General features: G+C 42.6%; 2 protein-coding genes across 3 annotated transcripts in view; one reads left to right on the top strand and one right to left on the bottom strand.

Annotated features, from left to right (window-relative positions):
* Positions 1-11976: 11976 nt before the first annotated feature.
* pitx3 (paired-like homeodomain 3) lies at positions 11977-31357 on the bottom strand. 2 transcript variants are annotated; one of them, XM_085183226.1, is made up of 4 exons: positions 30835-31357; positions 25167-25284; positions 20948-21153; positions 11977-14243 (listed from the first exon to the last, which is right to left on the bottom strand). In XM_085183226.1, the coding sequence occupies exons 2-4, from the start codon at positions 25273-25275 to the stop codon at positions 13671-13673; spliced, it is 888 nt and encodes a 295-aa protein (XP_085039352.1). In that variant the 5' UTR covers positions 25276-25284; positions 30835-31357; the 3' UTR covers positions 11977-13670. The 2 variants fall into 2 exon arrangements, with proteins under 2 accessions (XP_085039352.1, XP_085039353.1); XM_085183227.1 differs by lacking the exon at positions 30835-31357 and adding an exon at positions 27857-29274.
* A 16871-nt stretch (positions 31358-48228) lies between these two features.
* gbf1 (golgi brefeldin A resistant guanine nucleotide exchange factor 1) overlaps positions 48229-72089 on the top strand; it is a 72420-nt gene continuing 48559 nt past the window's right edge. The window contains 3 exon segments of the mRNA XM_085183400.1: positions 48229-48535; positions 54664-54767; positions 54984-55050. Of these exon segments, the coding sequence (XP_085039526.1) occupies positions 54672-54767; positions 54984-55050 (163 nt within the window). The 5' untranslated portion in view covers positions 48229-48535; positions 54664-54671.

Raw genomic sequence — 72089 nt, 5'->3', positions numbered from 1 at the left:
TTGACTTTCACATCACGGCTGCAGAGGCCAGCTGGCCCGCTTGTTCATTACAGGATTTTTGTTTTAAAGCTTTGAATGACTAAATGAAAGATCAAGTGGCATCACAAGACAAACCGATCTCTGTCTCTCTCTTTTCAAGCTGACATCTGCCTGAGAGAGAGACAGGCTAAGACTAACCGCAAACCCCACAAAAGTCTTGTTTTCTTTAATTTCCAGTTCTGGATCATTCACTTCTCCAGGCAGCTCTCGCTCTCGTTCTGACTCCAATTTGTGCATGTAAATGGAGAGTCCTCTTCACACACTGAGGTTAATTATGGAGTTCCACAGGGTTCAGTGCTAGGACCAATTCTGTTTACATTATACATGCTTCCCCTAGGCAGCATCATTAGAAGACATAGCATACATTTTCACTGCTATGCAGATGACACCCAGCTCTATCTGTCCATGAAGCCAGATAACACACACAATGAGTTAAACTGCAGGAATGTCTTAAAGACATAAAGACTTGGATGGCCACTAACTTTCTGCTTCTTAATTCAGATAAAACTGAGGTCATTGTACTCGGCCCTGAAAATCTTAGAAATATGGTATCTAACCAGATTCTTCCTCTGGATGGCATTACCTTGGCCTCCAGTAACACTGGAAGGAACCTTGGAGTCATTTTTGACCAGGATATGTCCTTCAAACGCACATATTAAACAAATATGTAAGACTGCGTTCTTCCATTTGTGCAACATCTCTAAAATTAGAAATATCCTGTCTCAGAGTGACGCTGAAAAACTAGTTCATGCATTTATTACTTCCAGGCTGGACGACTGTAATTCATTATTATCAGGAAGTCCTAAAAACTCCCTGAAAAGCCTTCCGCTAATCCAAAAATGCTGCAGCAAGAGTCCTGACAGGGACTAGAAAGAGAGAGCATATTTCTCCTGTTTTGGCTTCCTGTTAAATCCAGAATTCAAAATCCTGCTCCTCACATACAAGGTCTTAAATAATCAGGCCCCATCTTATCTTAATGACCTTGTAGTACCATATCACCCTATTAGAGCACTTCGCTCTCGCTCTGCAGGCCTACTTGTTGTTCCTAGAGTATTTAAAAGTAGAATGGGAGGGAGAGCCTTCAGTTTTCAGGCCCCTCTTCTGTGGAACCAGCTTCCAGTTTTGGATTCAGGAGACAGACACTATCTCTACTTTTAAGATTAGGCTTAAAACCTTCCTTTTTGCTAAAGCATATAGTTAGGGCTGGGACCAGGTGACCCTGAATCCTCCCTTAGTTATGCTGCAATAGATTGTAGGCTGCCGGGGGATTCCCATGATGCATTGAGTTTTTCCTTTCCAGTCACCTTTCTCACTCACTATGTATTAACAGACCTCTCTGTATTGAATCGTATCTGTTATTAATCTCTGTCTCTCTTCCACAGCATGTCTTTATCCTGTCTTCCTTCTCTCACCCCAACCGGTCGCAGCAGATGGCCGCCCCTCCTAAGCCTGGTTCTGCTGGAGGTTACTTCCTGTTAAAAGGGAGTTTTTCCTTCCCACTGTCGCCAAAGTGCTTGTTCATAGGGGGTCATATGATTGTTGGGTTCTTCTCTGTATCTATCTGTAACTTTTGTTGTGATTTGGCGCTATATAAATAAAATTGAATTGAATTGAATTAAGCAGCAAATCAAAGACATCACATTCCTGCAAACTGATTACATGCTGGAGGTCAAATGTTTGTGGGTGTTGGTATTTCTGCACTTCGTTGTGATCAGTGTAGGCGTCAATACTCAAAAAAAGTAATGTATTACACAGAACCATTTTTGAGTTAATTACTTACTAATACCTTAAATGTAATGCATTACTTAATTACTCCCAGGAGGAAGTAATTCGTTAAACTACATTACTGTTGCATTTCTCTGTGAAATGACCTGAAACACATTCTCTCATAACTACCGTTTAACAATATATACCTGAGGCTACAGTCCTGCACACACATGTGATCTTAGTGTTGAGGTATGAACACAAAGCAAAAATGAAACCAGAGAAGTGATCTCCACGTTGATTCTACTTTAGAAACATGAAGAGGATCGTATTATCGTATGGTCTTTACTTTACAATATAAAGTGCCCTGAGGCAGCTGTTGTTGTGAATTGGCCCTATAGAAATAAAACTGAATTTAATCTGATTTAATTGAATTGATGAAAAAAATCGCTCCATTCATAATTCAGCATAATAAAACAGGTTTTATCAAAGGTAGACACTGAGCCAAGAATACACCCACAGATTATTCCACCATCATCCGAGTAGAAACAGCTGTCTCTATAGATGCAGAGAAAGCATTTGACTGGGGCTTGGGTGCAGGACCCCATCCTCGGCCAACTTTCTCACTCTCTCTCACACACACACACAACACATGTTTGTTGTGTGCCTCCCTGGGGTTTGTTCGTGTATTTTGTTACAGATGCAGCAGAAACCCAGCGTGTCTCTTTCTTTCTGTCCCATTTCCTCTGTCTTCTCCTTTCTTTCACCAACCTGGTCTTAACCCCGTCCACTCCGCCATAACACACAGATAATAATAGGAATGATACAATAAAATGAAACGAATAAATAAACAACAAGATTAACAAGAAGAGTCTACAGCGCTCCTCTTATGAAAGCAAACGTGTTTGCTGCAAGAAAGCATTCAGACCATGATTCTGCTGCTGCACCTCCAGACGGGACAGGATTAAAAAGAAGTAAAATATCTGTGTGGTCATATTAGAGAGTTTATTTAAAGAGCACTAATACTGCTGTAACTTCACTAGAGCCATTTCTAACTGCACATGTCCAAGAACAATCTGGATCTAAGCAACACCAAACCAGATGGCTGCTGATTGGGAAAACTGTGTTTGTTACTCTTAGCAATCCAACAAACATCATGAAAAGAACTTAACATCTAAAAGATTGGTTAAGGACTTGTATCTTCACAAAGAAGTTCTGCTTCATTTTGTGTGAGTATTTCCACGAACTTTGAGGTTTAGGGTCCCTTTTTTCATCACATGTGCTCTACAAGTAACACCTGGCTTATTGGATTACCTGGAGCCTGGAATTCATTTTTGTCTTCTAAGAATTTAAATTGGTGATCAAGAAACATGACAACTAAGAGGCTAACAGGAAGATATTGAAGAAGTTAAGAAGTCTCTTAACTTCATGTCAGAGGAATTGAGTAAGGTGGTGAAACAGCAAGCGGGACTACTGGACTTAATTGAAGAAGTAAGACAACTGAAGATTGTGATTAAGGAAAAAGACAAGAAGATTGAAGAGCTGGAAAAAAGAGTTGAAGATTTGGAGCAGTATACAAGAATGGAAGATGTGATTATTTCTGGACTGAAGACAAATCACTACACCTATGCACGGAGAACCAGCAGGTGACAAGAAGGGGGAAGATGCACCAAGAGCTGAAAAGGATTTGCTTGAGCAGCAAGTTATTCAGTTTTTCAAAGACAAAGACATTCTTTTGGATAGCAAAAACATAGCTGCATGTCATACTATTCCACAAAAACATACCAAGATGCCAACTATCATACTACGATTTGTGAACAGGAAATATAAAGTTGAACTGTTAAAGATGGGAAAGAAGTTAAAGGGAACCGGCGTATATGTGAATGAGCATCTCACCAAGAGAAATGCTGAAACTGCACGACAGGCAAGACTATTGAAGAAGGAAAGGCACATCCAAGATACCTGGACCAGGAACTGTAAGGTATTCATAAGACTTAATGGGACACCAGAACAAGCTAAAGTAATTGTTGTCAGAGACATTGCAGATCTTGAGAGATTTAAACAAAAGAAATAGAGTTCAGTGTAGAAAAGAATTGTGCTGCTGACTGTGATATGAACAATATTTGATAAGTGTGAGAAAAATAACTATGCATGTGAATGTGTGAAAAAGGCAAAAAATGGAATATTTTGGATCTCATGATTATAAATTTTATGAGTTGGACAATAGTATTGATCCAGATATCCACCTCTATCAGAATGTTGATATGACATGTGAATATTATAATGGGGAAGAGTTGGATCCCAAGATAAAAGGTTTTTCATTAATCCACTTTAACAGTCGGAGTCTTTACAGTAATTTTCTAAAATCAAAGCGTATCTTGATCAATTCCAAAATAAGTTTGCAGTGGTAGCAATTTCAGAAACATGGTTGAATGACGACAAAGAATTGCAAGATGGACTAGAGGGCTATGAAATGTTTTGGCAAAATAGGAAGAACAGAAGAGGAGGAGGTGTTGCTATGTTTGTTTTTTCATATCTTAAGTGTAAAGTTGTTAACAATATGACTGCTGTGATTGATAACTTGATGGAATGTTTAACCATTGAAATTCAGGTTGAAAGATCGAAAAACATATTAGTTAGCTGCATTTATCGTACACCTGCATCCTGTATGGATCAGTTTACTAAAGAAATTTCTGTAATATTAGAAAAACACAAGGAGAAGGTGACTTTTTTTTTGTGGTGATTTTAACATTGATCTATTGAAGGTAAACGACCATAATAAGACTTGAGAATTTATTGATACAATGTTTAGTTTTGGATTCCATCCGTTGATTCTAAAGCCGAGCAGAATAACGATGGATAGTGCCACTTTGATCGACAATATTTTTGTCAATAAGATAGACGGCAAGATACATAGTGGACTGTTAGTCACAGATGTAAGTGATCACTTGCCTGTCTTTTCAGTGTTTGAAATGAAACAATCAACTTCATTTTCAAGAGGAAAAGCAAATTGATTACAGTGGTAGAATAAAAACACCAGAACAAATTGCAGCTTTTAAAACAGACTTAGAAAATTATGACTGGCAAAAAGTTTATGTGGAAGACACTAATGATGCATACAATGCATTTTTGGATATATTTTTGTCAATCTATGACGGCCATTGTCCAAATAAAAAGTTTTCTGGAAATTATAAAAAGAAAAAAACATGGTTTACACAAGGTCTGGAAAGAGCCTGTAAAAAGAAAAATAGGTTATACAGGATTTTTTTGACACATAGAACAAAGGAAAATGAAGACAAATATAAGAAATATCGAAATAAATTAACATCTATTATGCGATATGAAAAGAAAAGATATTATGAACAGCTGCTTCAAAAACATAAAAGTAATATTAAGGCTACCTGGAGTGTATTAAATAGGATAATAAAAAATCAACATAATATATGTTCTCCAACACGTATTGTAACAAGAGGTAATGTAGTGGTTGAGAATACTGAGAGCATCGTTAATGAATTTAATGATTACTTTGTTAATGTAGGTCCCAACTTGGCAAAAGAGATTTCTGTACCAGGAGAAAATGATGAAGTAGATTCTACTTCTTCTAAATGTAACTCAATGTTTCTTGGTGGAGTCTGCGAGAGTGACATTGTAGAAGTGGTGAGTAAATTCAAGAGTAAAAAATCCATGGATTGTGACGACCTTGACATGTCGCTAATTAAAGAAGTTCTTCATAGTGTCCTTCAACCGTTAACATATATTTGTAACAAATCATTTCAAACTGGAATTTTTCCAGATAAAATGAAAATTGCCAAAGTGATCTCATTATATAAAACTGGTGATAAACAGATTGTGTCAAACTATAGACCGGTATCTTTACTGCCTCAGTTTTCAAAGATTCTTGAAAAACTATTTGCAAACAAACTAGATTCTTTTATTGATAAATATGATTTATTGAATGATCATCAGTATGGGTTTAGAAGAAATCGCTCAACATCTCTAGCTGTGATGGAATTTATTGAAAATATTGCAACGGCTGTGGATGAAAAACAGTTTGGAATAGGTGTGTTTATTGATTTACGTAAAGCCTTTGATACGATAGATCATTCTTTACTTTTACAGAAGTGTGAAAGGTATGGTTTAAGAGGTGTTGTACAATTTTGGTTAAATAGTTACTTGAATAATAGGTTCCAATATGTGAGTATTAATAACATGAAATCTAAACTTAGAAAAGTAACTTGTGGAGTTCTGGAGATCTGTTTTGGGACCTAAGTTATTTTTACTTTATATAAATGATATTTGTACAGCCAGTGATACTTTAAAATATGTGATGTTTTCTGATGATACAAACTTATTTTGCTCTGGAAAAGACATAAAGAAATTACTGAAAATAGTGGAAACAGAACTCATGAAGTTAAATAGATGGTTTGTATTTAATAAACTATCATTGAATGAAAGTAAAACAAAATTTATGTTATTTGGAGGTAGTAAAAGTGATATTAAAGTAAAATTGAATTTAAATAATGTTGAAATTGAAAGAGTATGTGAGACAAATTTTTTAGGAGTAATTATTGATGATAAACTTTGTTGGAACATGTGAAACGGAAATTATCCAAGTCTATTTCTATTCTTTATAAAACAAGAGACTTTTTGAATAAAAACTGCCTTTATTTATTGTATACTTCCCTTTGTTTGCCTTATATGACCTATTGTGTGGAAATTTGGGGGAACACATACAAAACATATTTGGATTCAATATTTAAATTGCAAAAAAGAGCTATTAGAATAATAAATAAAGTTGGATATAGGGAACCAACCTGTTTTTTGTAGGATCATCTATGTTAAAATTCATGGACATTATATATTCTAAAACTTTAGAAATGATATATTGAGTGATTAAAAAGAATGTTCCAATTTGTATTTTAAGTATGTTTCAACTAAGAGATGGAAAATATGATTTGAGCGGGTCTTATAAGTTTGAAATGCCTAAAGTGAACCAATGTGAAGTATAGATGTGTCAGTTTGGGGAGTGAAATTATGGGATGGACTTAATGATGAACTGAAGATGTGTTTTTCTTTGTCATTCTTCAGGAAGATTTTAAAAATTAGTATTATACAAGGTTATAGAAATTTGGTTTGTTAAAAATGGTTTGTGTTGATTTAATTTCTTGATTTATCATTGATTTCTTTTCAAACTGTTATACAACTTATTTATCAATGCTATTTATTTTCTCAGTTAAGGATCTGATTATTTCTATGGGGGTAAGGGAGAGGATAAGTATAAGCCATAAGGCTTCAGCCTATTCCTTTTTCGGTTACTGTTTGAGTACTTTTATGTAAAATTATAATCTGTTGTTGTTGTTGTTGTTGACTGAAATAAACATTTCAATTCAAATTCAATTCAACAATAAAATACATTTCCAGCAGAGCTGAAGCAGAGCTGTGCAAATGTCATGTGTTTCCCAACATATGTAGGGACTGAAAACAGTTTTCATTACAATAATAATAAATGGAACAGCTACTACATGGCCTTCATGCTGTTGATGTTGCAGCCTTGTAGTAATAACTGCAGCAGATAGTCACCGTGGTGCTCAAGCGCTAACAAATATCCAGAGTTATGTGTCACACTTATTCATCTTTACATGCATCTTTTTCCAAATTACTGCTGGGATGTTTTCCACTTTAAAAAGGTTACCAACGAGGTAATAAAACCATCACAAAAGTCTCTTTGTTTAATTAACAGCTTGCCCCACCCAGGCTCATTTTTTCTAATCCCCTCCCAGGAACAAACAGTAACCCGAGTGTTGATTTACTCTGTGATTTCAACAGAGATTCTCTGAACTGCTTTTCTGCTTGAATTATATTTGTCACATTCTTTGCTTTCATTCAGTCCACCTTCTCCAACATCCACCGTAGCATGCTGACACACTGCACTCTCCTCAAACCTGCAAAGCCCGGTGGTGGTGGCACTCTCATGTGGCAGCAGTGCACTGTGTGAACAGTGGGTGAATGGGCGTAGGATTGGCAACGCTCCTTCTCCACTGTGCTAAATCTGACCTCTCTCAGACAGCTGATGTCCACAACAGGGAGCTCACCCTTACCTGTTGGACAAACCCTCTGTTCAAAGCATCTGCAGAATAAAAGCTGAAGGAAAGGTTAGTGGTGTGGGGTTCCTGCCTGGCACTGCTCTGTCTACTGCACCAGCTCTGATCTGTATATACAGATGTATTATATATTAGAGACAAAAACTGTTCCTTCAGTATGTTGGTATTACTAAATTTGGCTCAATGCTTACATATATGTGTAAAAAGCAAATGTACGAGCTGTGATAACTGTGTCTGATAGAATGAAGAGTAGACTGATATATGAAATATTCCTTTATTGGTTGAGAAAATCAGACCATGTCATAACTGCTTTAAGTCACACAGAATAGATATCAGAGCCTTAAACAGGCTGACTTCTGCTAAATGGGTCAAACTGGGCAGAAAGTCTACAAACACATAACATCCTTATAGAATATGATGTAACACTATAGATCAACTTACCTCAGAATATATAAAGCATATAAACAATTACAGCAATATGATGCAACAAACACAGCAGTGCTACTGATCCAAAATACTCAAAGCTTCATAGAACTGAAACAAACATTTATTTTTAGCTCCATTCAGCTGCTGATACATACTTTAGGTTTCTGAACATTAAACTTGTTGCTGCCTTTCATAGTGTGTAACTTGAAGGCCCTGAGTACTTTCTCCCACACTGACAACACTGGATGATAAAATTATTTGAACATTACCTAATAAGACTGATTCGGGACAGACAGTTAGTGATGTTAAACTTTCCTAGCAGTCCTTCACAAACAGGGAACAGTCTGTCTATTCTCTCCATCTGTCAGCTGCTGCTGGCTCTTCTTCCTCCTCTTCCTCACACACTGCTGAGTTTGTCCTGGTGGATCATCAGGGGTGCAAAGCCTCACAGATGATGTGCAGCAGTGGGTCCCTCAGTCTGTCCTCACTCTGGACACTTGCAGTCGTCACACATGGAAATCAAATGTGTGATAAGCTGCAGGATTCAAACACAAGTGTAATTTATAAATACATGTTCATACTTTTATTCCACAATCAGAGAGAAAGAAACAGAGAGAGAGTGCAGGACAGACAGACAGGTGACAGTCTCAGGTGTTTACACTGCTACAAAACAGCACCAGAGAAGGAGGTTTCAGTGTTTGTGTTATTACGAAACAAGAAGAGTTCCCAGCTGGTACAGTGGACACATGTGTGACTGCTGTGATTAAAGCATCTTTCTTTCAGCTTAACGAGTGAACCGTCAGCTCGTTCAAACACACGTTGAAGTCCGTTTGGCTCGACACCACCGAGCAGAGGCAGCAATATAACAGAGCTAACATTAACAGTGCAGTGAATCCTGCTTGTGCCGTGATATTCAGGACTGCAAACCGAGCAGCATCACTGACTTTCAGCTGTTTGTGGATATATGACTGACTTTAATTATCCACAAAATCATCACATCCTCTGTAAGATTAAGGCCGACTATTGAACGGCGTATATTTTAAAGTAAATGCTTTAAAACCAAGTTAGTACAAACGTCACTAATGTCACATAACTTTGCCGACATGTGGCCAACAGTAATGTTTTAATGTTCTTCATTATTAAACATTCGCACATAAGTGACATCATATTCAGGACTTACTTTTGACAGTTCACTCTTCGCCCGCTCTTCAGCCATCTGTGTTTTTTTCAGAAAAAAATATCCACACCCACCGCCGCGCTATGAATTGTGGGACCACAAAGTCTGCACCGGACCACACTTCAAATTTGGGGAAATGAACGGCGCATTTGTCGACATTTGGAGTGCACTTCGAATTGGGACACCCTTCGTCGAGTTGCTGTGACGTAATCGGTCACTGCGAAGCGTGCGGTCGCTGGACTGGGACACAGCCTGTTTGTACCCAGATGCTGTCACTACCCAGATATTGTACCTCCCTCCATGCAACTGAAGACGTCTTTGGCCATGTTGGACTGTGACCATCATGCTATGGCCATGTGTCTGCCCAGGTGTCATGGACTAGTCCAGCACGCAGCATCAGACTGTGGCACGTCGTTCACCTTGGCCACCTACAGAACCACACAGACTCTTCTTTCTTCAATACAAGAAAGATGGGGTGACACCAGGCACCAGGAACCAGGAGCAGTCACCTCCTGCTGAACTATTTGCCTCTTGTGTTCAGCTAACCTGTAGGGATGTGTTTCAACATGTTGCTCTGTGAGTGGTGTGACTAGGCAGGATCCCAATTGTGTTCATCCTCAGGAATTAACTAAGGAGTCCTGGATTTTAAACTCTTCTTCAGCCGCTCCACCAACCCGTCAGTCTGAGGGTGGTAGCAGATTTAATTCAGGTCTCTGGGTCATCTGAGGAGGTGCTGTGCACATGGTCTACCAGGAGGAGACCCCTGTGCAGACACAGGACAGACTGGACAGATTATATCTCTTGACTAGCTCTGGAACATTTTGGTGTCTCCTAGATGAGCTGGAAGTGGCCTCATCATCTCATCCTATACCAGTGTTTTTCTCATTTTTGTATGTAGCTTTGCACTGTCCACTTCCTGCTGTAACAAAACACACGTGTGGGACTAATAAAGGTTTTCTTAAATCCCAGAAAGAGCAAGAAACTGGGTGGATGGATGTCAAACACACACACAAGGAGTTTTAGCAGCACTCCCATAATGTGTCATGGGTCGCCATTTTAATATGTCCTCATTAATATTTCTGACTCCTAAACTCTCCAGACGTGTCATTAATGTCTAATCCTATTTTAAAATTATGCTTTTTAAAAAAGTGATATAGTCGTGATTATAATGTGAATAAAATATTATAAACATTAGATTACGTCTTCATCAGTGTTGTACATATATCAACTCTATCCCATTTTGAACATAATCATCTAAAGTTCATATGTTAAAAGTAATAAAAAGCATAATCCCTAACTTCCTCTGAGTGATTGTTTTAAAACCATTTATGAAATATCAGGTTAAAGCTAGAGAACGGCTGGATCTTCACTGTTTCCAGCGTTAACTCCTCCCTGTGAGTTTGTCTCCTCTACTCTCTGAGGTAATTGTTAGAACTTCCTTCGTTCTGTGTTTTTTTCCAGACCACGCTCTGTGCCCTCTCCTCTCTTTCTGTGAGGAAACATCAGGGACCTATAAACCCTCCGCTGGAGTATTGATTCTTTATTGTGGTGTGGCTGTGAGGAGCACATACTGTGACCGTTTCTCTTCACTCCACAAAACAGGTCTGTGAGGAGGCCACTGGGAGACCGGCTGCAGCTGGATCAGCAGGTTAATTTGAGCTGCTTGTTTTACAATCTGACTGCGCTGCTTTGTCTCTGAGTGTTTAATACAGCAGCACGTTTGTGTGCGCACAATAAACACCCTTAATCTTAAACATTTAGGGTGATGCAGTCATTACTGTTCTTTACATGTGATTTGGCCTGTTTTTAAATATTCATAATTCTGGTGAATAGAAGTTTATATAGAAGCAAATGTGAATCTTCAGCTGCATGAAGAATATTACTGGATTATTAATCATCTTAGAAAACAACAATCAGTATCTGATGATCAGTATCTCCACTGGAGAATGTCTATTTGATTTTATTATTATAGGATTTAATATTTCATTGTAAAAACAAGCATCTCACTCAGCCTGAGAAGTAAAATAATGCTGATTTTGCAGGGCTGTGATGTAATTATGGACAGGCCTTAATTACAGCCTCAGCCAATAGGACAGCTGCTTAAACTACGAGTCATTGTTTTTGTTTGTGTGATGGTTGATCCACCTGCAAGTGTTCACAATATGTGAAATTAGATTTCAAAATATAATATTTGTAATTCTAATTATTGTTATTTTTTCATTTTAAATTTACTGTTTTTCAACAAAGCTGAAAAAAAATCTTATTTTATTTATTTTTAATTAAGATGCAAAAATGACACATATTTACTTGTATTCCTGAAAAGAAATGAAGAATGTGAGTCGTTGAATATTAAGCTTGATTGATTTCTCCGATGTGGCGGGTGTGAAACCAGTTATTTAAGTCAGATTTCTAAAATATTTTCCTTTTGTGTTCTTACAGCTGGTCTAAAAAATAACATTTGTAGTGAAATAGATCTGATTAATACATAGATATATTTATAATTATAATATATAGAAATAAATCAATGGAGAAACAAAGAACGCGTGCATTAAGTTCAGCCAGTGTTTAAATATGGATAAGAAGAAACATCTTGTTTTCCAGCCTGCTCTCTGGGGCCTGGTTTAGCTTAACCGTGAGCTGGTAACAAGCTTCAAACATCCACGATGCTTCACATTAAATCTTCTTCTCCATTGTTCCACAGCACGCTCATCTGGAAAGTCTCTGAGTAAAAACTGTGATGGAGAGAAAAGCACTGCAAAGGTAAATGGCTCCGACTGTAAATGTGTGACATGTGATTGTTGCTTTGTGTTTATGGCTTCTGACATTGTCACAAAAACATGCTGAAAATTGTGTTAAAACATATTCATAGAGATTTTTCTCTGTATTTGCCTCACGGTCCATAATCAAAAGAATATTTGTTTAATTTTTATATAAAATGATTTTTTTAAGTGACTTCATTTTCTCCATATTAACTCTGGGAGTTTCACAGTGCTTCAGTGTTAAGTTCACTCATGTAAAACCCACTCGAGATGAAGTCACCCTGTGATTTAAAGCTGGATGAGTCGGATGAAGGGATCAGCAGTGGAAATGTTGATGCAAACTCCTTGTTTCTGACTTTGCTGGGACACCCTGCTCCTCGGGGCCTTTATATAAAACTGGCAGCGCCTCTGTGAATTCTCTCAGCGTTACTGGATCTGCTGTGGGCACCACTCACACTGTAGGTCAAACATATCAGTGAGCGCTATTTCCCATCGAACTCTCTTCCAGCCTGCTGCTTGCTGCTGAGGTGAGTGTGTTTCCATCACATCATGCACATTGCTTTGAGAACAGCGTGTTTTAGCTCGTGTCACGTCTCTGAAACGAGAGAAACGGAGTGATAGATGCTCTCCACGGTTCGTAGAATCGGATCCTTTAATTGGTTCATGAATGAGACAAAGCTACACCAGGAAGAAAGCTCGCTTGTTTTTTGTTTGGTTTTCTGTTATAACAACTGCACTCTTACATACATGTTTACAGTCATGGACTTTCTTTGTATAACACCACACAAATCTATATACTCAATGGCTTTTTATATTTACTTGAAACTTCTTGCTCATTCTGGTGCATGTGTGTGTGTTTGTTTGTTTAAATCCGAGGTCGTATTTCAGGACTAACCTCCTGTCACCTCTCCAAGCCGACCTTTGACCTATGATCCTTCAACGGTCGAGGAATTCACAATAAAGTTCTTAAAGAATGTGCTCATAGAACATCAAACTAGGCCTTTGTATTTGCAGAACATGCTCCTGTCATCCGTACTACATTTGATGTATTTTTCACATACAAAACAAACAGAAAAATTCAACTATATACATCTTCCAGTTGTGTTTGCAGCGAAGACTGCAGCTCGAAGGCTTTTGTGGGCCAGCAGCCGTCCAGTTGCAGCATCTTTGTTTTCTTTAGCCTTGGTTTCTACATTTATTCTAATCATGCAGTTCAAAAGAAGGCAAAATGAAAAGGAACAATAACATTTAAAAATCATTTGAAGCAGTTGGTCAGTTCAGCGACAAAGCGCAGTGGTCCATCTGAACACGTCTATTTGTTGTGTCAGAGATAACTCTTATTGTGTGCCATGAACACAAGCTGGCAGTCTGCTGTGCATTGGGCACGTTACAGATGGAACTAAGGAGATGTGAAGTGGGGTAGCAGTGAGTTTACAGCTGGTTGACTGAGTCACAGTTTCTAGTTCATACTGGCCGGTCCACAGCATATTGACAGGGGCTCAAGTTGGACACGGGGTTCTGCACTGCTGGATAGGCGAAATTGGTGTGCTGCTTGGCCTTGAGCCGCAGGCTGGCCAGGCTGGAGTTACAGGTGTCTCTGTACATGTAGGGACTGGCTGTGGTGGCGTAGGGGCAGGTGGCGGCGGTCACTGCTACCGAGTTGAGTGCAGAGGGACTGTTGAGGTTGTTGAGATTGCCCAGGTTGTTGAGGCTCGTAGCAGGAACTCCAGCTACTGCTGTGGGCACCATGCTAGAGGCCATGTTCATGGAGGGGATGGTGCTGGGTGGGGAGAACATGGGCTGGGATGACAGGGGGCTTACATTCATTGAGTTAAAGAATGGGAAGCTCTTGGCAGAGAGTGGGCTGCTTGCTGCTAGGCTCTTGGTGGCCCAGTTGTTGTAGGAATAACCCGTGTACATGTCATCATAGGGCTGCATGAGTCCATTGAATTGGGCACCGAAGCCATTTTTGCATAACTCTGCCTGCTGGTTCCTCTCGCGCTTTCTCCACTTGGCACGCCGGTTCTTGAACCACACCTAGGACGCACAAAAATAGCTAGTTATATGTTACAGTTCATACAGTGTGTGTGTGAACAGGTCAGTGTGAGGCATAAGAACGTTCTTTTTTCACAAACACAGCTGGACATGTTCTGAATTCTCTTTTTCACTTTCCCGGGTTAAATCCTTCAGTTACTCGTGAAAGCTGCAGCTCCACAGTCAGGTTGCACAGAAACCATCAGACACACAAGCTCAGACAGTGAATCGTTACAGCTGCCTTCTTTTCAGAAGAAAACCTTACATTTTGTCTGTATTTGTTACATTTTTGGAACATCTATAAAAACATACATATGCATATATGTACTGTAACCCCAAACCACTGTTTTATTCTGTCGTCGTTAATAAACCCAGACAATTCCATTAAACACAGGTATACATAACTCATCATAATTAGGACCATACACAATGCTCAACATCTCCTAACTCACAGATATCAGTGTGTGGTCATTCTGGATGTTTGTACATCTGCCAGTTCGGAAGGGAATACTGTGGGAACACTGTGGGAACACTATGTGAACACTGTGGGAACACTGTGGGAACACTATGTGAACACTGTGGGAACACTATGGGAACACTATGGGAACAATGTGGGAACACTATGTGAACACTGTGGGAACAATGTGGGAACACTGTGGGAACACTATGGGAACACTGTGGGAACACCGTGGGAACACCGTGGGAACAATGTGGGAACACTATGTGAACACTGTGGGAACAATGTGGGAACACTGTGGGAACACTATGGGAACACTATGGGAACAATGTGGGAACACTATGTGAACACTGTGGGAACAATGTGGGAACACTGTGGGAACACTATGGGAACACTGTGGGAACACCGTGGGAACACCGTGGGAACACTATGGGAACAATGTGGGAACACTATGTGAACACTGTGGGAACAATGTGGGAACACTGTGGGAACACTATGGGAACACTGTGGAAACACTATGTGAACACTATGGGAACACTATGGGAACAATGTGGGAACACTATGTGAACACTATGGGAACAATGTGGGAACACTATGTGAACACTGTGGGAACAATGTGGGAACACTATGGGAACAATGTGGGAACACTATGTGAACACTATGGGAACACTATGGGAACACTATGGGAACAATGTGGGAACACTATGTGAACACTATGGGAACAATGTGGGAACACTATGTGAACACTGTGGGAACACTATGGGAACACTGTGGGAACACTGTGGGAACACCGTGGGAACACTATGGGAACAATGTGGGAACACTATGTGAACACTGTGGGAACACTATGTGAACACTGTGGGAACAATGTGGGAACACTATGGGAACAATGTGGGAACACTATGTGAACACTATGGGAACACTATGGGAACAATGTGGGAACACTATGTGAACACTGTGGGAACAATGTGGGAACACTATGGGAACACTGTGGGAACAATGTGGGAACACTGTGGGAACACTATGGGAACACTGTGGAAACACTATGTGAACACTATGGGAACACTATGGGAACAATGTGGGAACACTATGGGAACACTATGGGAACACTGTGGGAACACTATGGGAACACTGTGGGAACACTATGGGAACACTGTGGGAACACTATGGGAACACTATGGGAACACTGTGGAAACACTATGGGAACACTATGGGAACACTATGGGAACAATGTGGGAACACTATGGGAACACTGTGGAAACACTATGGGAACACTATGGGAACACTGTGGGAACACTATGGGAACACTGTGGGAACACTATGGGAACACTGTGGGAACACTATGGGAACACTATGGGAACACTGTGGGAACACTATGGGAACACTGTGGGAACACTATGGGAACACTATGGGAACAATGTGGGAACACTATGGGAACACTGTGGGAACACTATGGGAACACTATGGGAACACTGTGGGAACACTATGGGAACACTGTGGGAACACTATGGGAACACTATGGGAACACTATGGGAACACTGTGGGAACACTATGGGAACACTGTGGGAACACTATGGGAACACTATGGGAACACTATGGGAACACTATGGGAACACTGTGGAAACACTATGGGAACACTATGGGAACAATGTGGGAACACTGTGGGAACACTGTGGGAACACTATGGGAACACTGTGGGAACACTGTGGAAACACTATGGGAACACTGTGGGAACACTGTGGGAACACTACACTTGACAATTCTGCACTGGGCTCAGAATCGTCGTTCATATATATTTTATTTTGAGATTTTTCAAACATTGTTACAACTCCAGCATGTAAGCTTTCTCAGTGCTGCACAGCAAGCTCATATTTCCATAACATATTTTGGTTTAAAGAACAGCATGAACGCTGTATCTCACTAAAAAGAATAGTTTCATAAATATCTGGTAATTTGTGTCATTATAAACGTGGTTATGGTGATTATGGCCCCAACAGTGCTCGCTGGCACCTTCAGTACTTTCTTCTTTAACCAACGGCATCAGTATGTTTTGCAGCAGTGAGGCTGCAGAGGTCTTGAGATCATGAGATGTTCCTTGTGTGACACCTTTTATAGGCCGTCAGTTTGGACTGGCTGACAGAGGCTGATATGGGGATGGATGTGTTGTTGTATCACATTTACAAATATATTTACTTAGAAAACTGGTAACATTTTAATACTTATTTTAGCTGCTATATAAAATTAAGACTAGCTCTAATTAAAAAACTTTTATTCTTTTTGTTTTTTATTGTTTTGTGGAAGTTACATGAAAGTTCATTTGCAAAGACAGAGCCAACAGGTAATGTTGAGGGTAGAAAAGGTTAAACTGTAGAGAGACACACAGCATGAAATGCCAGACAGGAAGATGTAATTTGTCTGAAAGTTGACGTCTAACAGTTTCATTTTATTTCAATAACAAAGACAAAAGCGAAGGACCAAGAAAGTTAGAGACTGTCTCTTAACCCCTGTCAAATACTCAGTAATATTGTGTGCGTACGAACCCACAGTCTCTGAAATACGTGATGATCACAGACAGTAAGTGTACTGTCAAACAGTCATATTAGGAAAGGCTTATTAAAACTCATAATTCACTTATTTGAATTGTGAAATCTCAATGAAAGAAATGTCAGGGCAAGCGTCACGTTGGTGCTTTTATGGCCCTATATTTGGAGGATATATATCGGATTAAAGCTTTAGTGGAAAATTCAAATCGAGGGTTTTTCGAAATGAGAGGAGTTCTTCTGTCGCTACATTTCTGGACAAACTTTGCAGAACAATGGTGTTTGACACACTCCACCATCCATATAAATACTTAATATCTGCTTCACTCTGATTGACATGTAAACGCTATTTCACATCCCTGTTTCTTCATTAAGCAACACTAAACTGTGAGCCCGAGTTTCCTGAGCCGGAGAAAATTGTGCATATATTTCTGATATCACAGATTACTGTGACGCTCCACTCAGCCACTTCTCTGTCACACCTCCAAGCTATAGAAAACACCGCTGCTCTTTTATACTCTTTACACTGGCTTCCTGCAGATTTTAGAAGTCTTTTTAAAATTATTTTTACATATATATAAATATATAAATATATTTTTTAATTCCCGTCTCGCCCCTGCGGGCGGTCTACCCTTGAAGCTCGGGGAGGCGGAGCTTTTCAGCACAAAGACTTTGTTCAGCTGACCTTATGGACTCAAATCACTTACAAACATTTTTGTTTCTTTATTCTGTTTTGTTTGAATTTATTTTTTTAAAAATTTTTTTTATCTTATTAACTGTATTTTAATTTCCTATGAGTTTATTATTCCTGTCGTTTCATTTGTGATGCACAGCACTTTGTGACTACATGTCTGTGAAAAACACTTTATATTTACTTCCTGGTGATGTGTTCAGGACCACGTGTCTGTCATGTTCACGTTTTCTGCTGCTGTAATCCTCCTGAACCTTTGCGTTGGTACATGCTGTGCATCAGCCGATCCTACAGCAGCAGAGAAGTGTCGGGACACAAGCTTGTGAGAGTCGTCTGCAATGCTGTTTGAAGCTTTCTGAGAGGTTTTTTCACTTTTATGCGTCTTTTGCTGAAACAAATCCAACGATCCCTCTGAAACCACAGTGAGACACATTTGATGTGATGGACTGGTTACCGTACTCCACTGTGCCTGAAAAATAGTCACCACAGAGACTCTGACCCAGTTTGGTCTGTTGACACATCTACCAGTGCAGAGACTGGGCCCGTCTTTAGCGCGTCACCTGACCGACCCGAGCTGTCGGAAAGCCAAACCTACCAAACAATAATCAGGTTTAACAGCAACCCATCAACAGCTGCCAGCTTTAGTTTACAGGTTTAGCAGAGCACTCCTGACTGTTGGGAGCTGTTTATTCAATGTAGTCTCATCTTTAGAGTAAGAGACCAAACGTGCTGACCTCTGACACCTCTCGACTCTATTAAGCAGCACAAGCAGGTTAAAAGTTTCGTTTATCTGTTTTAACTCCTTAGACCAGGAATCAACAACGTCTGCAACAGATTTAAGGCGAGTACAGGCATGTAGCACTTTACATCATCATCTAATTCTTTGGATGTCTTTACAAAATGTGCTGCCATCCACCAACATTCACTGCAGAAACGTTTCTCATCCGGCATCATTATCAGCACTGATTTACCGCACGCCCCGACTAAAGTCTCACCGCTGAATATGCAACCGACAGTCAACGAGTGTCATCCAGTCCAGATTTAAATCTCCTGCACTGAAACCAGCCTTTGTCCTGGTCTCTGAACATTTGATGATCATTTTTAATTTGAGTCTGACACAAAGACAGGAACATGAAAGTGTGAGGCCGGCCTGCTGCGGAGGGTATTTGATGGGCTGTATTTCACATTTCAAATCCAAAAATATGAGTCTGTTAATGTGCGTTCAGTTCAACACACAGTCAGTGTAGATCACGCCGATCCAACATTAAAAAAATGCATCATCAGTTCTTTATGATCAGCTCGCTCTTTACCCAAGAATCTGTCTCATCAACAGAGGGGTGATCTGTGCCACGCCCTGTTCCTACGAAACCATAGAGGAAGTGGGTCATGTGACCGCACGTTTTTAAAGAGTCAACCCTTTCACTCCTCCTGCAGAGAGGAGCGCCTCGTCGCACAAGAATGGAGCACATATAAGTTCAAACACTTACTTTGAAAGGCAGAAAATCAAACTTTTGTTTGTGTTTACAGATGAAATGTTTTAGCGCTCTGTAAGCTGCACTGTGAGCAACTCAAACAAGTCCAGACTTAGACTGTGATGATGAACCGTCACAGACATATTTAAACTAACTGTGACCTTTGAACACAAAACCAGATCCTACAGCTACACCGGATGGTCACACCGGGGGCAGGTTGTGCCATAAACCACTGTGTTTCGTATCCACAGTGATCGTTCCCACATGCACAACATCCTGAAATACATGTTTCAGTTGGAGTCGCTTTAAGTAAAAACTGGCACAGCACAGCCAGCTTTGATGTTTAACAATAGCTCCCTGACAAACCACACGAATCACACTGACACATGGAATATTTGGAACGTGGAGGAATCTGCTTCTACGGTCCGCATCGAGAGCTTTTAAATTCCACCGATGGACGTTGGGAACGACACAATGTGCGCTCTATTGTCCGTTCAAATATCAGCCGAGCGAGCTATGTGACCTTTCCTACAGCCAACATTAATTTGATCCATTACTCGTCAGGCAGGCCAGCGATTGTATTGTCATCCAGCACAATGTGTGTCCTCCTGCTTCATATAGCTACAATGACCAAACCAGTGGGCGTGGCTTAACATTTAGCTTTATTGTCCAAACTCACGCTTTGGTGAAGGGAACAAAACGCTCCTGGCTAGTTACACGGAGTTACATCCATGGGGCAGATTTGTTAATGACACACGGTGCACACAGAAGACGTATCCTCTTGAGTTATGCTAACACCATAAATTCTGCCCCAGCGTTACAGATGAACGTACATTTCAAAGATTACAATCAGTGTTACAGAGTAAAGTGTTTTCCTGAGCAGATCTGACAGGATTAAACCCCAGATTACAAAGACACTTTTCTGCCTTTGAATCTTTGAATCTGCACAAAGTGAGGGAGATGTTTCTGATGTGGTCCTTCCAGCTCGTGCTGTGTGCACACAAACCTTCCCCCCTGCAGCCAATCAGAAACTCTGAAGAGCCAACAAAGCTAAAAAGGTTGTTTCACTTGATGAACTTAGAATAAGAATAATTCCTGAAGTAAAAGCAGAGGAACATGTCACTATTTGTCACTATTGTTTATGAACAGTAGCACATCTGTGGGACTGTCCCACTGCTGGACAACAGCATGTTGTGAGCAGACGTCTTATTTGCCTGAGCTCTGCACTCTGCCTTCTCCTGTGCAGGCCGACGCCATTCAAATGAAGGAGATCTCGATTTTTCACGCAGTGCTGCGGTCACTGTGAATGCTCACTTAGAAGCAGCAGGTGTAACTTTGCACAGCTTGACCGTGGCACTAAAGTGGTGGTTTGCAGCGGTCACAGTTAATGAGTTTGCACACTTGGGGGAACAGTCGTTGCCCACAAAGGCCACCAAACGTTAATGCAGGGAAATGCTTGCAAACATGTTCTGCAGCCGTTTTACTAAACATGTCACCTATACAGTCAGGGCTTCCTGTGCCCACCACGACAGCACTCGTGTACCCACCCTGACCCGAGCCTCGGTGAGGTTGGTCCATACTGCAATCTCCTCTCTGGTGCTCATGTCGGGGTAGCGGTTCCTCTGGAAGGTGGCCTCCAGTTCCTGCAGCTGCTGGCTGGTGAAGTGTGTTCTCTGCCGCCGCTGCTTCTTCTTCAGAGAGCCGTCCTCGGCGCTGGACTCGTCCAGCTGGTTCTGCTGGGATTTCTCTGTGTCTACAGACACACAGGGTGTAACAAAGAGCGTGAGACACGAGGAGGAAGTGACAGCAACGACTCTGTAGACTATCAGCTGGTCGTGAAGGTTCGTACATGACTGTGAAGTAATGATTAATTAAACAGAAACATAACTGCATGTTGCTGTGGCTGACGATGCAAATCAGCTCAGTCATAACTGCACTCATGAAGCTACGACTGAAAGCAGCTGTGGACACAGCGACTCAGATTTCATGTGTTCCCTGTAAAGGCCGATAAAAGTGATCAGCATTAATCAACAAATCCATGAGAAATCATTTAACACCAACGACACCTGCTGTACATCCCTGTAACCAGCACCACACCTGCTGTACATCCCTGTAACCAGCACCACACCTGCTGTACATCCCTGTAACCAGCACCACACCTGCAAGGATGAACTTGTTTCTCAAATAACAGACGTTTGTAAATATGTATAAAACATTTATTGACTTTGAAGTAAAATACATGAAAACAAGAGTGTTTGCATGTTTCTCAGTTCATTCAGCATCTCTGCTTTTCTGACTCGTACTCAGGAAGTTCACAAATGTTTTTCGTTTTATACCCACATTTGTAACTGGTAAATGGTGGTCACATGGTACCTTTCAAGTACAAGTCATCCAGTCATACACACAGTATATATACTATACAGTGTATATACTTTCTAATACTCGAACACTGGGAGGCTACAGGAGGAGTCAACACCCATCTGACTGGACCCATTTAACCATTATACCAGTACAAACAGATCCAGTTTTGTTACGCAGTAAAGTTAACATTTGCAAATTAACGTGCAAATTTTACATTTGTATAAATTATGAAACAAAGTGGTTTAATGTAGATCTGAAGTGCTTTCCCTTTAAGTCACAAAACTAACACGCAAGCTAACGTCCGACTTTAACATCAGTGATATTTGTTACAGTCATGTTGTGTGTTAAACGGTTAAACAGTTGACAGAAGCAGTGTTTTTATTTGTTGTTGTTTTCTTTGTTGTGATATTTACAAACTGCTCGTCCTGTTGAATAAATGCCCCGGATCATAAAAATAAAGTGTGAATATAAGGAGTGCCACGGCCCGGCTCTGTTCGGACGTCGAGGAGTCTGTTCCACGCTGTGATCACAGAGGCCATCCCTGCCATCTGTGATCATACTTCCTGTGTACTTTGTGTTGTTGCTCTTGGTGTTCCCTCGCTCCTGTGTCACTTCTCTTGTATTTAGTCTGTTCACGTGTTTCCGTCTCCTGAAGTCTGTTTGTTTACCTTTTTGTCCATGTCGTGCGTTTCCTGTTTTATTTTGATAGTCCCTGCTTCCGTGTGTGTTACACTTTGGCTTTCTTGGCTCATTAGTGGATTGTGTCCCCAGGTGTTTCCTCTCCGCCCTTACCTTTCCTTTGTCATGTCCTTACACCCAGGCTGTGCTGTGTGTGCTTCTGTTCTCACTGTTTCCTGCATCCTAAAGCTTCAGCAGTAAAGCTGCTGTTTCAGGGTTGCTGCTGGGTCGTCACACAGCATCACTTCCATCTCTGCATTTGAACATTAGTGTTTGTGATGCGCTTCCAGCATCCATTAATAATCATTAAGAAAAGGTTGAGAGTGAAAAACCACAGGAAATGTACTTTATTATTTTATAAACATGTCCTATTTGTTTGGTTATAGACACCAGAAAAACTGAACGGGAAATCATCCGAATGCCGTAGGACAGTGATTTCCCAAAATGGGAATGCTGCTGGCTTCGGAGAGAGCTAGAGACACTGGAAACATGCTCCCGTCGTGAAGCGCCACACCTTTCATGCTGGATGGCTCCGGCACTATCCAGACCAGCTGAAACTGACTGGATAATGATGTGAGACCATCATCAGATGGTATCGTCAGAACGTAACATCGTGTTGCCTGCAGGGAGTGTCTGCAAACAGTGCATCGCGGTCAGAGATGTGCAGGAGAGCAGAGTGATTGCATTTCGCCCCCAGTGCAGTGTTTAAGGGACTGCGTGTTATGTCTGCCAGGCCTCCTCTCTGACAGATCTGACTCCTGCAATTTGAGGACCTCACAGAAAGCAGTGAAATTAGTTGGCCAGTTAATCCTGTGGATCAGGCTTTTGTGACGAGGGCAGGTTGGGCTCTGTTTGGTGAGGGCTTAGCTCTCTGGGAGCAGCTCAAAATGATCAGCAGGGTTTAAAAGCAGGCTCCAAGGGACCACCGACCAAATGAATAAGCTGAAGCTGCTATCTGGCAGTAAACTGACACTGGGTAAGCTGTCACTTAAGGCCAAAATCTATAACACAATACGGACGAAAGGGCAGCAACCTTTAGAGTAATGCAGCGACGGACAATAGGAGCAATCGGACTGATGATGTGCCGACATGACAGAGTCCTTCCAGGTCAGCTTCTCCGAGATTTTAATACGGAAAACAACTTCAAGAAGCTTTTAACCAAATTACTTTTCAACAGCTGGAAGAAGACAAAGAGCACGATGCGTTCACAGGAAGAAGAAAAAGACACGAGCTGCTGAACGTAGACGAGTCCAGATCCCAGCTCTCAGAAGCCAGGCAGGTTTCACAGGAGCGCTGCCTTTGATCCAGAGAAAGCGTCCAGCGGCACCGCACGCTCGTTCAGTTACGCCTGCAGCACAGGCGTCAGCTCGCTGTGGCGAGGTGTGGCAGCCATTCTCCAGAATAACAGAGCTTAAGGGTTTTGCTTTGTTCATGACCACGTGAACAGTAAACTGAAAGTAATCTGTTTGGATACAAATATATATGAAATAGCCTGTGTGTGTGTGTGTGTGTGTGTGTGTGTGTGTGTGTGTGTGTGTGTGTGTGTGTGTGGTAAATGGAAGCTATGACATGTTTTATTGCTAAAGACAATTTCTTTAAACCAGACTTTATTATTATTATAATTATTATTATTTTATTAGTTCTTTATTTATCCAGGTAAAAATCTCAGTGCGATTAAAATCTCATTTCCTGACAGACCGGGCATCAATTCATTATTTATGAAGTTGTAGTTATTTTGGTTTCTATTGCGCAGTAAAGGGTTGTAATTCATAAATTGTGTGATTTCGATGTTGAACTTTAAACACTGAGTTTTACCTTCAAACTAAAAGCTTTCTTTGATCATTATTATTATAATAAGCAGTTTTAACGGGATGAGAAATGTGACAGAACCCGGAGAACAAAAGGCGCAGCGGGTGCTGGAGGACGCGCCGTGTTTCTCTTTAGAATAGCTCGTGTTTGACAGTTTGTTAGTGCCACGGATCTCGTGGCAGAGTGGAGCCATTAGATTGGGTTACACGCACATAAACACGCAGCCTCACAGCACTGATACGGACTGGCAGACGGGTGTTCAGATCAGACCTCAGAGAGCGAGGACGATGATGTACGACCAGTCACGTCACGCAAGTCTGTGAAACGTATAAAAATTTCAGTGGGTTAATTTTTTTAAAGCGAAGCTGAGCGGCAGCTTCATCAAACGGCAGCTTGTTTCTCTGTGAGAACGAGTCCCCAAACTGTGTCCGTCCCACGCTCACGGATCAATCGGCGGTTCACGGGAAGCTGTTCTTCGTCGCTTTGGTGATTAAAGACAGAAATGTGGCGACGGCCGCAACTTCTCCCGTTTTCTCGCTCGTAAAGAGCGCGCGACCGTCGGCGCCGGTCCGGTGCGCGTCCACGGACGAGAATCACGTTTGATTGTTCGGCGGTTCATTTTCATATTCAAAGTCGGATTGAGCGACGTTTGATTAGAGCTTATCATCGGCCTGAGTTTGGGCCTAGAGAGTCTGCGCCGACACAAATCAAATGAAAAAGGCTCAGGATGTAATTCCACTCGCAGCGCAACTCTGCAGCCTTTCTTTGCTTCTGTGATGACTTTACACTCGAGGTCAGCGGACACAGCAGCCCGCAGTTTCCAGTCATCTTCACGGACACCTCGCTCTTATAGTAAACTAATAAAGCATTTAGTGCATGTCTGCAGTGCATCATGTGCGACAGACAGATCAGACTGACCGCTCTGGTCCAGGCCTTTACATCCCGGGTCGTGCTGCGGGGTCCCGGAGTCTGAGAGCGACAGCGCCGGGCTGCGGGGGTCACCGTCCGTCAGAAGGTTAAAATCCATAACCAGGCTCTGCACACAGACACACACAGAGCGAAAGACACGGTCAGAACACGTTTCACCTGCAGTCAGCATAAAGAAAGAAACACAAAGCTCAGTGACCACATGATAAATCTACAATTCTACCAACAGAAAGACGATTTTACCTTTTTAAATATTCCAAGAACATTTTCATCATTTTGTAATATTGTTACTTTATTGTTTGCAGCGTTGATCAGATGATAATCCTCCTTTAATATTGTGTCTTACTGCAGGAACATTTATCCAGTTTTCTCCAGTTTTATATTTATGACTCATGTCCAGCTGCCACAATCCACACAGAGCTGATAAAATACTGATGTTACCAGCTACTATTGTGCACAACTCTTTTCTTTAATGTACAAAGGGACTGAGGTTTTCATAATCGTGAAAAATTCAGAAATATTATCAAATACTCTGACGTGAAGTGCATCAAATCAAACACACGGTTCATCATGTGCATACAATCATCTCTGCATCTGAGGATCACCTGTCTTTGTGTCTCCCTCTGAATCAGTGTTTCATGTGGTCTGTGTGTTACTTGTCGATACATGCTCTCTTCTCTCTCCAAGCTTCCCTTTCACACTCGGCTGTGGTTATGATTATGATCCTCTGTATAGAAGGCTGACACAAGCAGCTATAAGTAGACCTGCCTTGAATTGGCTCTATTTTGGGACACACAGGGAGCGCTATGGCTGTAAAACACACTATGACATTTCCAAGACAAACTTAAGACCGTGAGGTCAAAGTGTCGGTCACGTGTTTATTAATCTGAAAGCAGCTGATTTTGAAAACGATGGGATGATTTATGGCTTTGAGGTGAAAATAGGATTGGTTTAATCACAACATGCTGGTTCAAAATGAAGCCAGTAGAAACTGTCCTGAAGCGAGTGGATCAGGCTCATCGATGTCAGCTGCAAAGTGCTGGACTCCATCAAATCAAAGAAAAGACCCTGAACTCAGCACGGTGCCAATGTTTACTCGTCTTTTTGCATTTTCCACATTCGGTCAGCGAGTGAAAACTCAGAGCAGGTCTTGAGGCTACTGTCAGCGAATCCATGTCATCGGAGGTTTAAAAAGATGACACGCCTGCTCCCCGTTTGATGTTGCCAGTGTCTGTGTGTAGTCTGCGTTGTGGTTACCAGCTTTATACTTAGAAGCAGCACATTTAGATTTCCAGGCGAACGGGTATCTGTGACCCCCACCTCTCCTCAGCCCCTCCATCATGAATGTGTCTCCCTGTCCTCTGTTTGCCACTATGCCAGGCCTGACATTCTGCTAGAGTTAAATCACAGGGCTCGGACTGAGCATCAAAGACCACCATCCCACTGCTAACGTGGATTAAACACTAGCCCCTGTTTTATGGCAGGAATTCATTAAAATGTCCTGAAAAGAAGTTTGAGAAAAGGAGATGCTGTTACCCTGAGCGGACTGGTCTCTTCCAGGAGGACTGAGCCTCCATCCATGATGTGATGGCTTACTTAATGCAGATGATCTGAATCACGTGTTATGGTCATTACAGTCGATCCATCTGAAGTCAGTGAAACACCTACAGGAGATTTTAGAGCAGCGTGGCAGACACTACGATGAAGTTCCAGCTCCCAGGAGAGCTTCATCTTTACGATAAGGAGCACTGTGTGGTGGCTCAACATGTAGCAATGGTTTTCTTTTCATTTGTCACTCATCTATACTCTGCTCTGGAAATATGGGAGGTAGAACCAGTGACCACAGGGAGTTTTTGTTGTTTTGTCTTTTTCTATTGTTCTAATCAGTTTCTCTGGGCAGAAATGCCCTAAAGAGTCTATGCAAATATTTGTAGCTCCATGCAAAAGACTCCTAAAGACTCCTACAGAGAGGACATAAAGTCCTAATATTTAGAGGTCAGCTCAATAAGACAAATCAAGTAAAAAACTACATGTAATTTTAAAAGAACCACACAACGCCAAACAAATGCAAATGTGCTCGACTAACGTTCACAGAAGAAATGCTGTTTTCACAACAACACAAAAAAATATACAACTGCATTTTCTTGCTGCTCCCACTTCACACTGTGTCCGCGCGTGTAATGCTGCGCTCAGGCCAACCTGCATATTGTGATGAAAGGTTTAGCACCGTGCGACATGTGAATCAACATTTCTCAGCCTTTAAAAAGCACATTCTGTGATCACCGCCAACATAGACTTCAGAGAAAAAAGGCTCGCATCTCTTTTTTATTGAGCATCAATGGTGACAACATTTCACAACAGACGGGAAAATGAGCACTGCGTGGAAGCTACTGCTGATCGCGGGGTGGGGGGCGAGACCTCGGTGCTTTAATGACTCTGACATGGACGGTGCGTTAAAAAGATCAGTTACTGTTTTATTTTCCATTTTTCTTTAACGGGATGACTTAATAGCGACAAACACACTTTTACACTCGAGGCCCGTCGAGGCTTTACTGTGAGAGTCAAACAGAAGCAGCAGATCACAAACAGCAAAAACTGCAACAACATATGAATTCAGTCAATCAGCTTATATGATAAAGACCTCTTTTCATTTGAAAACAGACCATCGAGTGGATGTTTACCTTTGCGCTGGGTTGTTGTCGAGCCACTTCTCTGTTTTAAAGCTAACAGCCGTCCACAGACGCCACTTAAACGGCGATGGACTCGACAGAGCAACAGCCGCCCAGCTTTAGTATCAGCAAGGTCCGGTATTCTGGCCAGAAATGACAGTGCGCTAGTTTTGGGCACTGTATCCGCCGTGGCAGTGATGGATGGGCGCGGGGCCTGCTGTCAATGTGGAGAGGCCCGAGAGGCTCGGCAGTGAGGGCGAGTGCGGGTGATGCAAGCCAGTCATTTTGTCCAAAACAACGTGGCACAACCCCACCCACCGACACTCACACACCTTCTCGTGAAGGGCTCGATTATATTTGTAGAATCAAAAGCCTGCATCCTGCCTCCTGCTCAGTATGTCCAACAAACTATCACCGAGCTAACGAGCAGGCCGGGCCTCAGCAGCTGACAGTGTGACTAATCACAGCAGAGCCTCCCGTGACCGATCCACTGAGCTGAGCAGTCTTTTTCACGGGTCTTACCTCTGCTTTCTAACACAGACTGCTTTCCTGGAGCACACTCGAACCTCTGCTTTGAAACAAAGCCTAAAACACGGGTGACCTGGAGGAGGCGGGCGGGGGTCCTGCTAGAAAGTAAACGCAAATCAACAGTTTGCATGAGCAGGAGCGCTTTGCATGAGTAGCAGCCTGGTGCCATCGAGCTCAAAGCATATATCTGCTGACGATAACACATTAAATACTTAAAAAAGCGGGATCCTCTCATTTCCCGGCAGTTCTGGAGGTCCATCTGGCAGTGCGCGCCGCGGCGTGCTCGCATTTCCACGGACAGCAGGCATTAGCCCGGGAATTATTCATAAACGCGTTGAGAATTAATTCCTGGGATTAAGAGTTGATTAAGATGTGTGTCACTTTGCTGTCTGAGAACTTATTAAGGGCCTCCTCCTCCTAAGAGGCGGCAGATGGAATTTCGGCCCAATGTTTGTAGATGTTAATTTCTGCCCTCCTATAACAGCCATTTGCATATGATTGAGGGAGCGAGGCCGATGAAGTCCTGCAGCAGAATCACGGAGGAATAATTGGTTGGGCGAGCCAATAGAAGCTCTCGACAGTGATCAGTACAGAGCGTTTCCACATCAAGAATTTATTAGGCCCGATAAAAAATGCATTTCAGCCATTCAGCTCAGTCTGCGAAGCAACTTTAGTTAACAGAAATCCAGACCTGCAGGGGAATACTAAACACTCACGAGTTTATCCACAGACGGCGGGTCAAGTCCTGCGCGTGAATCTGGGTCCATTTATAACTAAAGGTTGTGTTTGAGAGTCAGTCTGCAGGGATGTAGGAGCGCAGTTTGATTTACGATCTGCTTCTTATTGTTAGATGGAGCGCAAATGAAAGTCAACTCCAAGTCTGTATTATTATTATTATTATTATTATTATTATTATTATTATTATTATTATTATTGTTGTTGTTGTTGTTATTATTATTATTGTTATTATTATTATTATTATTATTACTTCGACAGATCACAAAAGTAATTTAAACATGCTGACTGTGCTGGAGCTTTGGCCTCTCGGAGCACCTCGGCCCTCGGCTGGGTGTAAAATATTTCCATTGTGCCCTGAGGACAAACGTGAACTTCGATTAAACAAATTCAACTAAGTATTTTCATATGTCCGGATCTGAAAACATATGCAAAAAAGGCTATAAAGTGCAGGCCTGCAGGGCCAATGCTAAGATGGTCCTTTATAAATTAAAAAAAAACAGTCGCTTTGATTTTCATGTTTATAATGATAACAATAACAACAACAACAATAATATTAATAAAAATAATAATAATAAAGATAATAATATGAGCATTGCAAGTTTGTGAGTTTATAGTGATTGAACATTTTGATCTGTTTATTCTGTAATAACAGTTTCACGCTCTTTCACTTCTTTGTTATTTTAAAGGAATGAAACAAAATTATTTTGTGTAATAATAATAATAATAAAATAAAAATAAAAATAAAAATAAAAATAAAAATAAAAATAAAAATAAAAATAAAAATAAAAATATGAGCAGCGCGAGTTTCTGAGTTTATAGTGATCGAACATTTTGATCTGTTTATTCCGTAGTGACAGTTTCAATTGAAAAATGACAGTTTTAATGACAGATTTTCCCTTTTTTGTTATTTTAAAGGAATGAAACAAAATTATTTTGTGGAACAAAATAATAATAATAATAATAATAATAATAATAATAATAATAATAATAATAATAATAATAATAATAATAGCATTATTATTGTTGTTGTTGTTGTTGTTTCCTTGAAGATTCCCTTCAGTGTGTTTACACAGAGTGAAGCTTGTGTATGTCCGCGCGTTTCAGTGTTTCTGTCCGCGGGTTTGTGGGGTTTCCTCGGGCCTCTGCAGCCTCCCGTCAGTTTTCCTCACATTCACAAATATTTTTCACATTTTCAAATATTGTCACGTCATCGTTTGAACATGTTTCGAGATGATCATCTGTCTGGTTATTACAAACATGGAGGTAAAAGAAAAACAGGCCTCGGACACCCACGCAGAAGCGCCGCAGCAAACAGCACCGCTCTCTTGTACCCATTGTCGGGTTTACTCTAAGCACGTCACGCTTGTGTTGTCTATGTGAGGTTGGCCTGTACAAAGTTAATATTCTCATGTTGTAACCACCGTGATTTAACTGAAACATCAAACGGTCGCTTTTCATCAGGCCACGCAGACGCGCTTTTATTTGCGTTCCAGGCGCTATTCACGGTTTATTCTTCCGACTCTGTCCAAGAACAAACAACGTGTGCATTTTGGAAAAGTGCAAATCATCCCACAGAAGAACGTTAACGAGGCCTCTCAGTTTTTACTTTGGTCGTCTTGCGAACTTTATGCACAGGAAAAAATTCTACTTGGATTTCAAACACACCAAAATAAAAAGAGCAAATTACAGAAGGGAAGCGGGGAAAGTTGGGCCGTTTCACTTACATGGAATCCCAGGCTAGTTAAATTAATCCGTGGAAAGGGAAAGAGCTGTGCTGCAGGCTGATGGCTGTCCTGGCGTCAGGTCTGCCGGTGACATGGACAAAAAGTTCCCCGGTGCGTCCAAACCTCAGAAGAATGTGTCTGCCGTCACTCTCGGTCTTCCTCCTCTTCTTCTGTCCTCGGTACTGTCAGACATGAAGGCTGTGGACGAGTGAGACTTGATCCCACACAGAGTATAGGGAAGAGGCGGGAGGGGGTGCGGGATGGGAGGGGTTGATCTGGTGCTAAGTATTGTGTGCGACAGGTCCACTGGAGAGAGGAGAGGCGACCCCCCCACACACACGCACGCACGCACGCACTCAGACACGCACTGATGTGCAAACACACGCAAACACTGAACTCCCATTGGCTCTGTCTACAAACACCCTCCATCTCTTCCTGACTGCACAACTCTGGTTATTTACCTGCACATTGTTTGTAGGGAAGCAGCTGCGCTTCTAGCTTTAACATTCAACCAGAAAATGAACAATAGTTTAGTTTAAATCGAATTTAATCATTTTCAGTTTAGTTTACACGGAAGTTTCTTTGTGACACAGAAATACATAAATCTGTCACATAAGCTCGAATATTTAGTTGAATAGAAAAGAAATGCATCTGTAATTTAACATATTTAACCACGTGTTCCGTGAACCTGGAGTTCTGTGACTAATGCAGCTGACACCAGTCAACGGACTTCACTGGACTTTTAAAGAAGCACCGCTATAGAGAAATGATTTTCATAAACATCAACAACAAACATCAACAATCTGTTATTAGCCCCCAGAATGGCCACTATCAAAATAACAACAACAAACCTCCTGAATATTCTGGTCGCTGAAATAATGGGATTTACCATCATGTACAAATACGGAAATTTTTCATAATTAAAATACAGAAAAAATGTTTCCAGGACGGCAAATTAAGTATAAATGGAATTCAACTTTAAACTCCATCAAGTCTTTTGTATTTTTATTGATTATTTTAATATTAAATTTAATGTATTTACATGCTTACACAAATTGAAATACAATTAATAGTTTAAAATGTGAAAAAAGTGTTGTTATTAGTTGGATTTTACTTTATATTTATGTAATTTTATGAATACCTGAACAGGTAAAGCAGACAGTTAAAAGAGAACAAAGATGTCTAAACTCAGCGGGGGGAACGACACGAGAGCAGCGAGGCTGGAGACGATCAATCCTGGAAAGGCTTATGACGATAATAAGAATAAGAATCATTTTATTGGAAAAGTCTGACGGAGCTAATCTGCTATTTGTATGAGAATTAAAAAGCTCGATGGTTGGGGTGATTTTCTGTATTCCTCTGTTTTCCAATAAAGAGAGAGGACTCCTCCAGTGCTGCTGTTTTTGTGGCTGATCAGAGTTACTGGCTCTAACGTCTTTGGTGTGCATCTTTCCACCACGTCTCCCAGCGTGTCCAGTCTGGGTCCAATTACAAAGCCAGCTTTCCTCACCAGTCTCCCTCTGTGTTTCTAATGCCCCCCCAGCACACTGATAGAACATCTACAGCATTTTACTGCAGATCTCAGCATATTCTTAGTTTTCTTAACAAAAAGAGGGGCCTTTGCTACTTTTTGAATTGTTTGTCTATAGAGGGACCAGTCTAGTTTGTTATTCAGGTGAAAACCTTTATATTTTGTTACAACCTCTATGTCTAAACCACAAACCTCAGAATCTACGATCATTTCCTTCATCGTAGAGGTGTTTAATATGAACCAACTCCTTACAATGGACAGACTCCGCTTCTGATACATGCCACAGTGGCACGGTCGTCCAAGTATTTCTAGATGTGACAGGACTCAGAGTTGTATTTGAAGTATACAGTGTGAAAAGAAATGGAGCCGGGAAAGCCCCAGTGCTGCTCATTAGTGTCCCACCCAACCTGATAACGATGGGCTTTCTGTCAGGTAGTCGGTGATCCAGGAAACAGAGGAGGAATCTCACCTCTGTGAGCTTGCCTTTGACTATATTTATTTGGAGGTATTGAAAGTGCAAGAACATAATTCTCTCACGGTGAATTATGTAGGGCAACATCATTCAATTCAATTCAATTCCATTTTATTTATTTAGCGCCAAATCACAACAACAGGCGCCTCAAGGCGCTTTATATTGTACAGTAGATTGTACAATAATACAGAGAAAAACCCAACAATCATATGACCCCCTATGAGCAGCACTTTGGCGACAGTGGGAAGGAAAAACTCCCTTTTAACAGGAAGAAACCTCCGGCAGAACCAGGCTCAGGGAGGGGCGGGGCCATCTGCTGTGATTGGTTGGGGTGAGAGAAGGAAGACAGGATAAAGACATGCTGTGGCAGAGAGACAGAGGTTAATAACAGATATGATTCAACGCAGAGAGGTCTGTTAACACATAGTGAGTGAGAAAGGTGACTGGAAAGGAAAAACTCAATGCATCATGGGAATCCCCCGGCAGCCTACATCTATTGCAGCATAACTAAGGGAGGATTCAGGGTCACCTGGTCCAGCCCTAACTATATGCTTTAGCAAAAAGGAAAGTTTGAAGCCTAATCTTAAAAGTAGAGATAGTGTCTGTCTCCTGAATCCAAACTGGAAGCTGGTTCCACAGAAGAGGGGCCTGAAAACTGAAGGCTCTCCCTCCCATTCTACTTTTAAATACTCTAGGAACAACAAGTAGGCCTGCAGAGCGGGAGCGAAGTGCTCTAATAGGGTGATATGGTACTACAAGGTCATTAAGATAAGATGGGGCCTGATTATTTAAGACCTTGTATGTGAGGAGCAGGATTTTGAATTCTGGATTTAACAGGAAGCCAAAACAGGAGAAATATGCTCTCTCTTTCTAGTCCCTGTCAGGACTCTTGCTGCAGCATTTTGGATTAGCTGAAGGCTTTTCAGGGAGTTTTTAGGACTTCCTGATAATAATGAATTACAGTCGTCCAGCCTGGAAGTAATAAATGCATGAACTAGTTTTTCAGCGTCACTCTGAGACAGGATATTTCTAATTTTAGAGATGTTGCACAAATGGAAGAACGCAGTCTTACATATTTGTTTAATATGTGCGTTGAAGGACATATCCTGGTCAAAAATGACTCCAAGGTTCCTCACAGTGTTACTGGAGGCCAAGGTAATGCCATCCAGAGTAAGAATCTGGTTAGATACCAGAGCTCTGAAACCAGACTGAAACTCTTCAAATAAGCCTCTGCAGATGATCTGTTAGCTGTTTGACAACTACTCTTTCACTGCATGTGTTGTTTGTATGCAAACTGCAGTGGATCATTTTAGTCTTTGACCTCAAGTCTCAGTGTTTTAATGATGTGCAATTATTATTATTTTGGCACAGTACAGGATGTTTCCCAAAGTGCACCTGCCCCAACTGTAGACTTAGATTTAAGATCCTGTAGAAAGGTGGACACAGTTGGGCAATACAACCCTAAGAAGCCTTGGACACACACCATGTGGGCCAGCAGCCAGCAGTGTCTTCCTAGCGCCAGTCTTACCTGTGTCTGTGACAGACAAAGGTGGGGACACAGGAAGCTGCTACGTTAGAGGAGAAGGAGAAGCTGTGGCAGTGGGTGGGACCATAGGGTTGAATCTATTGAAGAGCTGGTTGAGCTCATCAGCTCTTTCCACATCACCTACAAGTGTCCATGTTTTCTTTTTGATTTTGCATACCTCCTCACAGGTATTGCTGTACTGTAGCTTCCTTTCTATCTTCTTTTTGTATTCAGTTTTTGCCTCTTCTCTTCCTGTTTGATCCATTCTTTGTCACCATCTCTAAAAGCTCCTTTCATGGTTAAAAAACCTTTTATGTTGCATCCTTATGGGAGAACGACGCAACACATAACAACAATGTTCAGCGTCTAGTGGACTGAGCAGCACCTCCCTGAACAGGGTCCAGTAACCATCACAGTGTCAAATATCCAAGAAAGAGCCTCAAACATGAAGAGTTGTACAGCACCAGGCCCTGACATGGTGCTGTCCATGAACGTCAGCACAAATGAACGAGCTGCTCGTGGATGATGTGCACCTAGAATGGTTTCCCAAAGGCGGGACAGTCCTGATCCCCATCTGAATTCTGGCATCATACCAGTAAACATAGTGGATAAGATGAAGAGGCACATGGCTCAGTACAAACGCTGAGCCCAGAGAGGCATTGACAGAAACACCAGAGCCATTATCAGAAATTCAGGGGTATGTAGCAAACAACACTAGAGACCAACTTCAAGACAATTGCACAAGTTGCCATCAAAACAGAGATGCTCTGCTGCCACTGCTGTTCTTTACAGTCAGGAACCCCCCACCCAAGACTTCCTTCAGACTGGAGAAGTGTAGTAACAACTGGTGAGTGTCAGAAGGAAACAAAAGAAATCATGAATACATCAGGAAGATGACCACAACTCATCATGTGTTTAGTGAGTAAAACCCAAGAAAGGGGGCGGGGAACCGGGAGGAGGAGTTGGTGGTCGGGGTCTGGGATGCTGGGCCTCCCTGCTGCTGAAGGACCGGGGATGGTCTGCTTGTCTCCCCCTCAGAGCAAAGGGAAACATCTCCTGGGTCTGGGGGCGGATTGCCCCTCTGGGGGTGATGGTACCTGGACCTGGGACATAGAGTCTGTCTGGGGAGGGTGAGTGTGTGTGTTCATGTGTTAGTCTCCACGTTGGGTGAGTGCTTATTATCTGTATGTGTGTGCGTGAGGGTGGGAATGCATGTTTGTGTCTGTGTGTGCCTGTCATGTGTCAGTCGGGGTCTTAGACTCCACCTCTCTGGGAACATCTCAGGGCCCCCGAGGAGTCTCCCCCCACCACACTCCCTGCCAGTGGCTGATGTCCTCACCCACTGGTGCGTTGGTGGTTCCCAGTGTCTGGGGCTAGGTGCTCTCGTGCTCTGGGGGGCCTCTAGATGTCTGGGGCTTGGATCTCCTCCATGTCTGCTTCATGTCCTGGGGGGCAGGGCTATGACTCCTCTGAACCAGCTCCCCTCAGGTTGGGTTTAATAAATGCCAGATCGGTGGCAAACAAGACCTTTATTTTGAAGGATTTCTGTTCTTCCCATGCTTTGGATTTCCTGTTTGACTGAAACCTGGACTTCACCCGGTGAGTTAAGCACCTTTTCTGAACTGCTGCCCGCCGGCTGTGCTTATGTTAGCGCTCCGAGAGCTTCTGGTGGTGGCGGGGGGTTAGCTGTTTATAAAGCACACTTTGAGTTTAAGCAACTGTCCTCATGGACACGCCACAGCAGCTTTGAGCTTTGCCTGTGTGAACTGGGCCACTCGCTGTCGTTGCTGTGTGCAATAGTTTATCGGCCTCCTAAATATAACAAGGAGTTTGTGTCTGAGTTTTCGGAGTTTCTCGCTGACTGTGCATCCCGGTATGACCAGGTCCTGCTGCTCAGTGATTTTAATATACACGTCTGTTGCCCATGAAGCCCCTGGCTAAGGACTTCATGGACCTGGTGAACTCTTTTAATCTTGTTCAGTCTGTTAAATGTGCCACTCAAGAACGTGGTCACACGTTGGACTTGGTGTTATCATATGGGTTATCTGTCTGTAACTTACATGTGGAGGGTGCTGCATTCTGTGACCATATGCCCATTGTATTTGACGTTGTTGCTCTTAGTCCTGTTGTTAAACGGGCTGCACCTACGCGATGTTATCGGGCCTTCGGCTCAGATACTGCCGAGCGTTTTTCAACACTATTTGAACAACTTGTGTCCCTCTGAGTCGTCCTCCGTAGATGGATTACTCTCTCATCTGTTTGTAAATCTGCCCTTGATGTTGTTGCACCTCTAAGACTCAGGCAGTGTAAACCCAAGGCCAGCCCTTGGCTCACCGATTTTACTCGAGCCATTAGAAGAGACTGTAGGAGATGTGAAAGACGATGGAAAAAGGACAGACTGTACGTCTCTCTAGAAGCTCTTAAGACGAGCTGGAAAGCTTATCAGAGGACAGTAAAGACCAAAAACTCCTATTTTTCACAACTTATTGCTGTTAATTCACATAACCCTCGTGTTTTGTATAATACCATAAATTCTGTACTGAATGCAGAGGATCGTGTTCTTTTGCAGTCTCTGAGGTTATGTGTAATAAGTTTCTCCACTTTATCTTCTGTTGGCCCGGCTGCATGTTCCCTGTTTAAATTAGCTTATTGCTTCCAACCAACTGTTCTACCTGAACTGGAGAAGCTTGTGTTAACTGCTAACCCGTGTGGTTCTCTGAATGATGTTGTTCATCCCTGTTTTCTGAAAAAGGTGTTTCCTACTGTTGGACCACATATTCTGAACATAATCAATACCAGCCTCTTGTCAGGTCAAGTACCAACGAGTTTAAGCTTGCAGTTATTCATCCCTTACTTAAGAAGTCAGGCTCAGATATTTCAGATATGTCAAATTTTAGACCCATCTCTAAACTTCCTTTTCTGAGTAAGACCTTGGAAAAAGTTGTTCACACTCAGCTGATGGATTATCTAAACAACTCTCAAATGTTTGAAGGTTTTCAGTCTGGCTTTAAGCCGTCTCACAGCACAGAGACAGCTCTCATAAAGGTTATGAACGATATCCTGGTAGCGTCAGACTGTGGTGAACACGTAGTGCTTATACTAGATATGACTGCTGCATTCGACACAGTGGATCACGACCTGCTGATCTCTCGATTACAGCTCTGTGTGGGCATTTCTGGCTCTCCTGTGGATAAAATCATATCTGTCAAACAGGAGCTTCTGTGTTAAGTTGGGCTCGTCCTCTGTGGCCCCTCTGCCGTGGGGTGTACCACAGGGATCTATTCTTGGGCCATTACTGTTTTCATCTCCTGCCACTGGGTGCGATCTTTCGTAAACACAAAGTCTCATTTCATCTATATGCTGATGACTGCCAGCTTTATTTTCCTTTCAGTCGTTCTGATAGCTCCCCACAGACTCCTGCTTGATTCCCTCAGTGATGTAAAGTCATGGATGGCTCAAAACTTTTTAAATTTTAATGAACGTAAAACAGTAGCAATTCTGTTCGGCCCGACTCGTTCCTCTGATACCCCTGATGTTGACCTTGCTGCTCTGACCTTTCACCTGAAGAGCTCGATTACCAATCTTGGGTTAAAAATCGACTCTGCACTTACCTTTGATGGCCACGTGAATGCGGTGAAATCATCATTCTATCACCTCAGGCGTCTGTCGAAGGTCAAACCTTTTCTTTCAAGGCGTGATTTGGAGACTGTGATCCTCGCTTTTATAACCTCACGCCTGGATTATTGTAACTCCCTTTTAATAGGGGTTGGACTGAGCACTCTGACACGCCTGCAACTAGTCCAGAAATGCTGCGGCACGGTTTTTATCTGGTAGAAGGACATTTGAGCACATTACTCCGGTCCTGGCCTCCCTGCACTGGCTTCCAATTGAATTTAGGATTCATTTTAAAGTCCTTTTATTGGTTTTAAATCCTTAAATGGTCTGGCACCTGCATATCTGTCTGATTTGCTGAAGCCCTATGTCCCCACTCGTTCGCTTCAGTCAGCTGAGCAGCTGTTGCTCTCAGTCCCCAAACCACGGCTGAAACTGAGGAGACCGAGCGTTCTCTATCGCGGCTCCTGAGATTTGGAATAATCTTCCTCTTCACATTAGGCGATCGGCATCAGTGCTGGTTTTTAAATCCAGATTGAAAACACATTTTTATTCACTGGCATTTGACTCACTGCTTAACTGACTTGTTTTAGTTATATTTTATTGTTATTACTATGTTTTTTATCGTATTTATTATTCCTATTGTATCTCTTGTCTTTCTGTTGTTCAGCACTTTGGTCAGCCAGTGCTATATAAATAAACGATGATGATGATGAGGACTCCCCACACCTGCTACATGGAGAAACATTTGGTGTTCACAGACACACACCATCTTCCTTGGCTGCTCTAAGCATTGTTGTGGGTTTGTGTGCTGCTCAGTAACATTCAGTGTTTATTATTTACTCTCACTTATGCTTATCTAGGTTGTTGCTGTGGTTTCCCCACAGCGTTGTTCTCTTTTTGCCTGTTTTCTTCTTTTTTTTTCCAACAGGTGATCCAGCAGCTTTTTTCACTGTCCCTCCTCCCCTCTGTTTTTCTTTCCTTCTCCTTTTCTTGAACTTCTCTTGTTAGATTAGATTAGATTAGATTAGATTAGATTTTAAGTCTGTTGGTCCTGGACTTTGGGAGAAGCAACCTGCCACTGAACAGACTCCTCTGGTTATTTATGACCATGTGCAGACGATGCCCAGCAGTTTCTTTAATGTCCTCTTCTCTGCCACTGTTACCAGAGTCAAGCCGACCACAGAGCCAGCCTTCCTGATGCTCCCCCAGCACACCACAGCATAGAGCAGTACTCCTGCATCCACCCACTTGTGTCTTTCCCTTTCCTATTCCCCGGTGATGTCCGTTCTGATGGCTTGTTAAACGTAAACTTATTTATTTTAAACTTAAAATAAATAATTAAATTCAAAATATGAATAAATAAATAAATAAATAAATAAATAAATAAATAAATAAATAAATAAATAAATAAATAAATAAATAAATAAAGATCAATGAAGTGGACCAGTATGGCAAAGCCGTAATGATGGGAAAATAAATCTGTTGGGCATTTTTCTTGGCCTTCAGACAATAATTCTGATTGCTACAGTGCTGAATGGGGGAGGCAAAAAATAAATAAATAAATGAAAAGAAAGCGAAGAAGAAAAGGAACAAGGACGCCCCTGCACAGCATGTACCCCTGGCATATGTCCAGAAATCCTACCAGAGGCTGGACAAAGCTGGACTGAAAGGCAGCACAGAGGCACTAATCACAGGAACAAGCTCTGAGCACAGATCCATAGAGGCTGGGGTCTATCACACCAGGCAAGACCCCAGATGCAGGGTGTAAGATGCTAGCAGGCGGGGCATACATGGAACGCCATAACCAAGTGGCCGGCATAGTGTACAGGAACATCTGTGCCGAGTGTGGCCTGGAAGTACTGAGGTCAAACTGGGAGACGCCCCAGGGTGGTGGAGAATGACCGAGCTAAGGTCCTGTGGTGATGGATAACCGACCGGTGATAGCAACATCAGGAAGAAGGCAAAAACTCAAGAAATACGACGGCTGTGGGAGGAGCTACAGAAGATGGGGAGGGTGAAGGCAACACTGGTCCATGTGGTGATGTAGTTACATGGTTACATGTAAAATCTTTATTAAATGATGCTGATGATATTTTTAATGATGCAAACCTACAGTTTATATAATATTCGTTTTTCAGCACATTACATTTGTATGGTAGGAATCATAAAGCACTGTTTTTATTATCTATTTATTATCTGGGAAACTACTGTAATTAAAATATTTTCTGTAAAAACAAATTCATGTTTATTCACAGGTGCAGGATGTTTATGCTATTTTATATTTGCCATGTTAATTCACAGTCTATGTTTTTGCAAATAAGGTTACAGTTATTAATATTTCAACTCTTTAAAATAACAGGAGCAGACATGTTCAACCATCTCTGATTGGTGCTGATGCTAAATGAACTGGTTCTTCTGGGACACTCAAAGCACTTTATGAAAGATGCTCCACACATTCACACTCATTCGCACAAGTATTTGTTGTGCTTTCTTTGTAATATTCACACATATTGACGCTCCAATGAATGCATCAGGGAGCAGCTTTGGGCTCAGTATAATTAAAACTGTAGCAGGTTGATGGACGACCTGTTGCTTCCTCAGGCAGCCACAGCTGCTCTGTGCTGCTCCAACTGAGCGTCTGACATTTGTAATGTGGTCTGTCGTTGTTACTGACAGTGAAACATCTTCAGCTCTGCTACCTGCACCTCTGGCTGCTGTTGTTTCTGCTCCGTCCACTGCTTCACCTGTCGTCCTGCCGTTAACACACCAGTTCTGGCTTTTTTCTGCTAACGTCATTCATTCATAATCATTCTGCTTCTTACCAAAGAAAGTAGAATGAAACTTTGGTCTCTTCCACCTGCTCCCACAGATCTCACTGACCTCGTCAACTCGTCCATCACCAGTGCAAACAACAAAGGGCTCTGACCCCTGATGTAATCCCAGCTCCACCTTCAACCCATCTGTCACACCTCACCGCTGTTTCACTGTCCTCAGCACGTCCTGCTTCACCCTCACATACGTCTCCTGACTTCCTCATCCAGTACCACACTGACTCTCTGGGCACTGCATCACATGCTTTCTCTGGCTCTGCACAGACACAGCCGCTCCTTCTCACCTCTACATTTCTCCAGCTTGTCCGGGGGAACACCAAGGCAGAGATATAATCAGACAGACGGCAGAGATATGTAAGCCATACTGCTTCTCGCTGCTTCTCACCACTCTGCTTAACCTAACTTTGAGAACTCTTTTGCGTAGCATCGTGGTACAGCTCATCCTGGTACAGCTCATCCTGGTACTTGTGTTGCACGAGTTCCCTGGGTGGAGATGACCAGTGTTCTGCCTCTCTGGGCCTTCCCAGTCTCCCAGTCTGTTCGACTCCAGTCCTGTGCCAGTGCCGGTGCTTGTTTGGCTTCTTTGTTTGGATTATGTTAGATTGTCTTTATCTTACATATCTCACATTCTTGCCAGCTCACCCACACACTGATGTAGACCACTGATATGGATTTACATAAACATGATTGCTATTGTTGAGTTAAATAAACCTTCTGTAACTCCAGTTGGTGGCCTCTTTGTAGCAGCCTGAGAGCCGACTGTAACCAGCAGGAGCTCGTCCTGTGTTTCTATGCTTAACTTTGGTCCTTGTGTCTGTGGTTTGTCTTTCCAAACTGGTGCTTTGGATCAATTTGATGTGAAACTGGGAAGAACTGCGCAGAGCTACTGTCTGTGCTGGAGACCTGTGAAGGGGAGAGGACCCAAATGCAGGCACCAGAGACTGATCTCCACTTTATTGATGGCTGAACTCAGTGCAAAGGAAAAAGCGAAAGGGAAACAAAGACTAACCTGACCAAACCTAAACTGGGAAAACAACTCAAACCTGAAAGCATGAAGCCTGAAAGCACGATGAGATGAGAACCTGACACATAAGACATGAAACCCGTACATGGACACTTGGACCAGAAATAACTAAACATGAAACACCTGAACTTGACGTTTTACAAAGAGATGACGACGAACAAAGGAAACACACACTGTATATACACAGAGGGTAACGAGGGGAAACTGCAAAACTAATTATACTGAAATATACTGAAGACGAGACGAGGACTATCAAAATAAAACAGGAAGTATGACAAATAAGTAGACGCAGACAAGATACATGAGCTTAACACTGTGACAGGGGAAGGAAAACAGAGACCAAACACAGGACTGGACTCTGAGTGAGGGAGAATACAACCAGCATGAGCTGAAGGAAAACCAAAGCACAAGCTAAACATGTCGATAACTAAGAACCTAAAAGCACCTCAAAGAAAAACAAAATGATCAAAAGAGAAATGAAAATACCACAAAACCAAACATGCAAAGACAATAACTTGACTGAACTATTACCCCAAACAACACCTGGTCACTGACTCTGGACCAGAACGTTTCTTAACTCAGTAGTTTCTGGAAATCCTCTCACAGTCACTTTGTCTTCTGTCAATCTGAGTAATAATCAATCAACAGTGTTGGGAAGGTTACTTTTAAAATGTATTCCATTACAGATTACAGATTACATGCCCCAAAATGTATTCTGTAACGTATTCTGAATACTTTGGATTACTTAATATATTATCACGCTGTTTACAACTACATGAATGTACTATTGCTGTGATTTATTACTGTTACTGAAGGTCCGCGGCTCCGAACCGTAGTAAAGGGATCTCTGGCTAATACGGTGGGTTCTGTGTCGGCTCGTAGCTGAAAACTAGCTTTACTTTGTTGTCTGGGTCAACTTTGCTAGCAGAGACAGAGAGAGACGTTGAAAGGCTGCTCCAACAGAACTTATTGTTTCAGAGGAAAACACGAACACGGTGTACAGTCGAGTCTTAATAGCTTACTTACAGCTGGGCTCGTCAGGCTCTCTTCTTGGCTGCAGTGGTTATTATTATATTTACATGCTTCCAGCTCCCGTTTCTGCTCGATGACAGCTCGTACTTTTCCTTTTTCTCCCTCCCTCGCTCACAGACACATAACGTGTATGGCAGTCCATTCTCCCTGCAGCACGGACTACACTGCCCATGATGCTACATTCTTTAGAGCTATACCTGTAGCATTCTGCCTGTTAGCTTAGCACAACAACAACAAAAAGGCCTCTCTCACCCAGGAAACACCCTGTAACCATGGCAACCGTAACGCTGCCTGGAACAACAGAACGTAGCTGTCAAACAAAACCCAAACAGTCCTGACCCGCCACAATATGAAACAGGGAAGTACCGCCGTGTAATCCATTTATTTCAACAAAGTAACTGTATTCTAAATACCACCTTTTTAAACGGTAACTGTAACGGAATACAGTTACTCATATTTTGTATTTTAAATACGTAACGGCGGTACATGTACTCCGTTACTCCCCAACACTGTCAATCAGTTATTAAATAATTCATTTCCATAAAGATCGGGGCAGTATGGAAAAATAACAAACACATGAAGACTTCATAAGGTCAAAAATCACAGCAGAAACATCTCACATTATGTTTCTTGATGTGACGATGGGGAAGAGGAGCTTGGACTGTAGTGAGAGAGCAGCGGTCCCACACTGACTCAAAGAAGCGTATGAACCACACTTATCTGACACGTTAACACATTCTAAACACAGCTGTGGCCCTTCAGATATGATATTACACATATACACAATACACTGTTTGTCATCTTTCAATGCCATTTGCTGCTGATGCTAGCCCTGGAGGCTTGCAAACCCAACCAGTGGTGCAGGGTGGGTATGAAAAGGACCGACAATCGAAGGCAGGTGTATTTGTCTTTCTTTTACACCTGGTGTGTGAAAAGCCCACGCTGAATGCCAGCACTGATAAACTACTGTGTTCTGCAGCTCAGGTGATACAGAAGGGCAGAGAGTGAAGAGTAAACAAGAGACAGTTCTTTGGCTTTAATAAAGACGACTGTTGCAACCAGCTCAAAGAATTCAGACTGTGCAGCTCGCTGAGCATGTAGGTCAGTTTACAGAGACCACATGTCCCACATGAAACCTCCATAAAAACCTCGTTGGATTCCCAGTTTACAGCTCGAGTTCTGGAAACATTGGAGTGCATTCAGGACTATGGAGACCTTTCAAGAATATCTTAGGTTTAGCGACAGTTTGTGTTTGATAAATAAAGTATTTCCAGATGTTGTATTTCTACATTTTTGGTTTATTTTTCAGATAAGATCAATATCAGGGGTGTGGTCTCTGGCCTGCTGCAGTGGTGCTGAGGGGACAGGTGATTATGATGGGACAAATCACTCTCTCCCCTTTCCTCTGCACTCTTTACAAAGCAGGCGATTATACAAAGTTGCAATGTTTGTCCAGGTTGGATCAACCAGGCCATATCTTTCCTATCCACCAAACCCAGCCCCTCTCACGTCATTGATGCTTCAGCTGCTTCAACTGGAAATGATGGTGCATCTGGAAAAAGTGGAGGCTGGTGGCCGACTGGGGATGCAAACAGGGACAGTAGACTTGTCGCTGATGTCATGTGGTTGTGCGCATAATTAATCTGGGGCAGGTGAGATCTCCAAGTTGACCGGTTGGATGATGCAACACAGCAAAGAGCGGCATCAGTGCAGGTGGTTAGCATGCTCCGTTTCTCCATTAACTAACTTCAATCAGATGGAGAAAGATCAGAAAGAAGGACAGGAGAGGAAGAGGAGAGGTTTGTTGCTGACTCAGCTTACATCAAGTGCTCATGGCTTCAAATCAGATACTGGTTCTGTACATGTTGTCAAATGTGCTACAAAACAAAGTAAGGTAAACAAACGGTGTCATTTAAAGGTTAAAATAATCTGCAGTTTAGTTCAGGATAAACTGGTTAGCTCGGAGTAATGATGGATTCAAATGAAGATCATGGTCTGATTACAGTAGACCAGGGATGAATGTGAAATTAGGCTGATGACGAACTCCACCTTCATGCTGGTAAAGTCAGGACAGCTGTTGACAGTTTTCAAAGGCATCAGTCTTGTGTTGACAGAAGCTAGATGTGACACATTCTTCTAACCCGCTAACAGAGCTAACAGAGAATTCAGGTTCAGGCGACTCCGGAGGCTCAGCAGGTCGAGCAACATCAGCTGTGAGGAGGTTCAGTTCCAGAAGATTTAATCAGAACTATTAACTCTGTGAATGATCACACCCTGCTGTCCCGGGCGTCCTGAATAGAGTGGACGCGTCAAACTCGGTCCGCTGAGTCAGGTTTGTTAGCGGGATGGTTCTGTAGGCGCGACTCTACTGAACATTCACCCGGTTTACGTCCAATAAGAAAGTGCATCCTTAATCCAAACGTTACCCTGCAGAGTTAAAGAAAGATCAGTGCTCTTATTCTTGTGTCTGTCATTCATGACAAACCCAATCATGTCCATGACTTTAAATCAATATTTTTAGCTTGGATAAAGAAATGTCACAGAGAGAACTCCGCATGTTTCATAAGCCACTGATAACGGCAGCACAGGGATATCGTGAGTGCAACACGAACTCCTGGTCCTCATTTCTTGAGTCTTGGAAGGTTTGATGGCTAACAGTGGTTCTCTGATAATTCAATATATTTAAATAAATATTTATGTAAGGACATCAAAAACACACGGTGTGTTATTTCTGCGGGGTGCCCGTGTATCTGTCACTGTGGAAACCCATGCTCATATTTGCTTAGAAATGTTGCAATTACAAATCTCCCAAGTCATCAAACAGACGGGAACGAGTGAGCAGAGCATCACACACAAGTACATTTCAGACGCGTTTGAGTGTGGGTGTAAATGGTGGCTTCTGGGTACACACTGAGTGGACCCCCACACCCACCCAGTACAAAGCAAACATGCATACATACAGGATTTGCTCCCTTCCTCGAGTCTTAATTTTTGAGTAGGTTTTCAGAAGCTGACAGATATGTAACAGGTACATGTTTCAGATCATACATGTGTTAATAGTTAGCATGTGTTTGTTAACAATCAGAAAACTCAACAAACTGTTTAATTTGGTATCTAACGCACTCCAGGCCCTGACTCAGTCTCACTCTAGATCTTGTTCTGACACATGGCTCAGAGCATTTAACTGTGTGTCCCTCGTTTGTCTGTTTCTTAATAACAATGAAATGTACAGTAATTAATTACACATCAACACACTCCAGTTTCTTTGTGTAACTGGGGAGTCTTCTTCACTCTCAGGTTAATTATGTAACACAGTATAATTTACATTATACATTAAAAGTAGAATGGGAGGCAGAGCCTTCAGTTTTCAGGCCCCTCTTCTGTGGAACCAGCTTCCAGTTTGGATTCAGGAGACAGACACTATCTCTACTTTTAAGATTAGGCTTAAAACCTTCCTTTTTGCTAAAGCATATAGTTAGGGCTGGACCAGGTGACCCTGAATCCTCCCTTAGTTATGCTGCAATAGACGTAGGCTGCCGGGGATTCCCATGATGCACTGGGTGTTTCTACTTCACTCACTATGTGCTAACAGACCTCTCTGCATTGAATCATATCTGTTATTAATCTCTGTCTCTCTTCCACAGCATGTCTTTATCCTGTCTTCCTTCTCTCACCCCAACCAATCACAGCAGATGGCCCCGCCCCTCCCTGAGCCTGGTTCTGCTGGAGGTTTCTTCCTGTTAAAAGGGAGTTTTTCCTTCCCACTGTCGCCAAAGTGCTGCTCATAGGGGGTCATATGATTGTTGGGTTTTTCTCTGTATCTACTGTGCAATATAAAGCGCCTTGAGGCGACTGCTGTTGTGATTTGGCGCTGTATAAATAAAATGGAATTGAATTGAATTGAATGATGTTGCCCTACATAATTCACCGTGAGAGAATTATGTTCTTGCACTTTCAATACCTCCCTTAGTTATGCTGCAATAGGCGTAGGCTGCCGGGGATTCCCATGATGTTTCTTCTTTGTCACCTTTGTCTCTCACTATGTCTTCATGCACCACTCTTCATTTAGTCATTTAGTTATTATTAATCTCTGTCTCTCTTCCACGGCATGTCTTTGTCTCGTCTTCCTCCACTCACCCTACTTGTTCATGGCAGATTGCCGCCCCTCCCTGAGCCTGGATGGGCCAGAGGCTTCTTCCTGTTATAAGGGACCTTTTCCTTTCCACTGTCGCCAAAGCGCTTGGTCATAGGCAGTCATCTTGGGTTTCTCTGTATTATTTCCCTCGAGGCACCTCTTGTTGTGACTTGGTGTTATATAAATAAAATTGAATTTTTCATGTTCAATCTTGTCTCTTAGTGTGTGAGACACCAATGATGTGCCCACACACACACACACACACACACACACACACAATTTCTAAAGGTGCTGCTGACATGAAATGTTTTATTAGGTTTCACTGATAACCCAGATCATGCTAAGAAGTCAAACCATCAGTGTCCATAGATGAGTCATGTGTAATAATGAGAAATACTAAACTCTTGAAAAAGAGAGGTGCAAAAAGGCAGGGAAAGCCATGACAACAGCCTAAATGCATCAGATATTAGAAAACAATCCTTCCACTTAGTACCAGGAGCCACGTCCGAGAGCCGAGGACGACGTGTGGAGAGCTACAGAAGGAACTGGAGTCAGTACAGTTGTTTCAAAGAACACAATAAGTTATGCACCCAGTCACCATGGAGTGTGTGTCAGTATCACCTTTAGAACAATAGTTAGAAAACTGGTGGCAAAAATGTTTCATAGCAGTTCAAATGAGAAATCTGCAGCAGCAACAGTAACATGCAGCTCGATGCTTCAGTATTATGACTCACAATAATATGTCAGATCAAACCATGCAATTAGGGTCATGATTTGTTTGACAAAGATAGAATTTGTGTCGTTTTGCTTTGGTACAGCACCACAGAGGATTTTAAATCCGTCAGTATGTGATTGAATTCCAGACTTTCAGCTTTAATTTAAGCGGTTTTACAAATATTTTACATAAACTGCTTTAGAAATGTAACGAAACGTACGTGTAATGGCCAGAACACAGCCAAATGACAGCTAAGCGTCACAGTGGGATTGCTCCTTTCGTGCTTTCGTCATCTGTCCTTCGCAACCTAACTACGCCACTAGTCCCGCCTTTATCGCTATGTAACGCAAGTGGTATTTTTGAGAACCCCTGTTATTTGTAAATAGTTATAAAGTAACACAAGCATTAATATAACAATCAGCCTTATTTCATGATCTGATACGTACTTGTATAATGAAGCCGTATATAACCTTAAAAACTACTTGGTTTAGTAGCACGTCAATCAAAACTGTGCAATCAAGTTCGGTTGAGAGTGTCGAGCTTTTCCACGTCAGTGTGTTTACTAAGAGCAGAGTGACAGCTGGAAGGTGTAGACTTTACTGACCTGTCGAGCATTTTTAAGCGAATGAAGAGGCGGTGTTTGGGAATATTTCGCTATCGCACTGTGGGATGTCCGACCTTTTTGCTTTGTTTCATTGCGGAGACTGAACTGAACTCTGGTCTTTTTCATTCACTCTTGGCCGGCTAGCCTACTAGCTTACCCAGCAAGGCTAGCATTAGCTATAGAAGGACTTCATCTGCGATACAACCGCCATAGACAGGTAATATATTCATCTCAAATGGACAACAGAAGCGTTTTAATGTTTTACTCAGCGGAAGTTTATCCTAAGCAAATCAGGGATGTACATAGTGGCTTGGATGATGAAAACACAGCTACCAGTAGCTAAATAACATGCTAGCTAGTTAAGCTAAGTAGGTAGCCTGCAGGTAATTGGTCCCGTAAATTGCTCATTTACATTTGAGTTCGTCAGCACGTCGATTAAACTTAAGTCTGACGCCATGTTTTTCTTTTGCTCAAATGATAAATGCCTTTCAATGAGAGAGAGCCTGTTGAGTTTGTCTTTAAGGAGATACTGCCTAATCTAATTAGCCACATAGCATATTAGATTATCAGAAGCTTGCATGGCTGAGTTTATTTTTTTTGTTTCTTTTTACACTGATTGATAAAATTGTCTGCATTCTGCCACAGAGGTGGAAGTTACTTGTAATCCAGACACAGGCTAAAAATACCACTTTCCCCCAAAACAAGCACAAACCATAAACACTGTTACTTTTTACTCAGATTGTTTATGGGGTTGATATTATGTGATTTTTCTTTCTGTCTAAGGAAATATTACGATTTCACAGGGTTTGTACAAGTTAACCATAAAAATGTTTTCCTGCACATAAAAAAACCTGGCACCCCATCAAGGATGTTTTGGTTTCCACCAAATAAAAACCAGAACTGTGACAAAGATATTTTTTGTCAGGTTTCATTAGCTGAACCTAAAATACATTTAATTTTTGTTGCTTGTGTCAGCTGTTGTTGGAGATGAGACATGAATATATGAGGCCAATTGATTATGATGACTGTAATGACATTAATTTAATTAATTAAATTTAACAATAGTAAAATGTGCTAAGCTTAATTGGTGAGTTGCTGCTGCTGCGTATTTTGACTATCGTCGATGCCCGACATCATTGTCCATAAGCACGACCCTTAGTGACATCACCAGCCACTGAGATGAACATTACAAGGAGCAGGTAGGACAAGGTGTCACTAAATAAAGGCCCCTGCACACAGAGGACACTACTAAAACAAAGTTACTTAGGTGTGGAACAAGGTGCCTTTACTTTGTAAATTAGGGATGTTTTGGCAACTAATTTCCTAGTCAATGAAATGGTCAAAGATTAGTCCACAACTGGGCGTTGTATGGCCCTGGACCACATCCAGCCTTGTAGTTATCCCTGACTCGCCCGCGTGAGGACATTTGGGAATTTGGATTCATGCATCTTCAGTGTAAATGCATTGAGACTGATGTGTATGACAGACGTGAGTGTGCTGTCAGCTCACATTTAAAAAAACAAAAACAAAGGAAAAAAACCCAAAGATTTCTCAGCTGGAAAAGGGTGGCGTGGCCACTCCGGGTCGGGGATGAGTTCCTGCCCCAAGTGGAGGAGTTTAAGTATCTCGGGGTCTTGTTCGTGAGTGATGGGAGAAGGGAGCCGGAGATCGACAGACGGATTGGTGCTGTGGCTGCAGTGATGTGGACGCTGTACCGGTCCGTCGTGGTGAAGAGAGAGCTGAGCATAAAAGCGAAGCTCTCAATTTACTGGTCAGTCTACATCCCTACCTTCACCTATGGTCACGAGCTGTGGGTAGTGACCGAAAGAATCCCCAATCCCCGGGCCACTGACCGGTACCGTCGTCTGGTACCAGGTCCTGAGAGTTGAGGCTCAGGTGTGAAATTTATGGTCTTCAGGGTTTTTATCGTTAACTCTGTTTTCTGGGTCTTTTCCCGTGTTGTAGTTGTGCGTCTTACTTTGAAAGTAATATTTACACGTTACCATAGCGACCAGAGAGCATTAAGGGGCAGAGAGGAGGATGTTACTCTCAATGTTGCTGGCGCATTTCAGAAGGACTAATAAAGTTACGCAATTACAAAGTGAATTTGCGTTTATTATTATATTTTCAAAATACCACAGTTTTTGTCTCGGTCGGATCATTTTATTTTTTTGTATTTATGAGCCACACCTTGAAGGCCGGCCAGTGTGGTTTATTGGTCAGCTGACACTAGTACTTATGACTCTATTATCTCAATGTCCATTCTGTGGATGTTCACTGTAGTTTAGGTAGGTGGAGGATGTTTGTGCTTGTGGAAGTCACCTTGTAACCTTGTATCTGTCCATTACCAGCATTTCACTTCTATAAATCCACTCTTCCAAGTTTGTGTGGTTTTTCTGTGTCACCTGATGCAGCTTCCTCTACCGCATTTTTAACATCCTCATGTTTATCACCACACTGTGTTTATGTGCTAAAAGAGAAATAATTTCCTTGTAATAAAAAACAATTCTGAAGTGTGATGTCACTAACTTGGACAGTTTGGGAACTGTTGTGGTTTGTCTCAAAACAACCATTTCGACTTTTTTCTGCAAATACAAACTAGATGTTCAACTTTAGTCTCTAAATTTCGACTCTAATACTAGCTCTAATACGCCATCTTTTTTTTAAAATAGGGACCTAATGATTCTGACCTCTTCTGTATGTAACACTGTAGATGTAGTTGTCTCCAGATGTAAGAACTAGAGACCTCTGACTTTCTGCTGTGGGGGAAATACAGACCCGTTAACAACTGTGGCTCATGAAATGAATGTCTGGTAATTCTTCCAGACTGTTGTCAGCTCCTGAGCATTGGGCTCATTCTCTTGCCAATATCTACTTAATATTATTATCCTTTTTTTTCCCATCAGCTATACGCCTGTCACTGTATCCAGCTATTACACTTGTATCTGGGTGTTATTTTAAATAGGCTGCTTTCTGTGTATTCAAAAAATGAAGGGTATGAAAAATTGCCATGAGAGTCATTGCAAAAGGAACAAGGTTAATCCAACTATTCAGACCTGTACTGCTTGTCAAATATAAATCACATGTCATTTTGATTCTGTTTGGTTATCCATATTGGCTTTAGGCATTGGAAAGCCAGACACGGAAGTTTGCTGTTTGCTTCTTATATTCGATGCACATTTAGGGGTCATAGTTCTTAGACTTAAACTTGAAGCTTGAAGACTTGACGTTTGTAGAAATTTGGTATTTGACGTTGAATTTTTTTAAGTTTCACACATAAAATGACACAGTATACCTACTCAAATCTTTATTGGAACCTATCTGTTCTGAATAGTATGATCAATAATGTATGTTTCTTTCTTTTAATATCTATGGTTTGACTTGAAAAGCATACCGGTGGTGCATCTGCTAAAAATCGTGGACTAGTTTAAATCCTGGTGACCAAGGGCCGTTTTCTGAAAAATCTATTGACAACAATAAGTTGGGGAAAGATGTCACCTAGGATTTATAAAAAATAACATGGGTGCATCTACTAGGAGGCCGAGGGGTAGCACTGGCGACCAGAGATGGCCAGTAACGCGTAACGCGTTACTGTAATCAGATTACTTTTTTCAAGTAACGAGTAAAGTAAGGGATTACTATTGCAAAAACGGTAATTAGATTACCGTTACTTTCCCGTAGGAACGCTGCGTTACTGCGTTACTAAAACCGTGATTTTTTGCGAGAATGTCTCATGACAGTGACGTAAGCGAGTGCGACGTTCGTGACAACAGCTGTGTGCAGATCAACAATGGATCATATATCGAGTGCAGAGAGAGTATGAGCGTGCAGCGTTTAAAGCGTGGAAGTACTGACCTTACTTTGAGTTTGATTCCATAAAAAGTGACAAAAACATTAGTGTCCGTTGTGCGTGGGAAGAAAACTTCTTTTTACAGCGAAAAAACCCCTAAACTTCCAAACAAGCACCGAGTAGCTACGACGTAATGGGAAACTCACAGAGAAACTCGCGGATTCTTCCACTGACCGCTGCACACCTGCACCAGGGTAAACCTCCGCCTACCCCACTCCTGCTTTACAGGTGAAAATAGAGCAACAGGACCGCTAGTCTTTGACTTTATTTATTTTCTGCTGTGTTTTACTTGCATCTATTTGAAAGACTGAGTGTTAACACACAAAATATTTTATTTTATGTGCTGGAATGTGCAGAAAATAGGTTTAAATGTTAAACTAATTTCTTCCAGTCAGAGAATGTTGCAGATAATTAAATTTTTGCTTGATGCATAAAGTTAAAAGATTAAAACTAATAAAACAAGTTTTAAAAAGAGACTTTTCCATTTGATTACATTTTGTATGATGGATTATGCAGAAAAAGTCGAATTGGGCTGAAAGATCTATCACTTTATCACCTATTCAGGTTGTAAATCGTGTTGTTAAAAAGGTAACTAAGTAATTAATTACTTTTGAAAATAAGTAATCAGTAAAGTAACGGGATTACTTTTTTGGGGAAGTAATCAGTAATTAGTTACTGATTACTTTTTTCAAGTAACTTGACCAACACTGCTGGCGACCACCAGTATTTTTACTGGATGCCGCTGTCAATACTACCAGATTGACGGCAGCAAAACTGGTATGGCAAAGGGGAGGCAGGGCAACAGGTCAGGGGGTAGATAACATCACCCCCACCTGAGATTGGGTACCAAGCCCCAAGTGTGATGGAAGAAGGCTCATTGAGTGTGAGAGAAACTGACCTGAGAGATGGGATCATAGCGAAGCTTGAAACCTGGATCCTCCCTAGCCGGTTACCACGACTACGTAAAGTATCCTCTGAAGATCTACTAGATAATGTGAATGAGCACATGGCTCAAAACATGAGCGGGGCACAGAAAGGGATGGGTAATAATACCAGAGTAGGTAAACACCAACTGCAAGACTAGACTGACCAACCTGTGCCCTGTCTGGATTGATTACAAGAAGGCCTGTGACTCGATGCCCCACACATGGATCCTGGAATAGCTAGAACTAAACAAGATGAACAGGACCCTAAGAGCCTTCATCAGGAACTCAATGGGGATGTGGCGGACAACACTAGAGGCCAACTTCAAGGCCATAGCACAAGTCACCATCAAGTGTGGGATCTACCAAGGAGACGCTCTGTCCCCACTGCTGTTCTGCATAGGCCTGAACTGACTACAGATACCGACTATGGGATGGAGCAGTTGTCAATCACCTCCTGTATGTGGATGACATCAAGCTGTATGTCAAGAGTAAACAAGACATTGATTCACTGATCCACACCACCAGGATATACAGCAATGACAAAGGAATGTCGTTCGGACTGGAGAAGTGTAGTCGGATGGTAACAAAGAGAGGGAAGGTAGTCAGAACTGAGGGGATTGAACTACCAGAAGGCAACATTGCAGACATAGAGGACAGTTACAAGTACCTGGGGATCCCACAGGCAAATGGGAACCATGAAGAGGCCGCTAGGAAAGCTGCAACCACCAAGTACCTGCAGAGGGTCAGGCAAGTCCTGAGGAGTCAGCTGAACGGTAAGAACAAGATCCGGGCCATCAACACGTACGCCCTGCCCGTGATCAGGTACCCTGCTGGGGTAATAGGCTGGCTAAAGGAGGAGATAGAAGCCACTGGCATAAAGACAAGAAAGCTCCTGACCATGCATGGAGGGTTTCACCCCAAGTCCAGCACCCTGAGGCTGTACGCTAAGCGGAAGGAAGGAGGCCGGGGACTGGTGAGTGTCAGCACCACAGTCCAGGAATACATTGGGATGATGGCCCCAACTGACCAAGTGCTCAGTGAATACCTCAGGCAGCAGAAACCCGAGGAAGAGTGTAGTGGCCTGTAAATGACTGCAGCGCCACACTGCTCCCCCTGGTGGATACATCAGACATTACCACTGGTTTTCCTAGCCGTTTAGCGGCGTTACTACTCATGGTTGCATCATCCACATCACAGGCTGGGGCTATCATTACGGTCACCCATCTGCCGGCAGTCAGTCAGAATTCCTTCATGGTCCTGTCAGGGACAAGGCAGCAGTACACGTCTTTCAGTGGCTGTACCTGTCCATGGGCCATCCTTTAGCTCCAGTCCCTCCTGCGCCCTCAGCAGAAAACAGATTCAGCAGGTATCCAATCATTATCACCCAGCGTACTTTTTACACTGGATGCCCTTCCTCTACCTACAATTGAACAAGTAACCTTTCACTTGCTAAGTGAACGTAAATCAGTGTAGCATGGAGCCACAGATGAAGAGCTGCATCATAAACGCCTTCAGGTTATTTAGCCTGGCTCTAGAAGTGACCGTATGCTATTATGTGTTTTCTGTCAGGAAGCAGCATGGTGGATAAGAACATCTACATCGTCCAGGGTGAAATTAGCACTGTTGTTGGAGCCATAAAGAGGAACTCCAGATGGAATACCCACACTCCACTAGTAAGTTCAACACAGGCGTGTTATGTGTTGTTTTACACAGTTAGATTTACTAACAATATGACAAAGTGACCAGCATGAACGTGATGAGCTCCAGCTTGGCTGTATGTCTGTCTACAGTCAGTCTGCTTGGTTCTTGTTCAGGGCCAAACAGTAAACCCATAATACTGATAATACTGTGAGTGTTTCCTTACCAATCAGATTCTGTTCTTCACCCAGGACGAAGAACAGGACCCATTACTCAACAGCTTTGGCAATCTCAAGGACATACTGAACACCATAAAAGGTACGTGGCCTTATTTAGGCTGAGTGCTGATATGAATTCCACTTTAAATGCTGAAAGATTTGATTGTTGAGTCACAGCTTCACTGGAGAACCTTCAATCTGTAAAACGTGTCTGCTGCTATTCATCAAGATGTGCTTTGTTGCTTATCTTAGTTCAGGACTTCCACGTACTTACAAGTTTATCAAATGACCTGAAGCAGAAATTAATTAAAAACCACCGTAGCATAGGTCTGTTAGAACGTGCTATATGTGGGTTTAGCTCAGAGCAGAGCAAGTGATCTGCTAATTAGAAAGTTGGTGGTTTGATCCCAGGCCGGTGCTAAAGTGTCCTTGGGCAGGATACCGTACACTCAGAGTATAAATGTTAGAAAGCACCTGAGCGTAGTGTTGTTGAGTGAGGCATGTTGTATAAAGTGGAAAGAACGATTTACGCTACGTAATGACTCGCTGTGTTTTGGTTCCTGCAAATGTGATGATGACGTTTTTGACTGTGACCACAGTATTTTTTAATTTTTCAATAAATGCCAAATGTACGATGTATACATGTGTATAAATAGAGCTCCTGTGGACCTGCAGAGCAGCTGACGGTCTACGTGACTCATGTTTTCATGCTTCATGTGTGAACATGTCAGAGATCACAATAGGTCACCTATTATATTGACTGGCTCTAAATGGGGTCTTTTTATCTAACATTACTCTGAGCCAACAGGAGAAATGAGCAGGAGCGAACCAGTTTGTATTTTACTGTTTCGTTCTAGTTGCTCGAGGAGTCTGAAGTGTTAACAGTGATCAGTGACGTCTGATTGCTGCACAGATCAGGTCAAGCAGACGTTTGTTGATAGCACATCTGTAAGAGTTACAGTGGTGCTGTTACAAATGTGCAGGGGAGGGTTGGGTGGCTTTATGAAATGATGGTTTCCAGTTTAACTAGCTGAAGCTGCTGGCCACCAAAGGTGCAGAGGGTGTAGCGCACATACCCCAGGGCACACCCACACTTGTGTTTCCAGTAGATTCAGGTTGTGCCATTGGATGTTGTAGTAACATTGTTCCTGAGTGGGACCAGTTATTCACGAGTCCTCGTGTCTGTAAGCACAATGGTGGTGCTGAAGCCCCGCCTCTCCGTCAGCTGGCCTGCTCTTTCTGAGAGGTCCAAGCTGGCTCCGTCCCGCATGTTGTCATGCCTTTGGAGTGAGACTGCTGGCAGCTCCCATGGCCCTGCAGCTCCGGGCAGTGGGAAAGATGAAACACACACAGCACTAAGCCCCCACCGCTGCTGCTGCCTGCCTCCAGGGAATGCCTCTGCCACTGAGATGGACAGGCACTGCTGGCTGAGGAGGAATCCACAACACAGGCTCACCCTCCTTTCTTTTTCTCTTCCATAAGCTTTTCCCTTCAGCCGTCAAATCACCAACCTCACTGCCTGCATTATAGTTCTGTGTTTGACCAGACTGCAGCTTGAATGTAATGCTGGATTATTCTTTTTTCTTTTTCAGACATTTGCATTAAGTAATGACTTGATGTGGAGAATGTTTGAAGGCCTTGTTCTGTCCTTAAGTCCAAATCTCCTGTGCAGCCAGCCTGTCAAATGTTTCATTCATACGTGGGTTAGAGGAATAACCGCAGCAGAGCCAAAGTGCTTGAGAGACTGATCAATTTGTTTTGTTTTTCGCAGCAGCACAACAGCCTAATAAACCTGTGCAGCTTTCACACAGAACCTCAGCGCTGTGCTGGTGGATAAATCTTGTGGGTGGGCTGTGTTTTGCTGCGTGGTAGTAGCCCGGCTGTCTGCTTAATGAAAGCCCGGTAATGCCGCTCGCTCTCGTGTGCGTCTCCGTTCTTCTAACGACAAGAATCAACCAGCAGAGGAAACAGGAATGAGTCCCCACAAGATGTCTTTTCGTTTTCTCTGCAGCTTAGTGTCGTGGTAGCACTGGTTGCTCTGCTGTAACCAGCGTGATTGACAGGACCATGTGCCGTGGTGCAGCTGGAAGTATATCATCTGCAATTTTAGTTGGGTAAATATAGCAGGGAGTCTTGTCAAGCAAAGAGATGAATTGTTCTGGGAAAGGAAGTGTTGTGTCTGTTTTGTGAAAGCGGGAAAAGCTTTCCTCCAACTTCTGGAAAGTATACGGTCCGTTCTCGACTTCAGAACAATGAGAGCACAGTCAAATAGTTGGGCCAGCGATGGACCATGTGTTGTAACGCCCTTATTCAGGCAGGCAGTCCCAGGAAACGGGAGCTATTCCACCGATTTACATGGGACGGTTTGTATCGAGCGCCATACTTAATGCTCCGGCGCTAATCTCATTAGACGGGTGTAACTGAGTGCTTTTCACAGCTTTGTGACCACAAACTGAATCGGTATTTTCTTGCTAAAAATTGTAGCACAAGAGGCAGAGCACTGAAAACACTGACCCTTCATGTCAGTATGAAACCAGGTGCTAGCCCTGTGAGCCGTCTGCTTCTGCTGGTCATTGTTTGTCTGTTGCCTCAGTGGCTGCTGCTGGCTCATAGAGGTGGGAATCACCATACATCCCACGATACGATATTATCACAATACTTAACCCACGATACGATATTATTGCAATTTTTAAAAATATTTTGGGATATTCAGATTCTGTACATGAAGGTACACAGGAATAAAGACATTGTAGGATACAGTAGGATAGTGCAAATATAATATCAAAATAACGCAAAGTAACAATGTAACTATTAGAGGTGGGAATCACCACACATCCCACGATACGATATTATTGCAATTTTTAAAAATATTTTGCGATATTCAGATTCTGTACATAAAGGTAAACTTTATCAATCATCATTTTCTCTAATATCAAAGTCTCACACTCAGTCTTTCTCTCATTTCAGTTTGATTGTTGACAAACTGAACGGTTTGTATTACAGTCTAGTCCAACTTAACTGAATCAACCATCTGGTACAATTATAGCTATTCTGAACTATGCAGTTTATGAAAACTATGCAGCCCCTTCAGCAACTGAAGAATTTGAAAGTCAATTAAAACAAAATATAATTTTACATGAAATAAAAAAGTTTTAAACTTAATTAAAATAAAACATGTCTTAAATTAAAATAAGTAAACTGTCATGTTTATTAAACACATTTGGACAGTGAAGGAATGTCAGGATTCTTGCTCAGAAAAAGGATCAACATGCTCTGAAGTCAGAGCACAAAAACCTTTTTGTAACAAAGTATCGATTTCTGCTGTCCCTGTATCCATACATTATTACAAACAAAACATCACGATGCTACACAGTATCCATTTTTTCCCCACCCCTAGTGGCTTTGGTCGTAGTTGTTAGCACGTTTCCCTCGTCACACATAAAAGTCGCCCAAACAGAAGATGGTGATGCATTTATTTCTTCTTCCGCCCCCCCCCCCCCCCCCCCCCTCGCTCTGACAACACTGAAACATGCAGCCCAAACATGAGGGGTGTGCATAAATTCTTTTGATCGTTGTGGAAACATTATCAGGTGCTCGTTGGCGAACGGTTGTAATGACGTGAATAACGATGTTCTTCCTAATCCAGGCGCTGCGCTGGAATTACAAACAAGCCGGCGACGCTGACATATTGTCTTCCCAACCAGATTCCCTGTGACCACGAGCTTTGGTGTTCTAACATGGAGGCGTCGTTCTGACCTGCAGATTGAGTCTTCATCTCTTACTTGACATTGGCGGAGGGTCTCTCCCACACAGGGCTGTTATCACACGCAGAAATCCGTCTCAGTCTCTTGTTGAATAATTCTGTGGATTTCTTTTATTGGCTGACGATCCCTCTGAGACTCCAGGAGAGCAGAGAACAGCCCTTCCTGAAACAGATTGTGTTTCCTCTCCTGCTCACCTTCTTTTTTGTTATGCAGAAGTCACTGAGCCTCAGCTACTCAAATCTTCAATTCTTTCTTTTTACTCCCTGCACTCCCACCTCCCCCATGCCTGTGCTGCAGCCAAACAGTCTGCTCCTAAATCCCTTCATTTTTATTCATACAAATACAGGTTTAGAGCCCCTTGCACCCTCCAGATACAGAGCCAGAGTGGCCCTTTGACTGACAGCTTTCCCCTTTACATCCAGACAATAACGAAATCCACAAGCGCACCTCTAATTGACTCGAATCACTAGCACGGCGCGAGGAGTGGATGTCTTGGGGGCATGGCGGTGGACTTGCAGAAGGAACGCGGCGGAGGATCACTTGATTGCTCTCTAGATGGGCTTGGTAATAATTATCCGGCTTATGAGGCGTTGCAATCGCAGAATTATTATTATTGAAAATGAGATTTTTAATCATTTCATTTGAGGGCTTTGAGTGCTCATATCTCTGTTTGATTTCAGTGATATTTGAGAGCCACAACAACAACAACCCTCACTAATTCATCCCATTTCACCTTCATGTCAGTCATCAGGAGAGCATGCACACATGCTGTCCCTCGTCGTCTCATTTCAAGGTCGCGTGCATGCAGTTGTAGGCATCGGCATGCCTCTGGGGATTGCAGCCCGAGCACTTATGAACTGGTTGTGGCCTTTTACCCCCACCTTCAGCAGTCTCACCCCTCCCTCCCTCTTCTGCCACCTGATCTTCACACATATATCACTCCCAATTGAAGTGGCAGAAGACAACTGGCAAATGCCGATGAAGAGGCGCCATAATTCATGCTGCTTAGCTGCTTATGCAAATATGTTTACTTATGAAGGCATTCTGAGCACAGAGAATGTGCCTCGTGGCGATGCTTCACATGTCTGCTGCCAGGCCCGGCGTCTGAGACCCTTAAGCATCAGATTATGTTCTCATTCCTTCTGTCAGAGTCGTTTTATGACACAGTAAGAAGACGGCGATCGAGTCAAGCCTTCTATTAATCTGTAATCTGATTTTTCAGGATGAATAGTGTAGATTAACTCCTGAGTGCACACATTATTGTATACTGCTCTCCTCTAACACTGGGACTGATGCATCAGGAGGAACTCGAGCTTCAGATATACTCTGATGCTGTAAAATAACGCATGTACAGATATGAAATGTTTAATCACATTCATTCAACTCTTGTTGCGTTAAATAAATACGACGAGTTGTAGTATGAATAAGATGTAAGTGGAACAGCACTGGAGCTTTTAGATTGAACTCTCTAAGCAGTGCTGCTCACAGTTTCTTCTCAAGAACCAAACAAACCAAAGGCTTTGGAAACAGAATATAAATGTTAGCTGCCTCAGTGTAGCACGGCCCGGGATGTCTGATGGGAGACAGCCTGGACTATACAGGTGTGCCAGACATTTGGCCTACTGGTTTTAAGAGTCCCATCAAAACAGCTAAAAGAAGTAGCCGCGCGTCGTCAGACAGGCTGCCACCTAGTGCTGGCTCGCCGCTGTAAATCTGGCCAGTTAACCGGGGAATGACAGGCAGGGCTTAGGCCCAGTTTGAAGTGGGGATGCAACTGTTGTTCTGTTTCAGACGCTCTCAACAATGTGCTGAGTGGATCGAGAGTCCCACCAGAGGGCTATTAATCATCCTGTCGGTGGGGGTGGGGGGTCTGGACTTAGTCACACAGGCAGCAGAGAGCTACATGGGACAAAGGGTCGAAGGATCTGGATGTTCTGACAGAGCTGAGAAGAAAGCAAACTCTTCCTCATGAACCCCGAGCTGAAGGAAGAGGAGGAGGAGGAAGAGTCCAGCCTTGGCTTGAACATCACCGTTTCTGAAGTTTTAGTTCACTCGTAATAATCCTGAAGTGATTTCAGAGCTTAGTTTCAGGTCGTTGACCTTTCGTGGACATAATGTATTTCTGATGAATCTCTGATGAAAGGTCACAGAAGCACGATGTGCACATTTAAACTCTTATGATTCCTAAATGTAGTCGCTGCCACACGTCCTGTGTTGGAGTCTTTCCTTTGGATGCAGTTTGCTTATAAGGACAGGAAGCGCAATGGAGGAATTTCCTTTTGTTGGCACTTATCAGCTTCACCTCCAAATAATATGATTGCTTGTTTTTTGGCTTATTATTATTATTATTATTGTTGTTGTTGTTGTTGTTGTTATTATTATTAATCTTTAGGGATAAAGGGCTCATCGTTTTTCTTTAGTTTTAGTTTTTTTTAGACATACATGATGGAGCTGATGTACAAACTCAGCATTATAAGATGTATTTGTGTTGTCAGCTTTGACTGGATGCTTAGGATTGTGTTAATGTGCTGTTAGCATGTTGTTACTGGGTGGTGGTTTGACTTCACCACAGGAACATCAGCCAGCATGGCCTGTGCTAGCTGCCTCTTCATCACTTCCTGTCAAATCCAATGAATTTTGCCTTTAGTTTCTAATCCTAACTGTAAGTGAAGAAGGTCACAGCTGGACTGAAAGGCCAAAAAAGAACAAACCAAAACGTCTTCATCTGGCCTGGTCAAGAACAGTTTGTTGGGTTATGAAAAAGCTCCGACTGAGAGACGCCTTCATGACTGTAAAGACAGAGGGTTTACCTCCAGTGGTAACACATGGTTAAAACCAAACATATCATGTGTTTAAGGATGAAATCAAACACGAATGATGGCATGAAGAAAGGATGCTGATGATCCACAGCAAGCCTCAAACATGTTAGTAACATGCACAGTGACTCCTCCGCTTCATAGTTTAGTGGAACGCTTTCTTATGACCTTAATTCCTGCTAATTTTGGCTCGACGGCTCAAAAGAACGTAACTTGAAACAAAATGGTGAACATTCGGTGTCTTTTGTGCCATGAAGGGAAATCATTTTTTTAACCCTTCAGCTGTAAAAAGGAGTAACGCAGGAGCTTCCAGCCCATACAGGAGGTGCAGCTACCAAAGCTCGTGGACAAGCCTGAATCTCTGTAACTTTGTGAATGCCATAAGTCAAGAACTACAACCAGACAACTAATGGGCGCTGTTGTCAGTCGGACGTGCTGGCTGTTTGTTCTGATGGTTAGTTAGTCCAGGAAGCTCTTTGTCTGAGTGTCTACCAGTTGGAGCACAGTTGTTGAAACACTACACATCTGATTTTTACATGTTTTGTTAACCACGAGAACGAGAGGCTCATTCTGGGCTCTCCCTGAGGAACAGGGTGAGGAGGTGGGTCGGGGCTCCTCCACATCGAGAGGAGGCAGCTGAGGCTGGGTGTGTCCTGCTGGAGACCCCGATGTTATTAGAGTTATTAGATTTTCAAATGTTATTATCTCATATTTTATGACTACGTGAGCATCTTTTATAGAACATGTTTTCATTCGTAAGTGTTCCTCTGCTGTGTCACATACAGCGGTGATGATGTTTCACAGCAGCTTCGTTACTGAATAAATGGTTTCAGATGATTTGTTTACAGAGTTGTTTACATTAGACTCAAATTTAACTCAGAAACACTCAGATGTTAAGAGTTAGAGTTGGTTACTCAGATGTTAGTCGACTGAAAAATGAATTGCAGGAGCATCGCTATTAAAGAAGGAAGTCACCCAGAATTAGAGACTTTGGAGCTTTCAGACACAAACAGGTACATTTTGTCACGTTTGCTGGTCAGCTGTTGATCAGACGCTCGGACAGTGTTGTCCACACTCAGGAGGCTGGGACGGTTTCTCTTAACTTATCCTTGGGACTGGATGCAGTGTTTGGACAAAATGCATGTGTGTGACTGAATGAAGCTTGTAGTAACATGTGCTTAGAGTAGAAACGTGCTCTGTATGTTGTACATACTGTGAAGTGTGAATCACACAGAAGGAAAGTGGTGAAGAGGCTGTTGTTGGGGTTCTCCCTAGAAAGGTAGCAAAGCTGGTCAAATCACAGTACACAGCTCACTACCTGTGTATGCAGCACCCCCACCCTGCCTGTGGAGGTGAGGGTGTGTGTAGGTGGTAGAGAGTTAGAAAATAAGGGCTTACGTTATATTAGTATTTCAGGGAGGAAGCGTCTTGCTGTCTTGCTTGTGTGATGCTTGCATCCTTAAGCCTTCGGTGTCTCAGTGTGAATCCCACACTGGTTTGATGGACTGGGTTAATAAACCTCTCAGCAGCCATCCCCTACACACACACACACACACACACACACACACACACACACACACACAGCTGCCTGTTATTTCGTGCCCCCATAAGGGAGCTGTGACCACAGACGTTGTAATACACATATCCAATTAGCTAAGGATTGCATCACATGTCTCTGGATTCTCATGGAGTGTCCACGCTCGCCTGTCCTACACACAGCACATCAGTTTTTACATGTTCCTGTCCTCAGTTAAACATTACATCATTTATAGTACTCTGACCTCTGTAGCCTGATTTCTCTTTGCAGTTTAAACAGTGTGAATGTCCTGAAAGCCTGAGCTTAGGTTTGGTCTTTATTTACTCCACATAGTTTGAACTTTTTCTGTTCAAAGTTACAACTTTAAACGTGTTTTTTAAAGATTGCTAATGGTAAAATGTTAATGAACCAGTACATACACAGGACCTTTTTCCTTGATTTGAGAACCCACCTCATGTTCTCCTGCGACTCTTCACACTTGATGCTACAGGGGAGGCGTTGGTTTCTCCTCGGAGGACGTCAGTCCACTCAGTTTTTTCTTTTAGTCTTTTGTGAGAAACATACTTGAGTTTTAGTCGTCTGTTGTTTCTGTGACAGTTTAACGCCCTGTGAGTTTTCTGTGGCTGCAGTTCATTTAATGTTGCTATGCAGGGTTGTGCTGTACGACCCATGTCTCATCTCCATAACAAAAACCCATTTTTCTGTAAACTCAGTGAATAGTTTGCACAATCACCACATTAAAAGTACTCTTTCTTTTTTCATGTAAGGTCAGTACTCCAAAATGAAATGAACATGGATCTTTCATGGCCTTAACACACCAGCAGTTATCAGTTTCCATCATCCGGTGTGCTGGTCATTGAAACAGTCTACAAACCTGCACAGTGTCCAGTCTGTGTGCACGGTTAACATCATAAAGCGTTGTGTTGTTTGTCCACGTGTCTGTTGTTGCAGCCGAGGATGCTACATTGCAGATTTCAGCACTTGCAGTATAAATGAAGTGAATCGACTTGTGTGACGTGTTTTTGGCTGAGCGTTGTGTAGCTGGAGTGTTGAGCAGTGCACAAAAGCATGAATCTACAGTGAGGGTCAATAAGTATTTGATCACCCTGTGATTTTGCACGTTCTCTTAGAGGTCATGGAGGAGTCTACAGTTTTCAGCATAGGTGCATTTCCACTGTGACAGACAGAAATGTCTTATGCTGGACAGAAACAATTTTTTGGACTGGCACAAATCATCTGTGTTCTTCTTTGATGCAGCACCTGATTGTTCTGTAAATAGATTTAAATGGTTATATAAAAAACGCCTGAGGTGCATTTTTAGGTCAATAGTACCAAATAACTTGGTAAATAAACTTGTGCATAATTTTTAGAAATGTATAATTTCTATTTGCATTTCAAGTTATGAAAATGATTCGTTAAACATGTTTGTGGATTCTGCAGTAAAAAATAACTTTTTTCTACTCAGATTTTACATTTTTTGCCTAAATTTCGATCAACTGTGCTAATACAGTCAAAATGAAAAAATAACTCCAATTTCAAATATTTGAGGTTGTGCTGAAAATAGTGATAGCAAACAAGGCAAGATGAACAGTTTTAAAGGTGAAATATAGAAGTAAAAGTGGTCAAAAGCGGTTAATTACACCCTGGACCCCAGAGGGTTAAACAGTCGAGCTACACTCTGCTCGTGGTTCTAAGTTAGCAGCACCTGTCTGAGGTCGTTAGCTGTCATAAAGACACCTGTGCACCCCACAATCAGCCAAAGTCTAAGTAGCAACATGAGCAAAACCAAAGAGCTGTCAAAAGACACGACACATAATTGTAGACGTTCACAAAGCTGCAAAGTGTGTGTTACTGTGTTTGTGTAACAACCCTGTGTCACGGTACCCTCATCGGACTTTTACTCCCTTTAAGTTTGGAGAACGTGTGAGAAGAACAAAGAAGATAAAATCAGTAAATAGAAAATATAAAACTGTTCTCTGAACATGAAGTGCTGTCCAGGGAGTGAGCTGCTCCCAGGCTGCTGCTCGTTTGTTCCTCATGTTCTGTGTGCAAGAGAATAAGGCCACGTTACAGTACTTTTATTTTGAAAACGTGGTAGCAGCCAGTTAGCCAGTTGTGGCTGTTCTCTAACGTTCTCTCAGTTTAGGACTGCAGCAGCACTCGTCCGTCTGCAGCTGTTGTGAGCTGGCTGATCCACGCTGACCGCTCTGCGTTGGGTGGAGAGCTGCTTGCTATATTCACTCTTGCAGCTCCTTGTCCTGCTGCAAATGCAAATCAGCAGCACTGATCAGGCCATTGAAGATCAAAGATTCAGGACTTTCTCCTCTGACTCGCGTGAACATTGCCCGTCGCTGTATAGATCACAGCTGGACAGATGTTTCTGAAAATATTTTTTTTAAATAACTACTGATCGATTAGAAATGTTTGCTCTTTTTTTGTAACTTCCTAAAAACCTCGTTGATCACATAAAGGCCGACTCATGACCGTCCCAGACCCCTGTACTGGTGTTTACAGAGAGCTTCATCGTTTCCACCCACAGACACAGTGGCCACACCATTTTCTTTAAAGGTGACAAAGGGGATAGCCAATTGTTTTTCTGTTTATCAGAGGTGACATGACCAGTGGCGCAAGGGGGCGAGGAGGCCCTGTGTTGCCATAACTAAATATACATCCCTGACAGCTCCATAATAGGTTCCAGGAAGTTCAGTCAAAAATAAAAACAAAGCAACATTTCTAGCTGATTGGCTTTGAAAGGCCGTTTTTCCTTGCTGAATGGGAAAAATGTGGACTTCAGCATTCCATGGCCGTGATGCCAGTCGGATTGGATAGGCGCAGCCTTGCGTGTGCAGAGCGAGCGCGATGTGAGGGAGACACATTGCACTGCAGAAACCAACTTTATGGGAAAGAATTTGTCTACATGTTTGAAAAAAACAGCAGATACTGGGAATGTTTTCACACATCTGTCATCTTATCATGCGTTATTTAGAAATGTGCACGTGTTTTTGTGCTTTAAGCGTGCGGTGTGGTTTCCGGGTGCTCTTCTGTTGGGAGGTTTTTGCTTCTTTGGTGTCTTATGGTTCATATCTGTGCAGGCTGAAATCCAGAAATACTTGCAACCATCTAATCCACGATTTAAAAATGATCCGTGTAATTCCTCGAGGAACAAAGTCAAAGTGATGGAGCAGCTTTTTATTCCTCAACGCTGATTTTTGAAGCAGTTTATTTGCAGTCACGTGTGCATCGATCATTGTCAGTGCAGATGCTGATAAATGCATAAAGATAATGCGCTCTCTGGAACGCCTCTCATTTGCTCAGCTGCCTGGAATTACGCCACAGTATCTTAGAGGAGGCACTACTTGAGCTTGGTGTAGGATTACTGCGCTCTTGGCACACAGCCTCAGTGTTACTCTTCATCACTCCTTTAGAAAAATGTTTTATCCCCCCCCACCCCGCTTTTACCTCTCAAGTTTGGTTAAATTATGTGCTGAAAGATGTTTTATGACAAACAGCAAGCCCTGGGGAAGTGCACTTTGTACATGGGTGGAAGTGGGCTGAATGTGAACAGCAGTGAAGTGGCTCGTTTTTCTCTCTAACCACTCAGTCTGTCCTCACGTTGGCACTCACAGCAGGCAAGGAAACGTGGATTTCATGGAAGCAGCAAAAGTCTGCTTTCATTTGAAATGATCAGCACATTTTCTTACTGAAAGTGAACTAACTGTAAAAACGATTGGCTGACATCTCTGCAGTATAACGGTAGACCGGTACTTCTCTGTGATGCCCTCGCACACCTGCGCTCTCTCAGGTGTTTCTGCTGTGCAGCTCACGGAGGCCCAAAGGGGCATGGACTGTGACGGGCAGTTCAGTGCCCCACTGTGGATCAACCTGACTGGGTTTAATGCCTCCCCACCATCCACAGTGTTGTTCATGTGTTGCCATGGACAGCTTACACGTTTCATCACTTTTTCAAACTGACGACTTATGGGCGACCTTTGCCCTCGGCATAGAGCACGGTCATGTAGACCTGAAATAGATGGCAGCACTGAGGAATAGATGAGTGGGTTGGATCATAAGCTTTAAGCTGAATGTCCAACGTGTTCATGAAGCCAGTGCACCAGTACAAACAGTCCCACCATGGTTTTCTGTTAAAATAGCACGTTTACACAGTTATACATACACTGGTTTAGTGTTTCAGCTTTGATTGTATACCTGCCTCTATGACTGATAACTGTGGTGAACAGTAGTTGTAACTGTTATCTGTTTATTGGCCTCATTCCTGCTCATTGTGTCACTGCATGTTACCACTGTGCTGCTGGTGTCTTTTGGGGCATTGGCACCTGTTGTTAGCTACCAAAGAACAAGCCTACCACAGCTTATCTCTACAGTCTTTCATGCTGTAGTGTCAGTTTTTGGAGACTTTGCAACCCTTATGCAACCTTTACATCCCAGATTTTAATCAGATGTCGGTAACAGATCATCTAAATCAGGGGTCGGCAACCCTGGGCACGCGTGCCACAGTTGGCACGGGAAGGGTTAACTGATGGCACGACCATAGCTGGACTGGCTGGTGATTTTTAGTTTTTATGGGCCGATGATTTTTTTATTTTTTATTTTTAAAAACAGTGTGTAACAGCGTGTAGCACTTTGTAACATTGTGTAACAGCGTGTAGCACTTTGTAACATTGTGTAATGGCATGTAACAATGTGTAATGGCATGTAACAGCGTGTAGCACTTTGTAACAGTGTGTAATGGCGTGTGACGGCGTGTAGCACTTTGTGACGGCGTGTAGCACTTTGTGACGGCGTGTAGCACTTTGTGACGGCGTGTAGCACTTTGTAACAGCGTGTAGCACTTTGTAACAGCGTGTAGCACTTTGTAACAGCGTCTAACAGCGCGTAGCACTTTGTAACAGCGTGTAGCACTTTGTAACAGCGTCTAACAGCGTGTAGCACTTTGTAACAGCGTCTAACAGCGTGTAGCACTTTGTAACAGCGTCTAACAGCGTGTAGCACTTTGTAACAGCGTGTAGCACTTTGTAACAGCGTCTAACAGTGTGTAGCACTTTGTAACAGTGTGTAATGGCGTGTGACGGCGTGTAGCACTTTGTGACGGCGTGTAGCACTTTGTGACGGCGTGTAGCACTTTGTAACAGCGTGTAGCACTTTGTAACAGCGTGTAGCACTTTGTAACAGCGTGTAGCACTTTGTAACAGCGTCTAACAGCGTGTAGCACTTTGTAACAGCGTCTAACAGCGTGTAGCACTTTGTAACAGCGTCTAACAGCGTGTAGCACTTTGTAACAGCGTGTAGCACTTTGTAACAGCGTCTAACAGCGTGTAGCACTTTGTAACAGCGTGTAGCACTTTGTAACAGCGTCTAACACTTTGTAACAGCGTCTAACAGTGTGTAGCACTTTGTAACAGCGCGTAGCACTTTGTAACAGCGTCTAACAGCGTGTAGCACTTTGTAACAGCGTGTAACAGCGTGTAGCACTTTGTAACAGCGTGTGACAGCGTGTAGCACTTTGTAACAGCGTGTGACAGCGTGTAGCACTTTGTGACAGCGTGTAGCACTTTGTAACAGTGTCTAACAGTGTGTAACACTGTAATCCCAGGTGTGAAGCGCAGGGGTGAGGAGCTGAATGTAGGAGAGCTTTTTAAGTGTGTGGCTGCTGTATACCCTCACTATCCCCAACGATAATGAGATGGCAGAGATCAGCATGCAGAACTAAGTCAGTGGTGTACTTTTGCTGTGTTTGGAAAGACACACTGGCTGCCAGGGAAACCCACAGTGCTCCGTTGCCTGCTCAAAGCACTCTCCCCTTTAGCCCAGGGTAAACTGAAACAGCCAAGATTAGTATTCATCCCTCTTAATGCTGTAGCTTATAATATAGTCATTAGGTGACTTGAGACTAAGCCATCCCACCTAACTGCTGTGATTTATTAAACACACAGAGGATTTGCTGTCAATGCAGTGTGGACATAAAGCGAGCGTCACATCTAAGTACAGTGGTATCAGCTTATTAATGCTGATGAGCTGTGCTGTAAGTGGTTACATTCAAACTGAGGGATGAAATGGGATGACTCTCAACTGAATCCTGCTTTCCTGCATTTAGTCAAGTATCTGAGTTGCATCGCAACCAGCTAGCATGTAGGCTCCTGGTGTTTGACTGTGTGTCAGTTTACCAGCCTGTATTTGTGCTCAGTGTGTAGTTATACTTGCACATCAAGTTATTTTCTTAGTGTAGGACGTGGTAGCTATTTGCATACTGGTGTTCCTTTTTCTTACTTATTTAACTGGGTGTTGTTTCTAAAGTCAGCACAGCAATCTTCTCAGGCTGCTTTGTGTTGTAAGAGAGAGTGCGACGTTCTTCTCTGGTACTTTTGGAAAAACTGGGCTCAGGAATGAGCAGCATGACTGGTGAGGCAAACGGAGCTGAGTACACACTTTCTGAATAGGCTTTGTGACATGTTCAAGCCGGGACACCCATCTAATTCTGTCAATATATCGATAACTGTATTAACCAAATGTCATGTGACATGTGTGACATGTGTGTGTGGTATCACAGTGAGAGGAATAATTATTCTTTGTCAGGGAAATGAGACAAACCCATCTCAGGTGTGACGTTTGGATTGTGGATGCATTTCCAGTTTTGAGACTGGTTTTGATTTAGAAGGTTTTCATGAGGAAACTGAATATGACATGTTAGTATAGACAAGGCAGCAGCAAGGTGGAAACTAAAGGTATTATTATGGGATATTGGATGTTATAATCCCTCAGAGTAATAACTGTTTTTGGTGTGTTTCATTGGATAATAGGAGCCAAAAACAAGCTAAGAAACAAAGCTAGGCCCTCCTGGCAATAAGAAGGTGATGTGTCTGCTTTACATCATAATGACCTTATGGGCTACTGTTTTAGTGTAGCAGGATTATACCAGATTATAATATTTAAATTAATCCTCATTTAGGCGGTTTCTGTTGAATACTACATGAACAAGTTATTAAAGCAAACTTCAAGAAGTGTGACCATTACCAGAAACACCTGTGGTACTTTCTGTGTAATTAGCAGGAATAATGTTTTTATCACTACTGAAAGTATCATTAGCTACCAAACACAAGCACCTTTCTTCACCTTAGTGTTCAAGACATGTGACCACAGATCTGACGATCAGATTACCAAATCCACCCGTGACGCTTTCAGTTTACGTTCCTACCATCACCTGAGGCCCGGTGCTCTGGGTGGTGAGGTCGGGGCAGCAGACATGAGTTTCCTTTGAAGAGTAGCTGGGCTCGCTCCATCTCCTACAGAGAGCCCAGCTTCTCTTGGAGAGTAGAGCTGCTGCTCCTCCACAAACTCCTCCTTTAGGCACAGGTGTCACAGTCGTTGTTGCCCTGCCTTTGTCTTAAGTCTTTAGACGTATGATTCACTTTAATCCCACTGAGTCTTTAAGTCTTTGTAGTGTTTTGTTTTTAATTGGTTCAGGTCAAACTGAATAGATTTAATTGAGTTTAGACATAAACACAGGTGTCTTAATTTTAGAATAGACAGCAGATCTAAAAATGTTTCTCCTAAATCAGTGCTGGGGAAGTCCAGGCCTCGAGGGCCGCTGTGCTGCAGCTTTCAGACGATGATCCAACACAGCAGATTCAAACAGCTAAATGACCTCCTCAACATGTCCTGAAGTTCTCCAGAGGCCTATAATGACCTCATCATGTGATTCAGGTGTGTTGACCCAGGGTGAGATGTGAAGCCTGCAGGACAGCGGCCCTCGAGGCCTGGACTTCCCTGCCCCTCGAGGCCTGGACTTCCCTGCCCCTCGAGGCCTGGACTTCCCTGCCCCTCGAGGCCTGGACTTCCCTGCCCCTCGAGGCCTGGACTTCCCTGCCCCTCGAGGCCTGGACTTCCCTGCCCCTCGAGGCCTGGACTTCCCTGCCCCTGTCTTTAATGGTACTTGGTGATTGTGAAGAACTGCCTGTAAGGAGATCTTTACAATTCAATGGTAGTTTTTCAGTCGCTGCATCAGTTGTTAATAGCGGCTGTGCGTTGTCTCCAGTAGAGTGCGCCTGCAGTGTGATCTGTGGGGGAGTGGCGTAGTGTGTGAACACTTAGCTTGCACAGTGTGTGGTTTCTGGAATCTCTCCCATTCCTTGGGAATGCCATTAATGGGGAGGTGAAGGAGAGCAGCAGGTGAAACAAATAAGGATGATAGCCCCCCCCACACACACACACACACACACACTTTCTGGCTCCTGCAGACTGGATGTTGGCACTGTCACCACATATGAAAATGATCACGATGGTGTTTGACACGAGGTTTTTCTGCTGTTATATACACAACAGTCTGATTCCTCATCATTTGGATGTGTGTGTCTAAAGGCACATGTAGACTTGAGTATTTCCAGTGCAGCATCTTATTACTCATCAGCTGTTTGTGTTCTTGTCATGCCTGCTGATATGTGGTGGACAGGTCGACGTTTTCCTCACATCCATCATCCTTTGACTCTGCATTCTTCGTTTCTGTGGATCACTGACACAGTCTGAGCCTGAAACCATGTATTAGTTTATCCTGCTGACTGACAGTCCACAGCCTTACTCTATTTCCAACCTCACACACTCCCGGCTCTATGCACTCTCGCTCCTGCTGCCCACCTAAAGTTTGCCCCCCCCCCCCTCCCCCCCTGTCCTGCATCATAACCAAGACGCACGCTGACATTGGCAAGGATACATGGTTAAAAGATGGGATGGAAATTGCGCGTCTTGCTCTCCACTGTTTGTTTTTCTGGAAATAGAGGTGATAATATGAGCCCATCTTATCTGAAGGGCACCTCACTGTGATACTACAAGCAAACACTTATGCATCCAAATGAAATGGAGCCATTTGAATCAGGCGGCTGCATTTATGCTTTAAGAGCTGAGAGGATATGTCAGCAGTGACATTTTACACGATGTTCAGTGTGGAGCAGCATATCTCCCACTTAACATCCCCATTAATACAGAACTGTTCGTATGTGCTCAGGTTTTAATT

This window comes from Neolamprologus multifasciatus, chromosome 13, assembly GCF_963576455.1.
Source record: "Neolamprologus multifasciatus chromosome 13, fNeoMul1.2, whole genome shotgun sequence".
Classification (NCBI taxonomy): Eukaryota; Metazoa; Chordata; class Actinopteri; order Cichliformes; family Cichlidae; genus Neolamprologus; species Neolamprologus multifasciatus.
This window is presented reverse-complemented; position numbering and strand designations above follow the sequence as displayed.

Bases quoted from the DNA above. Each gene is read 5' to 3' on its own strand.
- pitx3 (XM_085183226.1), bottom strand. From the start codon at position 25,275: ATGGATTTTAACCTTCTGACGGACGGTGACCCCCGCAGCCCGGCGCTG. The intron at 21,154-25,166 runs GTCAGTCTGATC...GTGTGTCTGTAG, and splicing joins TAAAGGCCTGGACCAGAGCG to ACACAGAGAAATCCCAGCAG. The intron at 14,244-20,947 runs GTGGGTACACGA...TGTGCGTCCTAG, and splicing joins TCACCGAGGCTCGGGTCAGG to GTGTGGTTCAAGAACCGGCG.